The sequence below is a fragment of the Coregonus clupeaformis genome, chromosome 14 (assembly GCF_020615455.1).
Source record: "Coregonus clupeaformis isolate EN_2021a chromosome 14, ASM2061545v1, whole genome shotgun sequence".
In the NCBI taxonomy this organism is placed as follows: Eukaryota; Metazoa; Chordata; class Actinopteri; order Salmoniformes; family Salmonidae; genus Coregonus; species Coregonus clupeaformis.
Genome location: NC_059205.1, coordinates 30,230,285 through 30,302,373, shown reverse-complemented (window position 1 = coordinate 30,302,373; position 72,089 = coordinate 30,230,285). Strand labels below are relative to the sequence as shown.

General features: G+C 40.2%; 1 protein-coding gene across 6 annotated transcripts; it reads right to left on the bottom strand.

Moving 5' to 3' along the window:
- Window positions 1-17,071: 17,071 nt before the first annotated feature.
- Window positions 17,072-58,004, bottom strand: st18 (ST18 C2H2C-type zinc finger transcription factor). Of its 6 annotated transcripts, none has more exons than XM_041896354.2 (22): window positions 57,710-58,004; window positions 43,625-43,743; window positions 40,709-40,760; window positions 39,824-39,854; window positions 39,175-39,368; window positions 34,933-35,739; window positions 33,699-33,833; window positions 32,342-32,432; window positions 32,141-32,233; window positions 29,726-30,015; window positions 28,898-29,112; window positions 26,308-26,550; window positions 25,360-25,472; window positions 24,557-24,619; window positions 24,071-24,139; window positions 23,163-23,225; window positions 22,792-22,872; window positions 20,600-20,824; window positions 20,313-20,401; window positions 20,032-20,135; window positions 19,799-19,945; window positions 17,072-19,464 (listed from the first exon to the last, which is right to left on the bottom strand). In XM_041896354.2, the coding sequence occupies exons 3-22, from the start codon at window positions 40,758-40,760 to the stop codon at window positions 19,324-19,326; spliced, it is 3,246 nt and encodes a 1,081-aa protein (XP_041752288.1). In that variant the 5' UTR covers window positions 43,625-43,743; window positions 57,710-58,004; the 3' UTR covers window positions 17,072-19,323. The 6 variants fall into 6 exon arrangements, with proteins under 6 accessions (XP_041752288.1, XP_041752292.1, XP_041752293.1 ...); XM_041896358.2 differs by having other exon boundaries at window positions 28,898-29,109; XM_041896359.2 differs by having other exon boundaries at window positions 29,726-29,952.
- Between the last annotated feature and the right edge of the window lie 14,085 nt (window positions 58,005-72,089).

Sequence of the window (72,089 nt, the reverse complement as noted above, 5' to 3'; positions counted from 1 at the left end):
TGTGTTGCGTTGAATTAGGCAATTTTGCACTTACAATAAAAGAGAAATAACAAAACCAAAATCCCAAAATATATTGGTAACGTAATTATTATTATTTTAAAACACTAATGTTATTAAAAAATATATATAATATCCCCCCCAAAATTATAACAAATAAATGTGAAGCTCTTTGTATAATCTGTCTGTCAGTTTCTTTCTCTCTCTCTCTCTCTCTCTCTCTCTCTCTCTCTCTCTCTCTCTCTCTCTCTCTCTCTCTCTCTCTCTCTCTCTCTCTCTCTCTCTCTCTCTCTCTCTCTCTCTCTCTCTCTCTCTCTCTCTCTCTCTCTCTCTCTCTCTCTCTCTCTCTCTCTCTCTCTCTCCCTCTCTCTCTTTCTCTCGATTTCTCTCTGTCTGTATGTCCCCCGTTTTTCAAGCAAACTTCTTTTTAGGGAGCATGCGAGCACACTCGTTCGGTTCGCCTAGCCGACTTCGGCTAGCCGCAGCCGAACTGAAGCATGCTGACGCCTTTAGTGTGTGTGCTTTTCTCAAACTAGTTCCTATCTGTCTGTTTGTCTGTCTGTCTCTGTCTCTCTCTTTATCTGTTGTGCTTACCATGAGTAGTTTCTCAGCTGACCCCACATTCAACAAAAACTGAAATAGGCATACGACTTTCCTCTACTTACTTGTTATTTTTTCTTTGACTTTTGATTGTTATTGAAATTTGTACTGCATTGTTGAGGGAGCTTGCAAGTAAGCATTTCTCTGCACCATTTATATCTTCTGTAAACTGTGTACGTGACAAACTTTGATATCATTTGCAATATGAAAGGTGTTTGTTTGGCTCTAACATGGAAGAGCAAGTCCCAAAGGTTCTTAATACTAAATTTGGAAAGCAGCTGATTTCAACCTTCATCGCTCTCTCTCTCTCTCTCTCTCGAAGCCAAAGTCATTCCGCTACCCAAGAGTGGTAAAGAGGCCTTTACTAGTTCTAACAGCAGACCTATCAGCTTGCTGCCAGCTCTTAGCAAACTGTTGGAAAAAATGGTGTTTGACCAAATACAATGCTATTTCTCTGTAAACAAATTATCAACAGACTTTCGGCATGCTTATAGAGAAGGGCACTCAACATGTACTGCACTGACACAAATGACTGATGGTTAGTTGAAAGAAATTGATAATAAGATTGTGAGAGCTGTACTGTTAGACTTCAGATTTAAGATTTAGCAGACGCTCTTATCCAGAGCGACTTACAAATTGGTGCATTCAACTTAGGATAGCCAATGGGACAACCACTCCTTTTTTTTTTTTTTTTTTATGGGGGGGGGGGGCGGTGGTAGAAGGATTACTGTTATACTATTCCAGGTATTCCTTAAAGAGGTAGGGTTTCAAGTGTCTCCGGAAGGTGGTCAGTGACCCCGCTGTCCTGGCGTCGTGGGGGAGTTTGTTCCACCATTGGGGTACCAGAGCAGCGAATAGCTTTGACTGGGCTGAGTGGGAACTGTGCTTCCGTATAGGTAGGGGGGCTAGCAGGCCAGAGGTGGATGAACGTAGTGCCCTCTTTTGGGAGTAGGGTCTGATTAGAGCCTGAAGGTAAGGAGGTGCCGTTCCCCTCACAGCTCCGTAGGCAAGCACCATGGTTTTGTAGTAGATACGAGCTTCAACTGGAAGCCAATGGAGTGTGCGGAGGAGCGGGGTGACATGAGAGAACTTGGGAAGGTTGAACACCAGACGGGCTGCAGCGTTCTGGATAAGTTGTCTGGGTTTAATGGCACAGGCAGGGAGCCCAGCCAACAGCGAGTTGCAGTAATCCAGACGGGAGATGACAAGTGCCTGGATTAGGACCTGTGCCGCTTTCTGTGTAAGGTAGGGTCGTACTCTGCGAATGTTGCAGAGCATGAACCTGCAGGATCGGGTCACCACTTTGATGTTAGTGGAGAACAACAGGGTGTTGTCCAGGGTCATGCCAAGGTTCTTTGCACTCTGGGAGGAGGACACAATGGAGTTGTCAACCGTGATGGCGAGATCATGGAGCGGGAAGTCCTTCCCCCGGAGGAAGAGCAGCTACGTCTTGCCAAGGTTCAGCTTGAGGTGGTGATCCGACATCCACACTGATATGTCTGCCAGACATGCAGAGATGCGATTCGCCACCTGGTTATCAGAAGGGGGAAAGGAGAAAATTAATTGTGTGTCGTCTGCGTAGCAATGATAGGAGAGACCATGTGAGGATATGACAGAGCCAAGTGACTTGGTGTATAGAGAGAATAGGAGAGGGCCTAGAACTGAGCCCTGGGGGACACCAGTGGTGAGAGCACGTGGTGCGGAGACAGATTCTTGCCACGCCACCTGGTAAGAGCGACCTGTCAGGTAGGACGCAATCCAAGAGAGCGCAGCGCCGGAGATGCCCAATTCAGAGAGGGTGGAGAGGAGGATCTGATGGTTCACAGTATCAAAGGCAGCAGATAGGTCTAGAAGGATAAGAGCAGAGGAGAGAGAGTTAGCTTTAGCAGTGCGGAGAGCCTCCGTGACACAGAGAAGAGCAGTCTCAGTTGAATGACCAGTCTTGAAACCTGACTGGTTTGGATCAAGAAGGTCATTCTGAGAGAGATAGCAGGAGAGTTGGTTAGAGACGGCACGCTCAAGAGTTTTGGAGGGAAAAGAAAGAAGGGATACTGGTCTGTAGTTGTTCACATCGGAGGGATCGAGTGTAGGTTTTTTGAGGAGGGGTGCAACTTTCGCTCTCTTGAAGACGGAAGGGACATAGTCAGCGGTCAAGGATGAGTTGATGAGCGAGGTGAGGTAAGGGAGAAGGTCTCTGGAAATGGTCTGGAGAAGAGAGGAGGGGATAGGGTCAAGCGGGCAGGTTGTTGGAAGGCCGGCCGTCACAAGTCGCAAGATTTAATCTGGAGAGAGGGGAGAAAGAAGTCAAAGCATAGGGTAGGGCAGTGTGAGCAGGACCAGCGGTGTCATTTGACTTAATAAATGAGGATCGGATGTCGTCAACCTTCTTTTCAAAATGGTTGACGAAGTCATCCACAGAGAGGGAGGAGGGAGGGGAAGGAGGAGGAGGATTCAGCAGGGAGGAGAAGGTGGCAAAGAGCTTCCTAGGGTTAGAGGCAGAGGCTTGACATTTAGAGTGGTAGAAAGTGGCTTTAGCAGCAGAAACAGAGGAAGAAAATGTAGAGAGGAGGGAGTGAAAAGATGACAGGTCCGCAGGGAGTCTAGTTTTCCTCCATTTCTGCTCGGCTGCCCGGAGCCCTGTTCTGTGAGCTCGCAATGAGTCGTCAAAGCCACGGAGCAGGAGAAGAGGACCAAGCCGGCCAGGAGGATAGGGGACATAGAGAGTCAAAAGATGCAGAAAGGGAAGAGAGGAGGGTTGAGGAGGCAGAATCAGGAGATAGGAGGGAGAAGGATTTAGCAGAGGGAAGAGATGATAGGATGGAAGAGGAGAGAGTAGTGGGAGAGAGAGAGCGAAGGTTGCAACGGCACATTACCATCTGAGTAGGGGCAGAGTGAGTAGTGTTGGAGGAGAGCAAGAGAGAAAAGGATACAAAGTAGTGGTCGGAGACTTGGAGGGGAGTTGCAGTGAGATTAGTAGAAGAACAGCATCTAGTAAAGATGAGGTCAAGCGTATTGCCTGCCTTGTGAGTAGGGAGGGACGGTGAGAGTGTGAGGTCAAAAGAGGAAAGGAGTGGAAAGAAGGAGGCAGAGAGAAATGAGTCAAAGGCAGATGTAGGGAGGTTAAAGTCACCCAGAACTGTGAGGGGTGAGCCATCCTCAGGAAAGGAACTTATCAAGGCGTCAAGCTCGTTGATGAACTCTCCAAGGGAACCTGGAGGGCGATAAATGATAAGGATGTTAAGCTTGAATGGGCTAGTGACTGTGACAGCATGGAATTCAAATGAGGAGATAGACAGATGGGTCAGGAGGAAAAGAGAGAATGTCCACTTGGGAGAGATGAGGATTCCTGTGCCACCGCCGCGCTGACCAGATGCTCTCGGGGTATGCGAGGAAAGAGCAGTAGGAGTAGCAGTGTTTTCTGTGGTAATCCATGTTTCCGTCAGCGCCAAGAAGTCGAGGGATTGGAGGGTAGCATAGGCTGAGATGAACTCTGCCTTGTTGGCCGCAGAACGGCAGTTCCAGAGGCTGCCGGAGACCTGGAACTCCACGTGGGTCGTGCGCGCAGGGACCACCAGATTAGAGTGGCAGCAGCCACGCGGTGTGAAGCGTTTGTATGGCCTGTGCAGAGAGGAGAGAACAGGGATAGACAGACACATAGTTGACAGGCTACAGAAAAGGCTACAATAATGCAAAAGAGATCGGAATAAAATTAACTAAATATCTGGGGAAGCGAGAGAGCGGGGCCTCCCTCACTTATCTTTCACTGAAACACTCAAATATAACTCTCCCAACTTCCACTTTAGAAATTATAATTGTTGTAAACTAAAGGGGTTCAATGTTTTCTAGGAATAGACTCTAACTTAGTTTATTCAGCTAGCTAACTTGGTACAGTATTCTTCCGTTAAAACCGCCCAGGGCACCGTATCCTATGACGCCATAGCTAACTAGCATGCTAGCTTCCAATAACACACGGTTTAGCACCAATACTCGGTTACAACAAACTACCAATAGTGTGTTAATACACTAAACAGATCGTTTGTGTCCGTGTCTAACGTTGTGTAAAGTTTTGGGTTAGTTTTGACAGTTTGAGTGAGTACATCGTCAACTTATTCAGCCAGTTAGTTAGCTAGCTAGAATAGTTAGCATATTAGCTAGCCATCGCTCTCTGTCAACGAACCAACCCCTCCTCCCACGGTATGAAACACACAGAGAAAGCCAAGCTAGTCACCCATATCTTGAATTCCTTTTAAATGACTCTGGTTACCAGTATGTACAAATAAAATAAAAAAGAAGTGTAGGTTATAAACGTACCCTTAGTAGCTACTGTTAGCTAGTTAAGTGTAGAGCTAGCTACTGAATCAATTTAGCTAGTTCGCATCTGTCCCAACGGAGAGAAAGCGTCTCTAAACGCAGAAGCCCGGTAAATACAAACATATCTTACCAAGCCAACTAGCTAGTTAGTTATCTATAATTGTTTTAGATTAATTCCAAATTAGGACCAACTGTTCTATTGGTCATCTAGTAGCCAGCTTGTGGGGATAACGTTACTTGTAAACATTACAGCTAGGTCGTTCCAGCTGTTGTTTAGTTAGCTATCCAGGTAGCAACAAGCTAGCTACATTTCGAGTACAGTAGCTACTAACTACCTAACGTTAACGCTTCAGATAATGAGGTTAGAAAAACAGCTGAATGGTAGGTAGCTAGCTAGCATAATTACAGGTACTCTTAAGCGTTAAATAACATTGGAAACTACTATCCACAGTTGCTAACAGTTACCAGTAGCTACCCGCTAGCTAGCTAGCTTTATTGGTCAAGGTAGTAGGTTGAAGAAGACACACCATTTCCTCTTTCCATCAGAGCGATGTAATTGTCAGTTTTCTTTAAAGAAACGGTGGTAGCAGCCGAGTGGTCATGAAGGCTTCCAGAGCAGCAATTGGTCTTAAATCACTAATTGGTTCAAGAAACATTTAGACTGCAAACTGATATGGACATTTCGGCTTTCGCCAGCGTGCCGCTCCCCTCCGTGCCGCTTCAGTGCAGCCTTTGATATTATTGACCATAACCTGTTGTTGAGAAAACGTACGTATGTGTTATGGCTTTTCAACCTCTGCCATATTGTGGATTCAGAGCTATCTGTCTAACAGAACTCAGAGGGTTTTCTATAGCAAGCAAGCAAGCAAGTTTATTTATATAGCACAATTCATACATCGAAGCAATTCAATGTGCTTTACAAAGATGTGTATCAAAAGTAATGAAAACATCATAATAATAAAATACAATAAAAAAAACAAAAAAGAAACATAAAGATTAAAAATTAAAAATCAAAAATGGGATAAAAACATAGCAAGCTATAAGGCTAAATAAATAGTGTGTTTAAGTTTAAGTGCTCAGTCGTAGGCATGTGAAAAGAGAAGTTTTGCATACATACATGGGGCACATCTAAGATCTTCTGGTAGTTTATTCCAGTTGTGTACAGCATAAGTGCTAAACGCAGCTTCTCCATGTTTAGTTTGGGCTCTGTGCTCTACTAGCTGACCTGTGTTCATGGATCTAAGAGCCCTGCTCAGTTTATATTCTTCAAACATATCAGACATGTACTCGGGTCCTAAACCATTCCAAGATTTATAAACTAAAAGCACCACTTTGAAATCAATTCTGTAACTGACTGGAAGCCAATGTAAAGATTTAAGAACCGGAGTGATGTGTTCCGTTTTCTTGGTCCTGGTTAACATTCTAGCAGCTGCATTCTGAATGAGCTGCAGCTGTTTTACAGTCTTTTTCGGGAGTCCTGTTAAGAGGCCATTACAGTAGTCAACCCTACTAGAGATAAAAGCATGGATGAGCTTCTCTTGATCTTTTTGGGACACCAAGCCTTTGATTCTGGCTATATTTTTTAGATGATAGAATGCTGTTTTAGTGACCGCTTTGATATGACTGTTAAATGTGAGGTCTGAGAACACCAAGATTACGCACTTGATCGCTGTTTTTAAGGACCCGAGAATCCAGCTCTTTACTAATACTTGTTCTTTTATTTTTGTTGCCAAACAAAATTGTTTAATTGTAGACAATTTTGGTTCATCCAGGTATTTATGTGCTCTATACAGTGACACAGAGAGTCTATTGAGCTGTTGTCATACGGTTCGAGAGCCATATATATTTGAGTATCATCAGCATAGCTGTGGTAGTTAATGTTGTTGTTCTGTAAAATTTGGCCCAGAGGTAGCATATAGAGATTGAACAGAATTGGTCCGAGAACTGATCCCTGGAAGCTTCTCTAATATCAAAAATGTAAAGTGTGGTGTACCGCAAGGCAGCTCTCTAGGCCCTCTACTCTTTTCTAATTTTACCAATGACCTACTACTGGCATTAAACAAAGCATGTGTCCATGTATGCTGATGATTCAACCATATAAGCGTCAGCAACCACAGCTAATGAAGTCACTCAAACCCTTACAAAGAGTTGCAGTTGGTTTTGGAATGGGTAGCCAGTAAGAAGCTGGTCCTGAACATCTCTAAAACTAAGAACATTGTATTTGGTACAAATCATTCCCTAAGTTCTACACCTCAGCTGAATATGGGAATGAATGGTGTGGCTGTTGAACAAGTTGAGGAGACTAAATTACTTGGTGTTACCTTAGATTGTAAATTGTCATGGTCAAAACATATAGATTCAATGGTTGTAAAGATGGGGGGAGGTTTGACGGTAATAAAGAGATGCTATGCTTTTTTGACACCACACTACACAAAGCAAGTCCTGCAGGCTCTAGTTTTATCGTATCTTGATTATTGTCCAGTCATATGGTCAAGTGCTGCAAAGAAATAACTAGTTAAGCTGCAGCTAGCCCAGAGCAGAGTGGCACGTCTAGCTCTTCATTGTAATCAGAAGGCTAATATTAATATTATGCATGCCAGTCTCTCTTGGCTAAAAGTTGAGGAAAGACTGACTGCACATTTATGTGTTGGAAATTCCAAATTGTTTGCATAGTCAACTTACACACAGCACTGACACACACACTTACCCCACCAGACATGCCAGGGGTCTTTTCACAGTCCCCAGAGTCCGGAAGTCCAGTGCGAATTCCTGCGCGCTCCTCCTCCCCTGTCTGAGGTGGAATAGACGCTCACCCGCCACCTTCCCCTCCGGGGGATGATCGAACACTGCCCTGAAGCGGCGGGTGAACTCTGCATAGTTCACAGTAGCGGCGTCTATCCCTCCCCACTCGGCGTTGGCCCACTCCAGTGCCTTGCCGGACAGACAGGAGATGAGGGCGGACACGCTCTCGTATCCCGAGGGTGCCGGGTGAATGCTTGCCAGGTAAAGTTCCACCTGGAGCAGGAAACTCTGACACCCGGCTGCGGTGCCATCATAAGCCCTCGGGAGCGAGAGCCGAATCCCACTGGACTCCGGATGTGAGACGATAGGAGTAGCCGATGGTGGTGGTATCGTTGGAGGAGGTGTGGGCAAACCTCCTCTCTCCCATCGTCCCAAAGTGTTCATGACGTTATCCATGGCGGCACCAAGATTTTGGAGCATCGCTGCCTGTTGTAGGACGCGCTCCTCGAGTGATCCAGTCGGTGCCGTCGCTCCTGCTGACTCCATGGTATGGTGTGTGATTCTGTCATGACTGTCTGTGAGATGCGGTAAACGAAGTCAGGCGCAGGACACAGAACTCTTGGATACGTACTTTTAATACGAAAAGGATCCAAAAGGACACAGAAATAACTCCACGCAGGGAGGAACTAACCCGCTCACAAAATAGACAACCGTGAAGGGGAAAACAATCACACACAAAGTACAGATGAGAGACAGGGGTAATTATAAGGGAAACAATTAACATAATGACGAACAGGTGTAAACAATACAGACAAAACTAAACAAACACCGATAACATCGAACGGCAGTAGCTAGTACTCCGGGGACGACGAACGCCGAAGCCTGCCCGAGCAAGGAGAAGGAGCAGCCTCGGCAGAATCCGTGACAATTATATAAATAGGTGTGTTTAATTTTGTCTGGCTTGCCGTTACAAACAAAGTGGAATATTTTTTGCTCATATCATTTAAAAAACAAGTTGTTTAGTGTAGCCAGAGCCATAAGTAAATAGTTAAACTGGGATATGGCTAAAGAATGAATCAAGGTGATTTTTCCACAAATAGACAGGTGTTGTCCTTTCCATGGTAGCAAGATCTTATCTCATTTGGTTAACTTTCTATTAAAATGTATTGTAGTGAGATAATTTCTCTAGTTTTTCAGGTGGACTGGATCTTTATATTTACCACCTGGGTCCTGTTTCAGTAATAGTGAAATCAGACATTCTTGCTGAGTATCTGATCATCTACCATATTTATAGGAGTGGTTAAAACATGTTAATAACGGACCTTTGAGTACATAGAAAATATTTGATATTCCTCAACTGGTATGCCATACAGCCCTGGAGTTTTCCCAGACTTGAAGGCTTTAATTGCATCTAGAAGTTCCTCCTCTGTAATTTGGCCTTCCCATGAGTCTTTCTGTACAGCTATTCATTTTACACTATTAACAGAAAAATCCTTACAATAAACTTCAGTTAGTGGAGATGGAGGAGACTGAAATTAAAAAAATATGCTTAAGGCATTTTGTTTCCTCTTTTATTCATGGATGACTCTGTTATTTGTAACAGGTTTCTGTATATTATTTTTGGTAGCATTTCTATGTTGAAGATTTAAAACTAATTTAGTGCATTTTGCCCCATATTCCATTGTGATGAGGTGATGTCGAAGGAGTCAGGCGCAGGAGGGTAAATCACAGAATAACAGGCTTTATTCCGCAATTACAGAGTTACGCAGAAATGCGTCAAAACACTCTAGTGCGCAAAACAGGCGCACTGGAAAATAAACGGCACACAGGGAAATATCCCGGCGATACAAAATACACGGAGCTCCACCGAGCTTTACCATCCTCCACAATAAACAGTCACACACAAAGACAAGGGGGCAGAGGGAACACTTATACAGGTACTGATGCCAATGGAATGATGAGATGCGGAGCGGCAGTGGCTAGAAGGCAGGTGACGACGAACTCCGAAGCCTGCCCGAACAAGGAGAGGTGGCAGCTTCGGAGGAAATTGTGACAGTACCCCCCCTTGACGCGCAGCTCCAGCAGCGCACCGACACCGGAGCCGGATGGTGATAGTGGAAATCCTGCAACAGTGAGGACCCAGCACCGCTCCTCCGGACCATACCCCTCCCACTCAATGAGGTACTGAAGGCCCCCCACCCAACGCCTCAAATCCAGGATGGAATGGACGGAGTACGCCGGGGCCCCCTCGATGTCCAGAGGGGGCAGAGGGACCTCCTGCACCTTAGACTCCTGGAGCGGACCAGCCACCACTGGCCTGAGGAGAGACACATGGAACGAGGGGTTAATGCGGTAATCAGGAGGGAGTAGTAACCTGTAAGTAACCTCGTTTATTCTCCTCAGGACTTTGAACAACCCCACAAACCGCAGGCTCAGCTTCCGGCAGGGCAGGCGGAGAGGCAGATTCCGGGTCGAGAGCCAGACCCGATCACCCGGTACAAAGACCGGGGCCTCACTGCGATGGCGGACAGCATTGGCCTTCTGGCGACGTATGGCGCATTGGAGGTGGACGTGAGCAGCGTTCCACGTCTCCTCCGCGCGCCAAAACCAGTCATCCACCGCAGGAGCCTTGGTCTGGCTCTGATGCCACGGTGCCAGAACAGGCTGATAACCTAAAACACATTGAAATGACGTTAGGTTAGTGGAGGAGTGGCGGAGAGAGTTCTGGGCATATTCAGCCCATGGCAAGAACACGACCACTCCCCTGGCCGGTCCTAGCAGTAGGACCACAGGAACCTACCCACATCCTGATTCACCCGTTCCACCTGCCCATTAGACTCGGGGTGAAAACCAGAGGTCATGCTGACTGAGACCACCAGATGTTCCATGAACACCTTCCAGACCCTGGATGTGAACTGGGGACCCCGGTCAGACACTATGTCCTTTGGCACCCCGTAGTGCCGGAAGACGTGTGTAAACAGGGCTTCCGCAGTCTGCAGGGCCGTGCGGAGACCGGGCAGAGGAATGAAGCGGCAGGCTTTTGAAAAGTGGTCCACAACGACTAGGATGGTGGTGTTACCTTGAGAGAGGGGAAAATCAGTAAGGAAGTCAATACAGAAATGGGACCATGGCCGTTGTGGAACTGGTAAGGGCTGTAACCTACCCGCTGGGAGGTGCCTTAATCTGGGTGCACACTGAGCAGGAGGAGACATACACCCTCACGTCTTATCCAAGGTAGGCCACCAGTACTTTCCGGTCAGGCAGCGCACTGTACGACCGATACCTGGGTGACCAGAGGAGGGGGGCGTGTGTGCCCAATAGATCAGACGGTCACGGACAAGAGACGACACGTACTGCAGCCCAGCTGGACACTGAGGTGGAGATGGCTCTGTGCGTAAATCCCGATCTATGTCCGCGTCCATCGCCCACACTACCGACACCACAATGCAGGAGGCCGGGAGTATGGGGGTGTTGTCTATGGGCCTCTCCTCTGTGTCATACAGCCGTGACACTGCGTCTGACTTCACGTTCTTCGAACCTGTGATGTAAGACAGAATAAAATCAATCCGGGTGAAGAATAGGGCCCACCTGGCCTGGAGAGGGTTCAGCCTCCTTGCTGCCCGGATGTACTCCAGGTTACGGTGGTCCGTCCATATGAGGAAAGGGTGTTTCGCCCTCTCAAGCCAGTGCTTCCACACGGTCAGGGCTCGGACAACAGCCAACAGCTCCCGATCACCAACGTCGTAGTTCTGCTCCGCCGTGCAAGGCTTCTTGGAGAAGAAGGCACAGGGGCGGAGCTTGGGTGGCGTGCCCAAACGTTGAGATAGGACAGCGCCTATCCCTACCTCGGACGCAACCACCTCCCACTACAACAGAGATGTGATGGGAGCTGCGACCATGCCAAAGCTCCAGATAAACCTCCGATAGTAGTTGGAAAAGCCAATAAAGCGCTGCACCTCCTTGACTGTGGTTGGAGTCAGCCAATTACGCACGGCCGAAATGCGATCTCCCTCCATCTCCACACCTGAGGTGGGAATGTGGTATCCAAGGAAGGAGACGGACTGCTGGAAAAACAGACACTTTTCTGCCTTGGTATGAAGGTCATGTTCCAACAGTCGGGCCATCACTTTGCGAACCAGGGACACATGCTTGGCGCGCGTAGCGGAATACACCAGAATGTCATCGATGTAGACCACTACATTGTGACCAAGCATGTCCCGAAACACCTCGTTCACAAAGGACTGGAAGACGGATGGAGCATTCATCACACCGTAAGTCATCACCAGGTATTCATAATGCCCCGTGATTGTCTTCCACTCGTCCCCCTCTCGGACACGCACCAGGTTATACGCACTCCGGAGATCTAATTTTGTGAAGAAGCACGCCCCATGCATTGACTCGATCACAGATGGAATGAGGGGTAGAGGATAACGTATTGTCCCCTTGTTCAGTGCTCGGTAATCAATGCAAGGGCGCAGACCGCCGTCTTTCTTCTTCACAAAAAATAAACTTGAGGAGGTGGGCGAAGTGGAGGGACATATGAACCCCTGGCGCAGGGACTCGGAGACGTATGTCTCCATCGCCTCCGTTTCAGCCTGCGACAGGGGATACACATGACTCCTGGGAGGCACAGCGTCTACCCGGAGGTTTATCGCGCAATCCCCCGCCCGATGAGGTGGTAATTTGGTCGCCTGCGTTTTGGAAAACGCAAACAGTAACTTAAAGTGGGTACAGCCTCAGTGTTCACAGTAAATGCGCGCTGGAAGTTGCACAGAATTTTCACAATGTTCAAGTTTGCGCTCAGCAGACCTGAAATTCGCTCAGTGCCCCAAAGAATGAGGGAACATTGCCCACTAGGTTTGCCCCTGAAAAGACAAACTAAAAGAAAAACCCACACCAACTTATAATAGGGAGGACAAAAAGAATATGGAGCAAAACAAAATGGGGGAAACACCAAAACTCAGGCTTCTTTCAAACTAAAGTGGTTGAGCTGGTAATCACACTTCAGCTAAAGTGGGGTGTAGCTGGGGGCTCGTCCGGGATAAACCCACATCTATCTCAACATCAAAAGGATATGTGTAAAGCCAGTGATAAGTGTAAAGAACATATTCAGTGCACTGTCTCAAACATCAAATGATGATTTTTGCCACAGACACAGTTGAGGCAGTTTGAACTAGAACTAGTCACTCGCTCTATATTTTAGTTTAATAACAGCAAAACAATTGTCATAATAACTAATATTCTGTGTTGTGGATTTAAACACAATTACTGATATGGTTGGCATAACAATAATACTGATGTGATAATAATGATAATCCCAAGGATGATCAATGGAAACAGGATGCACCTGAGCTCAATTTCGAGTCTCATAGCAAAAGGTCTGAATACTTATGTAAATAAGGTATTTTTATTTTTTATTTTTTTTATACATTTGCAAACATTTCTAAAAACCTGTTTTCGCTTTATCATTATGGGGAATTGTGTGTAGATTGATGAGGACATTTCTTTATTTAATCAATTTCAGAATAAGGCTCTAACATAACAAAATGTGGAAAAAGTCAAGGGGTCTGAATGCTTACCAAATGCACTGTATATTTCACTAAGTCAGGATATTTAAGCCTCCATATATCCACTAGTTCCAATATATCCATAATATTCGTGATTTTCATAAGTGCATGAGGGTGATAGTTTGTAGTGTGATTTCCTTTACGGTCCATTGAGGTACTTAAAACCGTATTATAATCGAGTCATGTATTGCCTGTAAGCTTGATAAATTATTATACACTACCGGTCAAAAGTTTTAGAACACCTACTCATTCAACGGTTTTTCTTTATTTTTACTATTTTCTACATTGTATAATAATAGTGAAGACAACAAAACTATGAAATAACACATATGGAATCATGTAGTAACCAAAAAAGTGTTAAACAAATCAAAATATATTTTATATTTGAGATTCTTCAAATAGCCACCCTTTGCCTTGATGACAGCTTTGCACACTCTTGAATGAGTAGGTGTTCTAAAACTTTTGACCGGTAGTGTATATATTTTCAAAGAAGCATGGCTCATCATTATTTGGACCATATAGTTTAATGAGATAAATCTGTTTATGGTCCAGTAGCATATTTAAAATGATTTACTTTCCTTGCAGCTCTGTTTGAACAGTTAGCACATTCGGATCAAAATTATTGTTAATTTATATAATCACCCCTTTTGAGTTTCTTTGCCCATGGGAGAAATATATTTAGCCCCCTCCCAGTCCTTTTTCCATACAACTTTGTCTAAAGGTGTAGAATGAGTTTCTTGTAAACAAATAGATATCATATTCCTTCTCTTTTAGCCAGGTAAAGACTGATCGTCTTTTCTTATTATCTACTAAGTTATTACAATTATAACTAGCTATACTTATTTCACCACTTACCATAAAGAGTTAACCAAGTTTTGATTATGCTTACCATAATATATGTTTGTATAGTACGTTTCATGAGCTGAAATAAAAGTTCCCAGAAACTCTTCTGATGCACAATAAGCTTATTAATCTCAAATTTTGTGCACAAATTGTAATGAATACTCATGGAGAAAAAGGTGTAGATTCACGCACAGAGCGCGGCAGGTGTTTATTACGCCTTCGCAGAAGGCAGGAACTGTGGTCACAGGCAGGCAATGGTCATACACAGGTAGGCAAACAGGCAGGTGAAACAAAACTAGGACTGAAGGCTAAAACCGGTTCTCACAAACGAGTTAGGAAAAAGCTTAGTAGAGTCAAAACGAACAACACCTCACAAGGCACAAACAGAAAGAACTGAACTAAATAAGGAGCTGATGAGACCAGGTGAGTAACTACACAGGTGAAATCAATGAACAAAAATGAAAGACAGGGCTATATTCAAGAACATAAAGAAACAGGGCTACGTTCAAGAACACAAGGTGAACTAAGAAAATAAAATACAGAACCTTACACAAATGTGTTTACATCCCTGTTAGTGAGCATTTCTCCTTTGCCAAGGTAATCCATCCACCTGACAGGTGAGGCATATCAAGAAGCTGATTAAACAGCATGATTATTACACAAGTACACCTTGTGCTGGGGTCAATAAAAGGCCACTCTAAAATGTGCAGTTTTGTCACACAACACAATGCCACAGATGTCTCAAGTTTTGAGGGAGCGTGCAATTGGCATGCTGACTGCAGGAATGTCCACCAGAGCTGTTGCCAGATAATTTAATGTTAATTTCTCTACCATAAGTCGCCTCCAACGTCATTTTAGAGAATTTGGCAGTACGTCCAACTGGCCTCAAAACCGCAGACCACATGTAACCACACCAGCCCAGAACCTCCACATCCGGCTTCTTCACCTGCAGGATGGTCTGAGACGAGCCACCAGGACAGCTGATGAAACTGTGGGTTTGCAGAACCGAAGAATGTCTGCACAAACTTCCAGAAACCGGCTCATCTGGTTGCTCGTTGTACTCACCAGTGGGCAAATGCTCACCTTCGATGGAAACTTGCACGCTGGAGAAGTGTGCTCTTCCAGGATGAATCCTGGTTTCAACTGTACCGGGCAGATGGCAGACAGCATGTATGCAGTTTTTTTATGATAGTTGTAGTGCTTTATGTTAGCCACAATTAGTATTGGGGGGGGGGAATATTGATAAAAGTCACCTTGTCCTACAGAGATTTACACGGTCATCAAAAGGTCACGCCAGGGTAAGCCTACACGAAACGAAGCCCTTATTTTAAGTGTTTCTAAAATCCCCTATGGGAAGAATTTGGGATTTTAGTATGTCCTGACCACTCTAGGAGGCAGCTCATACAGTACATATACTCCCCTCCATTTTGTATTTGGACAGTGAAGCTACAAATCTTAATTTGTCTTTGTACTCCAGAATTTTGGAATTGCGATGAAATGTGTTATCCCACTGGGCACACACTGGTTGGATCAACGTTGTTTCCACGTCATTTCAATGAAATGACGTGGAACCAACATGGAATAGACGTTTAATTGACGTCTGTGCCCAGTGGGATATGATATCAAATAGTTTATTTTTATTTTTATGCATGACTTTGTTGATAACTACTTTGTTGAGGGAAAATGTACTTGCTACGACTGTGATATGTTGGGGTCTCAACTAGCCTCTGGATATGAGGGTCTGCTAAATTACAAAAATGGAACATGTAAAAATGTAAATGTGAGGCGACAGTACAGGGTCACCTTTTAGTTCAGGGTATTTTCACACATATCTGTTTTACCATTTAGAAATGAAAGCACTTTATATATCTAGTCCCCCCCAATGTGAATGTAATTATTTGGAAAAATTCACTTATAGTGTATTAAAGTAGTACACATTTTAGTATTTGGTGCCATATTCCTTGCACGCAATGACTACATCAAACTTGTGACTCTACACTCGTTGGATGTATTTGTTGGATGCATTTGCAGTTTGTTTTGGTTGGGTTTTGGGTTATGTATTGCCAAATAGTAACCGAATGGTGAATGATGACTGGATTTTCTTTCTAAGTGAGTAGATAAGATGTTTCAGAACACTTCAAAATGAATGCTGATAATGCAATGATTAAGAAAAATCATGAATTAATCATGAATAATGATGAGTGAGATGTCGTTCAGAGGCTACAACAAAACATGCTAACCTCTCACCATTACCAATAACAAGGGAGGTTAGCATTTTTTGGGAGGTATGATCTTTGCACCTCTGTAACCTTCTCACTCATCGTTATTCACAATAGATCCATGATTATCCATAATCATGGTAGCATCCACATGAATGTAGAAGTGTTCAGAAACATCTTCTATTTATTATTACTTACAATAAAAGTGTCTCTAAATGGCACAAGACACAAATACGTATGGAGGGGAGTGTAGCTGGCCTATACTTGGTTCTGATGAGGTGTGCTGAAATGTAAACTACTAATCTGCTAACTGTATCTGGATGTCATGTAGTTTTAGCTAGAAAGCAACCTCAATATGAGGTGACAAGTTCAAATGGGTTGATTTGTAGTGCGTTCTGCTCTTGTACTCTCTCTTTGAGAACTATCACTGTTGTAGTCCCCCCCCCAGCTGCTTGGCAAGGCCTGCTCACTCAGTCACTCTAGTTAGTCTCTGGCTTCATTCTGAATGAACATACTGATACAATTATATGAGGATTGTAAATTGATTGAATGGGTTTCAATTAACCAAATTGTCAGCAATGCACAACGAATAGGCCTATATACCTGTATTTGCCTACTTTCTCATCTGAGATGTCTTGTCTTATTGCTACTCGCCACCAGGTGGCACAGACTTGTCATTCTCAGGTATTGACTTCATGAAGCTACATTGATGTATGGGGAGGAAAGTGATCCAGTGCACCAATATGACAACACCAACATACTGTACTACTTTACGTCTGAGAATCACACACAACCATTTAAAAAGTTTTATTTCTACCATACACAAACTGTACAACACAGCGCATATCTGCTTATGAAATAGCAAAAGTAATACTTTCGATTTACAAACTACTTGAACTGAAAAAGCATAACATTTGAATGAAAAAGGAAAAAAATACAATACGGTTTCATCATACTAATATCATTCCACAAAAAATCCAGTTCACATTACAAAACATCAAATACTAACAGGGTAAAATAAATATTCTTCACAAAACTTCCTGAGCAAACAATGTGTGGTATATGAATGAAATATGACTAATTATAAATAAATTAACACAATTATTAAGTTAAACAAAATGTTAAATTATTACATTTTTCAAGATTACAGTTCTTTAGAGTATTTGAATAAAAGAAAGCATTTTTCTCAACAAGTGTCCTTAATTTGGCTTTGTTTTGCAGATATGCACTTATTTGAATTCCTCCTCAGGACATGTGTAGTAGGCCAAGTCAAACTCAATTTATTGTAACTTGATAGGATTATCAACCCATGCAAACTTCAAAATAATAACATTGTACTGTGACATCAAGAGCAATGCTCACAAACAAACAAAGCGCTTAATCTTTCTCTGGAACGCCAGGGCAATAGAACTCAACTGAAATACAACAAAAAAATGTGAAAGTGCAACTGATTCAGAACTCAATTTAAGAAGAAATAAAACATAAACAATTGAAAACAAACAGTTAAGAACTAGCAATATCATTATTTGTTTGTCCCTTTTTGCTTCAGGTAATAGTGATGAACTGAAAATAAAAATGATTGACAGTTGTCCATTATTGACAATATGGGCTTGATTTACCAGGGTGCAAATACATGCTTATTGAATCTGGCCATAAAGAACCTGCAGTGATATTTATGCCACCAAGTGCCTTTTGGGGGATATTTAGAAATAGGTATGACTACTGAATCTGAAATGCCACCAACCATCATTAAGTAATAATGAGCATACATTTTACACATGTAAAAGGTGTCATAATAGTTGAACTCATAGTAAATGTTTGTATGTTGGTGGTACATTTCTTTTAACACCTTCCTCACCTATTTTCTTCCATGCTGAAAATAAGTAAAAAGTAAAAAAAACATGAACACTTCTTAACCTGTGATACTTCAAGACCTGACTTTGAGATTACAGCTACTGAGACGATGCTTAAATATTTGAAATGGCATATAAACAGTCATTAAGAACATTTTCTCCTTTGAAAATGAGTGTACTGTATAATAACTTACACACCATCCACATAATACTGTCCTACCACAAAACAGAGAACTGTATATTTTATGTATTCATTTACATGTAGGCACATATATGCACACACAGTGTGTGCACAGAAGGCAGTTTAATATCTATATAATTTAAGAAAAAGAAAGACAATATCTTGTCAAAGTGGATTTAGCCATTTTCTTAGTGCTGTCAGTTGCTCTATTCTAGCAACACACTCAAAGTTGAATATGACATTCAGTTCATTGAATGAAATAAAAAAAATGTTGCATTTTCCTAAGAGCCAAATGCAACTCCCCAATTGCAGTCAACTGTTAACATATTGTGGAATTAAGAGAGTACAGTACAGTAACATTGCATTTTTTATATTTAGTCTTCATTTTGTCTTACCATACATTCAGGGTTGAATAGAAATCGAAAGCAACAATTAAAAAACATGTTGATTCTGGATTATTCTGGTAGAGTTCTCTACCTTCATGGGAGATCCAAATTGTTTTATTATAATCTGATCTGATATATAAATAAACCACCACTAGACGGCGAAAGAGAGCTATGATTGAAACTGGAATGCGCTTCAATGTAATATACAACGTGCTGAATTAGTCAAAGGATTTCAAATATTTAGCATTTTACAATCATAGAAATACAATTAAAAAAAAAGTGAAATAAATACATTGATGAATAAAGATAATAAATGGCAATAATATAACAATGGCAAAAAATAACAAATACAGATTTAAATCAAGTAAACCATACAAAATAATTAAGTGCAAGGGGGGTAGAAATCTCACCAGAAGTAACATGTCAAGTGAATACAGAAGCGTAAAAAAAATGTTGGCTGGTAATTGTCTCAGTGCAATGTATTCAACTGTGAAATGTCGACACATTTCCCAAAGCTTTGTCTTATACATGCAACTAAGCCAGCACGGCACTCTCCAGGAAAAACACAGCCATCCAGTGCCATTATCCCATCTCAAAGATACCTCCTCTTGGTGGCTCGACAGCTTAAACGTGGATTCCCTTTATAGCCTGTTTGATATTATCCAAGAGAGCCTTACACTCGGGAGAGTAGTCGTGCTCCGAGTTGTTGTACATATCTGTTAATGTGTTCACATAGGCTTCGAAATTATGCTCACTGATGGGCCCCTGGAACACAAACATGTTCTAATATTAGTTCACAAACTGAAGCATATATTGACAATAAGAATTTAATGCCACTATAGCAGGGTTTCCAAAACTCGGTCCTCGGTACCCCAAGGGGTGCACGTTTTGCCCTAGCACTACACAGCTGATTCAAATAATCAACTAATCATCAAGCTTTGATAATTTGAATCAGCTGTGTAGTGATGGGGCAAAAACCAAAACGTGCACCCCTTGGGGTCCCGAGGACCGAGTTTTGGAAATACTGCACTATAGATAAAAATATGGTAAAAAAATGCTACAAGTGCAAGTGAGGAGGTTCGGATGAGGCCTACTGTACCATTTGAGGCAGTTGGATGTCTGTGAGACTGTTGATGAGAGCTTGGCTGAGGCGAGCTAACTCTTTCAGAAGGCTGTCATTGTGCTGTTCAATCATTTTGTTCTCCTCCTCTATTGTCTTCAGGTTACATTCCATTGACGAAATCTGCTTTCAGGGAAGAGGAAAACTTGTCAAACTGAACTAGGCCTGAATCCTTTGAAAACCATCATATCATCACAGATGTGGATAGTTACCTGGGTCTGCAGTTGCATCATGTCAGCTTCTATTTTCAGGTTGGATTCGTTCAGTTCCTTGATTTCATGATCCAAGTGTTGCATGTCATCGTTGTTGTCGACTCCTGTTTGAAAATGGAGAATACTCTTATGAAATGCAAGCTAAACCTGCTACTGTGCTTCAGTGAATCAACTAGCAGAGGGTCTACACATACTTTGATGGTACTAAGATTAACATTTCCATAAAATATATTATCCTGCCAAAGCATATACTGTATGTACTGTCCACCACCATGACTTACCACTGCTGGCTTTCAGTTTAATAGTCACCATCTCCTCTCCTGACATCTTCTTCTTGATACTTTGAGCATTAAGTGGGCATCCAGACAAACTATTTAGAAATAAAATTAAATAAAAAGAAAGAAATAATACAAACTCACTAATGTCAATATCAAGCTATTTAGATGTTTTTCAATTCAAGGAGTGCACCTTTAATTAAGGGTCAGTGGTGAAGAATAGTAGTATCAATAGAAATTATAAAAATGTCACTAGAATCATAAGGGTCAACATTGATGCAATGCAACCTCACCTTCTATGGGTGACAAACACGTTATTGGCGTGTCCAAGGCCATTGCAGCCGGGCAGGGGACAGTGGGGCAGTTCCTGTTTGCAGGCCTTATTCCAGGGGAAGGGGAGGCCATTGATGGATGACTCGTTCTGCCTCTTGGCAGCGAGGGGGCAGCTCCCTGCACTGCGGTGAGATGTGTACTTCCCCGATGTGTGGCCCTGCCCATCACAACCTATCACTTGACACCTAGTACGGAGACAAACAAGGAATCTGTTAAGGAGGATTTTACATTACAAATGTTCAGTTAGAAATGTATCGCATAGAACAGATATGATTATCTGTCAGATAGAATAGGGAATTGTGTCAGGTCTATTCATTCTATATATACCCAGGAGTCTGTTACTATATGATGTACTCCCCTTAAACTGCTAGTGGAGTGATTCATGTTGTAACACAGACTGTTGACAATGTACAGAGTGCCCCTGTGAGAGATGCCTATTCTCATTCAGATGAGGCAGAGGAGAAAGATTATTGTCACCAGCAAGCTGTTTTTCGCTCAGAATAGTTTGGCAGTTCAGGCCATTTGATATGACAGATGTAGTAAATACAGTATGATCTGAGATATGTAAATCTATCTCTGTTTACAGTTTAAGTACAATGGAAATGTAAGTAGATCAAAATGCTGTCAACTGAGTTGCGACGACTTTACTTAACCTCTTAAACCACACATAATACATACGTACGTACTCAAACAAATCATTTGCACAGTTCATAAATATCCCTCACTAACTAGACCGGAAGATTTGTCAAACCATTACATTGATTAATCCAGTCAAATGCTGATTAAAAATGTAGTCAAGCAGGCTCAAATAATCGTATCAGCCAAATTGCTAATCCACAAAAACTTTGGAATAATAAACACATTCAGATTGATATAGCCTACATATACAGTACGAGGTAGGTTATTGGTTTTTGTAATCGAAAAACATAAGCACAAGTCTTGTTGAATATTGTTAAGAGTTATAAGGGTAATTACATTTTTCCAGCTCTGTTTTCTACAGGTCAGTAATGGAGTGACATGAATTACACATAATTGTCATGTATCCCGTCATGTGAAGAATGTAATTTTAAGGGTTGCCGACCCCTTCCCTTATTGGTAAAGGTGAAAGGCAGGCTGAGATGGTACAAATGGAACACAGAACTAGCGTACAAACAGAGTGCTACTGTAACAATGCTTGTTGTTGCACTTCATTGTTCAGAGTACTGCTAGTACTTAGAGGACAAAACAACCCCAACCACATTACTTCCATCCATCCATACACCACAGGTAGATGGAAGGTACCAGGACAATGGAAGCATGCCATATGGCCTACAATTTACAATAATCTAGTAACATTACAGAATCACTACAGTAGCAACCTTTTGGTTATTGGCCCAATGCTCTAACTGCCAGGCTACCTGCCGCTCCCCCACCCTCTCTTAATGTGGATGAGATTTATTCTAGTCTAATTCCTAAGCTCTTGGCCCTGCATTAGTAATTAAAAAGAATGGAAAATCTGTGTCTGTCCAGTTGTAGAAGTAAACAAGGTCTCATACATCTGACTTTGGATTTAAGCAGCAGCAATCAATTACATTATTTTTTTATGGTCCCGTGTAGCTCAGTTGGTAGAGCATGGCGCTTGCAACGCCAGGGTTGTGGGTTCGATTCCCACGGGGGGCCAGTATGAAAATGTATGCACTCACTAACTGTAAGTCTCTCTGGATAAGAGCGTCTGCTAAATGACTAAAATGTAAATGTAATACCAATAACAGTTTTTCCAGAGACAACTGCATCTAGAATTATTAAGCTTTACATCAGCGAATCAAAGCTTTGTACCCATACAGTAGTATGGGGGACCTGTAATAAACAATACACGATGATAAGGAAAACACTCACACAAGAGAGTGATAAGCCAGATATTCTTATAAGAAAACTCAAAATATTACAGTGTTTGAAAACATGTATTATACACATGTTGTTAATCCTTGAAAGATGATCTACTAATGTTATGATCAGAAAAACAATTTCCTTTATATTTTTCTGGTATAATGACCTCTTAACAACAGGATACAAGTATTTTCATTCAATGAGACAGCAATCATGTAGTCATGCCAGTAAAAAACTAAACAACAAATATCAAACAGAAATCATAAGAATAAGAATAATCTCTTACTTAATTTCTTGCTCGTCTTTTGCATCTCTGTTTGGTGTGAGCTTCAAGCCCCCCTTTCTGGCACGTGGACATCCTGACAAACTACAAATGTTTAGAGACAATACGGTTTAACAATAATGAACACTACTTTAGGGCTAAAATCAAGCAAACTCTTCCATCAATGATTATCACATAGCATGTCACTGAAAACCACATTCTAAACAACAAAATCAGTTTTAAGAATCAGTCAGGTGTCGTCAGAATCGTATCTTCTTGGATATACAACAGTTTACCAAATGTCAAAGATTCATGAATTCATAAAAATAAACAACGAGATTCAAACACATTCCTGTTAATCTATTCAATAATTTGTGTCATCCAGTCTAGACTACCTTCTGTGTGAAGCATAATTCCCAGTCACATGTCCAGATCCATCACAACCAAGTGTTGGGCACCTGCAGGTGGAGAGACAGACAAAACAGGTGAAACTCAGTGCGACGTCTTGGACAATGATATCATATTTAAATGCATTTTTTTTAAGACGTAAAGGTTCTATGAGGTCAGTAGATATACAGTATATTGCATAATGTACACTGAGTGTACAAAACATTAGGAACACCGGCTCTTTCCATGACATAGACTGAACAGGTGAAAGTTATGATCCCTTATTGATGTCACCTGTTAAATCAATTTCAATCAGTGTAGATGAAGGGGAGGAGACAGGTTAAAGAAGGATGTTTAAGCATTGAGACAACTGAGACATGGATTGTGTGTGTGCCATTCAGAGGGTGAATGGGCAAGACAAAAGATTTAAGTGCCTTTGAAAGGGGTATGGTAGTTGGTGCCAGGCACACCGGTTTGAGTGTGTCAAGAACTGCAATGCTGCTGGGGTTTTCACACTCAACATTTTCCCATGTGTATCAAGAATGGTCCACCACCCAAAGGACATCCAGCCAACTGTGGGAAGCATTGGAGTCAACATCCCTGTGGAACGCTTTCGACACCTTGTAGAGTCCATGGCCCAACGAATTGAGGCTGTTCTGAGGGCAAAAGGGTCTGCAACTCAATATTAGGACGGTGTTCCTAATGTTTTGTACACTCAGTGTATACAGCCTGATCACACGAAGTGGAGAAAAGTCCAAATTCAATATAGTCATTGTATTGTATGACTAAAACAGCATGAGACCAGGTGGAATGTATAATGTAATCCAATAAAATAGCACAAAGTTGAATCAGTGAACACAAACAGGTGAACTACTGGCTATAAACAGTTGATGATGACTGACAGGACAACACGTACTTTAGTTCCTGAGAGTTGGCTGCCATCAGTGATTTGAGAGTCTTGTCAGCCAGGGGGCACCCAGATACACTACAGACAGAGGATACACAGCTGAGAGTTATTATAATGAACCCTTTGATCATAGTTCAATTCAATTGAAGTCTGACAGTGATTGATATACTGTACAGTGCAATGTGGCAGAGACGTCATTTTCTCCCAATCCATATGACAATCATTTGCACTATCATCTCACATTTTTTTTGGGGGGGTGGTTTCAGTTCTAAAAATGCTAAGATTTGTTAAGTTTGAACAGTTGTTTCTGTCCAACGTTTCAATAAAATTACAAATAAGTTTTAAATTACTTAAATTCCACAGCAACAATAGGTTGAATAAAAGAAAAACAGTTTCAGCAGCATATAATACTAATCAACATGAAACAATCAACATTGTTCCTCTGAACCAGGCCTTACAGTATTTACTAGCTGGTGTTAACGAGTGTGTAATTACCTTCGATGTGATGCATAATTTCCTGTTACATGGCCACTACCGTCACAGCCGGGGGTAGGACAGCTGCAGAGAACACAACACTTAGTTAGACCATACTCTACAATACATGGACTTCTAATACAGTATATTAACCTTTTTAACATGACGTTGATTTGCATTAGTGGAATTGGAAGTGTGAAGTTAGTGCAGCAGGAAATTTAGTAGAAGATATTTTACTCCCGAACACATTCACTACAACAATGTCTCTGATGGTGTTTATTTGGAGTGGCAGAAAGTTGCTCATAAAAAGGTGCTCACTTGGAAGATCTAATTGTTTTCTGTAAACTACTCAATCGTACCTAACCATAAAGTGAATAAAGTCCCCAGAGCCTAACTCAATAGAACATGCAGAGTCTAACTACAAAGTCAAGAGTGATAAGCTCATTTTGAGGACATACGGACATGTAAAAACTCACTTTTAACAAGATACATTTCCTCTCCACATGAACCTGCAGACATACCAGTCACAACGATATGTAATATATAATAGGCAACAATATAAGAGCTAATAATAGGATAGATCATGTCCAGTGCATTTCACTGAGCGTGTATTCAGTCACCCCACTTATAATATACTGCCCCATTTAAAAGGTCTGGTCGGGAATTACACTTTTGTTATTAATACTGACCATCTGTCAGCTGACCTTTTTAGAGGGAAATACACATTATACACAGATGACTGAGCAAAGAAGCCTCAATATGTCAATTTCTCCCCTCACTGGACCCCCAGAATGAGCCGACCCAACATGTTTAACATGAAATACCTCATCAGCTCTTTCTTAGCATCTCTTAAGAGCATCTTGGTCTTGGGGCTTAACATGCTTGCGTCTCCGGAGTAGCTCTGGTCCTCCAGAGAAGCGTCGTCAAAATCCTCCTGCTGAGAGACATAGGTATGTTTGAAATTGACCCTTTTCACTACATAAGTAATAGGGTGCCATATTGGACGCAGTCTTAATAATAAAGTGTCCTTAAAAATCTGCTTAACCTCCTGACTTCCTGTCTCAGTCTTGAGTCTTGAACATGATCTAAAAGTGAATTATCAATGAAAACATCCCACTTACTACTCTTAAATCACAAGCCTAGGGGTTGGGGGTAAGGCTGAGGTATTACGCTTGAGGATACTTACAGTAAACCATACATCCATTTAAAGTCACATTTAATCCACACGGACAGTATTTATGACGGATATACTTGTGAAATAAATCATTTGGATTTACTTTCTCAAAGATTCTGTGTTCAGCACCAGATGTTGTCGTCGGTGAATTAACAACAGTACAAATGTCATGGCCTTTTAAATCGACAACAACCAGGAATACCAGCTGTGAGGAACACTCTCTTTAACAAGAGCTTTATTAGGAACATACACAGTATACACGATTATCTATCATTATACATTGTATGCCCATATCACCTTTATAGACCAGGGGCCTGTTGGTAGTCTCATGAATATGTTTCTCCATTACCGGTAGCTCTCGTTTCTCTTGTTCAACAACTTTTGCCAAATAAGCTCTGTTTCATAGGTCTGGTACAATATTTGTTTTTACCTCGAATTAGTCCTTTTGGAAGTTTTTCTTGGTAAGCCATTCTCGTGATTTTTGTCATTGTTGTTGAGCACCCCTCATTTCCTTTATTTGCTGTAGAGCGAAGGCCCACCTGAACTCCCAGTATTTATTGTGCATTTAACAGATTAACAATCAGGTTGTGTTTTTTACCTCTCTTTCGTGCATCATTTGTTGTGATTTGCTGAAGTTGAGAGGTGTGTCCCAGGCATCTCTCTCACACAGGGCATGGTAGAAGGCAGGGCTGATGTGCACACTGCTGGCCTGCTTGAGAGTGGACTCAGGAGGGGACAGGGCAGCGTCTCCCAAAGGCACCTTGGGTGGGGCTTTCACCTCCCGACTTTTCTTCATACTCAGGTCCAGAGTGCCGTTCTCATCCACGTCTATGGGCATGTCCTAAATGAGAAGAAGTTCACAAGTCAGACTCGATAATAGTCAGCAGGTTACATTGGGATGCCAGTCTTCGTGGAAATAAGAAAATGTGGGTTATGAAGTTTGAAATTAATATATTTCCATGACATGCCTTAGCCCCAACTACAATGCTTTAAGCGTGTACCACTCTGAAAATGACAACTTGTATAATTCCTGTGAGAAATAACTTGAATTGCACCTCAAATATACATTTACATGAGTAAAGTAAGACGCACAGTGATTATCTAACACCGGGGTAAAGTGTGATGTTAAGCCAGCATTAATTCTGTTGAACAAAATAATAATCGCTGCTTGGTGTATAGTTTTTTTGTGACAGCTGTGTAATCTGTCTGTTTTCTAGGACACACAACCAAGATGGCAGCTGGGGGTGCTGGTTTTAGGTCATCACCATTAAAACAAAAATGTAAAAGCTTAAAATGCAGCATAAGTTTTCTCACTGACAGATGTGTTACTCATTCTGTGTTATGTGAAATGCTAGGCTGTGTGCTTGAGCTTTATAGGTTTTATAGTATTAAAAGTTTTACCTCATTAAATGCCGAAATCCGGCCTATAAATGAAACCAATTATTCAACGCTTATATCCCATTAAACCTATCTTCCATTATTTTTGTAACAAAAGAGAGCCTTTCAAATTAATTAAAGGGGATAATTTTCATGGACATTGCATGCATGTGTGGCTGCCCATTTTAATTACGTGTGTGATGGTGACATGTCTGTAGCTAATCTCAACAGCATGAACTTTTCACATTGAGTTGTGATGCATGTTTTGTTGCATTTGCATCACTGGTAGCCTACAGAGATACAAACAAACATATGAGTTGCATGGCCCCACACAGTGTAATGTATGCTACATAAGTCCACTGCAGAAGAGCACAAATGATTAAGTTGCTAACACTGTTTTATTCATTCAGTGGGTTGGCACCTGGTACAGGACCACATTCTCAGCTCAACAAGCTGGGTTCTGTACTGTGTAGGTGTTGGAAACCTTGAATCATTTGTCTATCAATATTCTGTCATAAATTACATACTGCAGAGAGGCCTTGTTTGGGTTTTGAGACATTAGTTGTTATGCTGTCAAACTTTATGCATAGGAAGGCCATGGTTCAGTTAATTTGAGAGTATCATGGTTTTGGGGGTTTTCCCACTATAGATTATACAGGATGTGCACAAATGGGTCAAGTTTTAAACTAAACTGGTGCACATTTAATAAATCACTGAGATTTTGGTTTTGTGTGAATAAAAGATTTCAGCTAATGAGTCCTTCAGCTGATTGGTTTAATCCACTGAACTAGTTTTATAGGCCATCTGATAGAGACACAGCTTATCCTGGATAATGTATTACTAAGCAAAATATATTCCGCCATCTGCAGCATGCAAGACACACTTTCATACAGTTATAATTTATTTCATTTTCTTTTTGGTTCATTACCATAAAAGTAGAAATTAAATGCATGACCACATGTTTTACAGAAACTACAGAGTCTAATTGTAATTGAGAAATAAGGGGGATTGTAACAATTTGGAAGAGTTTGTGCATATATTATGATATCATTTTATGACGTTTTTGTTCGTTTTGGACTTCGGTAAGTTTTTTTTTGGTTGTTCGGGCACAAATTTTTTTTCTTGAGGCAAGCCGAAGTCAATAGCCAAAGTCTACGCCCCTTCGTCAGTGACTGGTCAACAGTAGGGATTCTTCAGTAAAGTCTTTGTTGTCATTTAACGAGAGAAGACTCATTTTCATGCCATTTTTTAAATTTAGAAATACTGCACCAAACATAAGATCTCCTAGGCAAAAACATCAAAATGAATCTTAGATTAAAGTGGCTATTTCCGCTTTTTTCTTGTTTTTCAAGCGAATGTCTTTTAAGGGAGTATGCGAGCACAGTCATTCAGTTCACCTAGCCGACTTCGGCTAGCCGCCAGCCAAACTGAAGCATGCTGACGCCTTTATCCTGGATAATAATTTATATTGCTAAACAAAATATATTCTGCAGCATGCAAGACACACTTTCATACAGGTATTTTTTTCATTTTCTTTTTGGTCCATTACCATAAAAGTAGAAACTACAGAGTCTAATTGTAATTGAGAAATAAGGCTGATTGTATTTTTTTTTCTTTTGATGTGAATACACACATTTTCTTTTGTGTACATTAAAGCTTTACGGAGGGGAACCTCTTGTTTCCCTGCCACCAGAGACACCATCACATTGCCAAAAACGGTCCTTTTGATGTTTCTCCCTTTTTATACACAAATCAGAGTTGCTTTAAAATGACCCCATTAAATACCTTTCCAAGTGGTCTAATTTGATTACCTTTGTGGAGGATGCCAGGGGCTGGCCGGAGATGGAGATGGCCTCCATGTTGCTTCGGTAGCGGGTGGAGAGGTTGAGGATGGCGGTGGTGGCTACGGTGTCTTGGAGCCCCTCACATCCAGGTTTGTAATGGCTGGGTGGGCTGTGCCGTCCGGGGCCAGGCGTGGGCAAGAGGTTGCCAGGGGCACCCAGGAAGCCAGTGTACTGTAGAGCTGCTGGATAACAAAACACACATTCAGCAAGTTACACAGAGATACAGGAACAACTGATTATACTCACTACATTACGGTGAATCATGCATCCAGCTATACGTTTGTTGTTACAGTGTGGTTTCAATGGAATCAGTCTGTGCCTGAATAAATAAAGTCTGTGTTGATAAAACATGTATTCTTGATAAAATGACAATTCTCTCAGGATCTGACAGATCTGTTGGACCCAACTATTTTTGTATTTAAAAACAAAATCCTACTAGCACTGACTTTGCTGATACCTACTTTATTGAGAAAAAATGTACTTACTATGACTGAGATATGTGGTTGTCCCACCTAGCTATCTTAAGATGAATGCACAAACTCTAAGTCGCTCTGGATAAGAGCGTCTGCTAAATGACTAAACTGTAAATGTAAGCAGTATTAAACTAGCATGATTGTCTTGTTTACAGGAACCTTGTGAGTGTGTTGCATACTTGTAGTTTGGTTGTTGTTTGATCATGTATGAGTTGCACATTTGTGGCAGAAGATGAGCGACGCTTGCACATTAAATCCCTTTAATGTGGCTTGACATGCTGTTATGGTACAGCAGACCCCCCCACAAATGTGCGAAACTCACAGTCAGGGAAGTGTGAAGGAGAGATTTCTTGGTCCTGGTTGGGTGCCATCAGAGGTTGTTTGCCGAAGACCTGTGCATCAAAGCTGGCGTAATCAAAGCGGATCTTGCTGTACTTGTCCATGTCCTTGGTGAGGTTGGCTTGCAAGGCGGCGGTGACAGGATGGTGATGGGCGAACCTGTAGCTGTACTGGTTGAACTCCAACTTCTTCATGAGGGGGCCGAGAGGTCTGGTTGGAGAAGAATCCAAGAAGACGAGGTGTTGTTGTTGGATTTGATGAGGAAAGTGGCTACTGTATGTGTCAAATAAAGCGCATGTAAGGAACTAGGAAATTGACACATGCACACAAGTGGGCAGGAAAGTGGCTATGGTGTCAAATAAAATGCATGTAAGGATAGGATATTGACACATACACTACCAGTCAAAAGTTTGGACACATCTACTCATTCAAGGGTTTTTCTTTATTTGTACAATTTTTTTCATTGTAGAATAATAGTGAAGACATCAAAGCTATGAAATAAAACATATGGAATCATGTAGTAACCCAAAAAATGTTAAACAAAACTAAATATATTTGATATTCTTCAAAAAGCCACCCTTTGCCTTGATGACAGCTTTGCACACTCTTGGCATTCTCTCAACCAGCTTCATGAGGTAGTCACCTGGATTGCATTTCAATTAACAGGTGTGCCTTCTTAAAAGTGAATTAGTGGAATTTCTTTCCTTCTTAATGCGTTTGAGCCAATCAGATAGCCCTATTTGGTAAAACACCAGGTCCATATTATGGCAAGAACAGCTCAAATAAGCAAAGAGAAATTAGAGTCCATCATTACTTTAAGACATGAAGGTCAGTCAATACGGAACATTTCAAGAACTTTTAAAGTTTCTTCAAGTGCAGTCGAAAAACCATCAAGTGCTATGATGAAACTGGCTCTCATGAGGACCGCCACAGGAATGGAAGACCCAGAGTTACCTCTGCTGCAGAGGATAAGTTCATTAGAGTTACCAGCCTCAGAAATTGCAGCCCAAATAAATGCTTCACAGAGTTCAAGTAACAGACTTTGTGAATCAGGCCTTCATGGTCGAATTGCTGCAAAGAAACCACTACTAAAGGACACCAATAAGAAGAAGAGACTTGCTTGGGCCAAGAAACACGAGCAATGGACAAATTGGAGATTCAAATTGGAGATTTTGGGTTCCAACCGACGTGTCTTTGTGAGACGCGGTGTGGGGTGAACGGATGATCTCCACATGTGTATTTCCCACCATAATCATGGAGGAGGAGGTGTTATGGTGTGGGGGTGCTTTGCTGGTGACACTGTCTGTGATTTATTTAGAATTCAAGGCACACTTAACCAGCATGGCTACCAGAGCATTCTGTAGAGATATGCCATCCCATCTGGTTAGCGCTTAGTAGGACTATCATTCGTTTTTCAACAGGACAATGACCCAACACACCTCCAGGCTGTGTAAGGGCTATTTGACCAAGATGGAGAGTGATTGAGTGCTGCATCAGATGACCTGTCCTCCACAATCCCCCGACCTCAACGAAATTGAGATGGTTTGGGATGAGTCGGACTGCAGAGTGAAGGAAAAGCAGCCAACAAGTGCTCAGCATATGTGGGAACTCCTTCAATGCTGTTGGAAAAGCATTCCAGGTGAAGCTGGTTGAAAGAATGCCAAGAGTGTGCAAAGCTGTCAACAAGGCAAAGGGTGGTTATTTGAAGAATCTCAAATATAAAACATATTTTGATTTGTTTAACACTTTTTTGGTTACTACATGACTGGTACTGTTATGCACATGTTAGCTGTGGAAGAGGTGGTGGTGATTGTGAAAGTAATAGACACAATGTAGTTTGAATCATATAATAATATCAATGTCCTCCTCCTGGATTGTGGGATCTGATCTGTATTGTAGGTTCACACACAGGCATGTTGCCCAACTAATTAATTTAGTATGAGTAGGCAGTCTGCCCGTCATTTCTCTACAGGGAAGAAAGAGTTCTGATGCTCTGTGTCTCTAATAGGGAGAATCTCATGGGACCTTAAACCATTGCTTAAGAACAAGTGATACTGAGTAACCATATCTGTGATGCTTTGCTAGGCTATATATTGTCATTCATTTTACAATACACTGAATGAATAAACTGGATATGATACAGTAAATGTTAACCAACATATCTCCTGATTTTATATGATATTGCAATTGAAAGTCAACGAACACAAACTTTGTTTTATATCAAAGGGACTATGCTCTCAGAATCAATTTGTTTTATGTCTCAATGGTTTACTGTCATCATAATATATGTGCACATGCTCATGCACTTCAATAATAGTCAACAGTCAAAGTGACAATATTGCAATATTACAGCTATAACATGTGTTATAACATACATTCTCAGTCCATGTGATTTTACCTGGACATTCGTTCAGGTGCTTGCCTGCATTTGGGGCTCTCCTCTTGAGGTTTGGAGACTTTAACTGCAGCAGCAATGGGGCAGCCTGAGAGACTGGAGGAGGAGAAGGAGGAATAGGAGGAAATCAAACCCATTAGTCCGACATTAAACCTATCTAGGTACAGTTTGACATTTTTAATGGGTTAGTCCTGCAGGCTGTACCTCCGATGGGTGCTACGATTGCTGTTTACATGGCCCCTTCCTGTGCACCCGGGAGTAGGACACTTGAGGACGTTTTCATGCATGGCCAGGACTGGGGACAGACAGGAGAGGAGAGGGACAGTAGGTGAGACAGTAGGGTTAGTAGAAGGAGAGCTTTACTGTACATCAGTGGTAAATATACTGTATCAGTGATGATACCATGTAGAGTAGGCATAGGAGTCATAGGAGGATCTATAGTTAACATAATTAACAGAGCACAACATGATAAGACAGGAAAATAATAATGTATCCACAGTGATCAAGTTGAAAACTATAGGCATACAGTCTGCTTGTTCATTTCTTGACAATTTAATTCAATTAACACATTCCTTATGTACTGACATCGGAAAGAAACCATGGTTATAGTGCACAGATCCTTTGAAGACACAAGCATGTCTAACTAGCACTGTTCCCATTGTCAGTGCACTGTGTGTTGGTTGCATAATACAAATACTTTAGTGGAAATAAGAATATAACAAGAAAGCACTTCTTTTTTTTTTTCATAAAACATTCTCATTGTTGGAGTTCCACTTGGTATCCTTGGAAACTTTTATTTTCTGTACATATTTTCCAGTTAGTTTGCAGGTTTTGTTTATTTATTTTTGAATGCAGAGTTAGTAACCCTTTGATTTGCAAACACTGCCTCTGGTCTAAGAGCACATGCTTTCATATTGAAAAAATGTAATTACTTTTTCTGTTCCTTTTGTATCATTATTGTTTAATGTTGGATGTTTATTATGTTACATTGAAATGAATAAATCACAGCCAATAAAAAAGCCTTTTCAATTTTCAGAAATTAGAAGTAAACTCCAAGTTCCTAGGTGACAACATGTCTCAATTGTGTATTGAAATATGATTTTTCTATTTGCATGATTCTATTAATGGAAAATGTAGAGATGCCCTTCAATCAAACAGTTTCTGGAACTACAGATGTAGGATCTTAATTTGATCACCTTGTTGCAGGAAATGTTAAACTTGTAGTGTATTTGAGGTTTAAAAATGCATCTGAAGTTTGTAATTTCCACGTTCAAATTTCAGACTTAATTATGCCTTACGAAAAATGCATTAACTCCTAGAAAAATGGGCATTAATTATAAACCACATAATAATTCACATTTCCTGTTGTTGCAGGATTATTTTCCTGCTGTAGCAAACTGGCTCAAATTAAGATCCTACATCTGTATTTGATAACTTTCATGATTTCATTCGAACATCAGAACTTATTTTATGATTGATAACAACATCCCATTCTATTCTATATGTGTACATGCTTGTGTATGTATGATGTATACAGCAGGTGTGTATATGAGTGACTTACTCTCTGGGGGAACTCGGACTTTGTGGGGACAGCCAGACAGACTCCGGTGGTGAGGGTACAGACCAGTGACATGGCCAGTTCCATCACACCCAGGGGTAGGACACCTAATATCCTTCTTGTCTGGCCGTGGAGAGTCTGGGAGGAGACAAACAACAGGAACTCTTCGATTTATACATAGACATTCACATATACATAACGACACCTTTAAGAATGTTGCAGTATCATTCTTAACATGCTTAACATGCTTTATAACCTTCCTTACCACACAAACAAAGAGTAGAACAAAGGTAATTGTTCATTAAAAAGTATTTTGGCAATATTGTCTTGGCTAATGAACTTCAGTTTAATATTTGATTAAACTTGTAGAGGTTTTCTTGCATGAATGTTCCTCGGAAATGTATTTTAAGTGAGATTCTGGGAATTGCTAAATGAAAACACACTTAAATACTGAAGCTACAGTGCTATAGATATACAGTAGCTACATAGAAACATACAGATTGCAGGACAGTATCATGCAAAGAGCTAGACACTTTTTGCAAAATGCTTCTATTAATCTGTCATTTTAGTTAAGGCTTCCAGTTCAACACAGGGCATTCACATCTTAATGCCCATCCATCGAAAGATTACATCTGGGATTACACATTAGGCTGCAGTCATTTGAAGAATCAGTGGAAAACATGAGGGGTACTTTGGGTGGATTTAAGACTTATGGTCATGGTTAAATATCCAGTTGATTCCTATCAAAATCCAATATTCTGAGTAGTAGCAATTCCATCAGAAGATTTTATTCTTTTTTTAATTTTAGTCTGTTTATTTATTACATCATTTGTTGCCCAAATGTTTTTAGTACTTAAGAGGATTTTTCCCCTCCTCCCTCCAATTTCCCCCTCGGAATATGGTTATTTTATTATTTTTATGTTTTGAAGAGCCTCATTATTAAAATCACAAGTGGGCTGATCCATACTAGATAAACATGCATAATCATGTCTGCTGCGTACTTCTTTTATGCCCACTACTCTTCATTACAATAAGTGCAATATTCATTGTATGTAGTCCTATTATTCTCAAGTTTCCTAAATAGTACACATACAAAAACAGAGGAAGGGCTTAAAGAAAAGGGTCCTCTGTCATTATGTTGATAAAAACCTGTTGTAAAAAAAACATAAACATGCTAAAACAACTAGAATCTTGAATTGACAAAGAAATAAGACATATTCAAATCTATTATCCATACCTTTGCATCCATGGTAGCCCACCCTGGAGTTCACATCCAATAGCCTTTGGTGCCTCCTCTCATTGGTCATCTGCTCCAGTAGGAACCTGTCCATCTCCCTGTAGGCGTTGTGGATGACATGCCTCTGCTCTGACTGCAGGGCCATGGCCTGCTCCAGGAGGCTCAGGTTCACCCTCCCTCTGTCCATGTCTCTGTCTCCTCTGTCTCTGTCCATCTCCAGGCCCAGCGGTCTCTCCATCTCCTGCAGGCCCAGCGCCCAGGCCTCCAGCTGGGGAGGCCTCTCCACCTCTGGCTCTCCCTCACTGTCCTCCTCACTGGGTGTCGGTTGGTAGAGCCGCAAGGCCCCTGCCTGGAAGGGGCCTACTCTGCCTATGTTGTACCCCCTCAGGTCCGAGTCAGGATCGTCGTCTCTCATGTGTTGGTGGCCGTTCCTGCCTAATGGGTGTCCTCCTCCGGTGGTGGCTTTGGAGGGGCTGCTGATGGAGCCGTTGGAGCCATTCACCCTAGCAGAATGAAACAGGGACAGAGGCTCCCACTCGGCTTCCCGGCTGTCCTCGTATGGGCTTTTACGTGGCGAGGAACTGCAAGTCATACTCATCCTGTCCTGACTTTGGTCTTCTTCTTCCTCTTCTTCTTGGTTTCGTTCCTCCACCTCTTCATCTTCCAGAGTTTCCGAGGCTGCAGCCTCCTCATGGGGAGAGTCATCAGTCACCACTTCAGACCATCCAAAGGAATCATTGGGTTTTGTTATTGCGTCCTGGCAGCCATTTCTGTGGGGCACTTCATTAAACATATATTGGCCTCCATCTAAGAAACAAAGTAGGAGCAAAAAAACCTATGCTGTGAGTTTTGAGTCAATTGTTCATGTTAAGGCCATGATTTTCAGAGAACATTTGGCTAGGCAGAAAGAGTAACAATTTTGTATGTCCCCATTTGAGCTTAGTCAGAATGTTTCGTTGAGACATTCAACGCACATTTCATGACAGTTTTTCATATCTTGAAAATGCATGTCTTGTAGACTGTTAAGAGGATTGACAAATCAAATATGTCATGAAAATAATAATAGTATGGACAGGACCGCAACTGCAAGATTATGCTGCAATTCCTCAAGTACATCAGAGATAATACATGAGACACTTATTTTGGCTAGTTGAACATGAAACCTAGAGATGATGAAAAATATTTTCTTCGTCTTCTTAAAAATCTCCAATCAGAATACAACAACTTGATGTGGATTAAGACGGACCAGATTATGACAGAGATTTAGCCTGCATCGCTTGTGACACTGAACATCCGTTTTAAGTAGTTATTAGGTGTAAGCTAAGCAGGGCTTTATGATTTTTAGATATTAACTTGTAGTCATTCGCATACAACTCATTTAAGAAATCATATTCATATGTAAGCATGAGAACCAAGAAAGTGTGGAAAATGTCAGTAAAAAAAAAGAAAAGAAATTTTCTTCTTCCTTTCCTTTCTTTCATTAAAATTGTATTTTTCAAAATCTCTTTTCAATATGTAATTATGTGGAGTGTACCTTGTCATTTATTTTTATATTGATTCTTTACTAAACATTTTTTAAAGAAAGCGTTTAAAATGTTTATCAGTGGACATTTTCATTGACATATCAAAATGTTGAACGTATCCCAGGACAGTGTGTAATGGTAAAATATTTGACAATTCAATTTCTAGTTTCCAGCTTAGTCCGTTTTATGTGGAACTGACAGAAAAGCTAGGCCTCTTAGTTCCCCAAAATGCATTTTAAATGACACTTTATTTTAGTAACACCCCTGATTATATTAATATTAACTCATGGTCAATGATTAACAATGGCAAGCTATCATCTGGATTGATTCGATAAAATCTCTTTTGATCCTCCAAATCATTTAAACTTATATTCAGTACTAAAGCTCTTTGGTAAGGCCATAAAGGTTTTTACTTCATAAATCATAAGTAGGCTGTACTGTACTGAGTAGATCTATCCTCTTAAGTTGCTAGACATCATGGACCAAACTAAAAGTAGCCCACAGAGAATGGAGTGAGAGGGATCCGATAGGTTGATGATAGATTTGGGAATAATTTAGGATGCGTATAGGCTATATAGGCTTGTAAGTGGATTCCACTGAGGATGATATAGACATTATCAAACAGACACTACTCGTCATTATAGTCAGGCCACAGTACAAAACGTAATCCCCCAAAAGAAAAGCTGCTAAATGCAGGAAGTGTTATCTGGCGAACGGACCTCTGCCAAAAGCTTTTGTTTCGAAGCATATGATTTTGGATTGTGCAAATTAAGGTAAATGTACTGAATATAATACAGGACAATAAATAAAAAAAACAGCAACAGAGCAAGAAGTTTCATGAAATAGACTTAATTAAACTCCTTTTTAGATTCAACCCCACAAAATATCAAGCTGGATTTTGTGAGACATATAACATGCAATGACGTGGCTAATAATCTCTTTGTTGCTAGAGACATTTAATTCTAAACAGAGGCAAACAAATAGCAGCCTGTTCAACAAAGAGTAAAAGTCAGTTATGCTTAGCTACAATTAGCACAGCAGACAAAAAATTACTTATTTTTGTCCAGATGGATGACACACACACGCACACACACACACACACACAGTGAAAGAAGTGCAGTAGAAAAGAGACTGCACTTGGATCCCTCCTGTGGTTTGTGTATTGGAACAGGTGAAGAGTTTGTACTCCAGAATAGCCATTACCGGCGCTCTGCAGCAAGGTTGGAGCTTGGCTAGAGTTGAACGCAATGCGACTCGACCAAATGAGAGGTTTGTTTTTCCCTCTTTTTGCTATAAAATGCAGATATGAACAGTATCCCACTGTTACATTATTTTTCTATCCACTTGAACTGTCATAATCTTTTCACATAAAATAGCCCCAGACCTGATTGTGACAAAAATATATTTACAAATGTACGTAGGTCTTTGTTAACCACACAATGTGCAGTCATTTGTTTGTGTTGCCTGACTTTTGATACATGTTCACTGTATTTTATAGGGCTTGCTGTTGGCAAGTGCCCTCTTTTGAAGGTTATAATGCAGTGCAGAAGTAGTGGTGACTGAATACAGACACATAAAAGCTCTGCTTGAAACACAAACAGACCATGAGAGGGAGGTATATGAACAAAGAAAGTTATCAGAGGGGGAAAATAAATGGATGGCAAATCTAGTGCAAAAAGGGTTACGATAATTGTAATGTTATATGAACCCCAGAAATAAATAAATTCCATTTCTAATGAATCTGCACAATTCATTGAGCTATTCTCTTGGTCCATTTAACTACCCACATGTGTACTATAATGAGCTGTAGACATTATGCCTAATTATATATATTTGGACTGTGTTAGAGGGCCTAACAAAAGCTTTCGAAGGGGACAATTACATTTGTTGCTTAGTTACATCGTTAAAAATATACCAAATAAGTGCAGATTATAGTGGGTGAGAATGCATGTGTAAACCATGGATATTGTGGCCAAAATGCTCAAAATTAAATTCATTAGGAAATATAAATGTTTTGCTTTTGGAGAGGGACAATGTTTTTAAATGAAATAAAGACAAATATTTCCTTATGTCATTGTTGAGTACGTAGCTTGGTCTTAGTATCTTTTGACAAATAAGCACCAATTTATTCCATTCTATTGTATCAGTGACATTGGTTTTATAAGAACATGTTTAGGCAATGCCAATGTCATACTTCAGAAGGCGAGCTGGTTCTTTTCAAGATGCAACATCAGCTTGTGTTAATAATCAATCAATTATGCATATATTCTACACTCAACTAAACGAACATTACTAAACAAACATCAACAGATGAGATTCAAAACAGAAGGGCCTAAAGCAAACATTATCATAATTTCTCAATTCTCAGTGTTTTTAACCTATTTTTGAATGGCTTTTCAGAAAAACCGAACACATAAAGCAAAAGAGATTGAGAAGTCCAAAATCTGGCCTCATCAAAAAAGTGGGGAAAAGCCATGCCAAAAATATCATGACAGATAAGCTGTCAAAACTTCAATCTGAGGACGTGAGACAGACACAACTAATGTGGACCCAGCAGTGTCATCTTTCACTTGCAGTACATAATGACTATGGGGTCTGGCTGATGCCGGGCCCTAAAAGGCAATAGAGAGGGAGGGAAATATGAATGCAACAGATGGGATTTTAAAATTCAGCGTCAATTGTTCATCAAAACAGACAAAACAACAGGACATCTGTCTACCTGCTGGAGTGTCAATGTTCCTCAGCTCTTCTTTGTCCTGTGGCGGTGCCAGGTCCTCATTCTCCTCCTCGCAGCACGCCTCGCTGGGGCTGTAATGGCGGGGCCTCATCAGGAGAGACTTTCTCTTGTTGACGGGGGCGCCCTGCACCCCTTCCTGGGCGAGTCTTTTCCTAGCAGCCATAGACCCATATGTGCTGTTGTGAGGGATTGGATAAATAAAAAGAGCAACGGGGTCAACAAAGCGCCATAGCCGTTACTGGGGTTCATCTGAAAACGTTCAACTGAAAATGAACCTAAAATGTAACATTGTCAGTTTATTCACCAATTGTATTTTGCGGGATTCAGAAAGTATAAGTGTAATTTGTAGCTAGAGTGAAAAAAGGTCAACATAAGGTTGAAGAAACTGTATTTAGCTGAGATGATGAACGGACCCCCCAAAGACACTATAAAAATTATGTAAGTAGAAGCAGTGAAGAGCTACGGGGACAAATTTAATTATAACCGTTATTTTCAAGATAAGGGCATGGCCAGCATACCACATCTACTAACAAAGGACGCCTATTTCACTCTGTATGTAAGGATATAGAAACCCGGGAGTTAGAGGATATCTGTAAAAGTTTATTTTCACATAGAGGTCATGAACCCTTACCTGGGAGCCTGGGTGATGCCTTCATCTGGAACTGTAAACAGAAGCAGAAGCAGAGGTATGTCAGGTAAATAGTCATGTTCATATTTCCACTGTGGAGTGACTCAGGCTCTGCATCTGTCTACTTGGGAAACACAATCCTGATCAAAGCCACTGATCTAGTACCTCCACCTTTTGGATAACCAGTTGGGAATTAACACTGTGTCCTACTACTGTACACTCATGGTAGTGGGGTGTTCCCCTAGCATGAATTTGGAGCGTACTCTAGCAAATGACCTATAAAAAGAGTTACTGTTACATAAAAAAAAGTAAAACATATCATTTATTTTTTGCCTTCTAATATGAACAACATTATAGCAAAGATTCCCTTTATATTGATAAAAGATCCACTCCCCCAATCTACTGTAGATCATCCTCCTGACAGCTTTGACAAAATCGATTTTCCCAGAGGGCCTTGCACCACAGATGCAAATCTCATTCAGAGGTCTACCGTATTCCCATGAAGCACAACCCCATAATACATTTCCCAGACATAGTAATGGCTCTGGTGCCACCAACCAGACCTCAGAGGCTTGGAAAACTAGCATAATGGCATCCCCTGTCTAGGGGTTTTCAATCACACTATATATATGCACTCCTTAACTAATTTGAGTCACTGTTCCAATTTGATGAAGTAATTCCCCATCTGAATAATGTAATGGCAATGCAGTGCTCTTCAAATTGGTAAGATAATTCGTAAAACTGACAGTTGTAAAGTTGGATTGTTGAACTGATATCCCCCTAGACCCCAGAGCTATATAAGTGGAATGTGTGTGAATAGCTGAAACGCTCGGTTACTGCTATTGATGTGCTTGCCTGAACATGGTAAGAGTTGTTGAAGCTACTCACCTTTGCCACCGTTGCATGTTTGAAGTGGGTTATCCTCTCCTTCTGAATCCATCTGTAAATAAAGAACACACTATGTATCATTATGCATGTAACACTCATTTATATCAAAATACAGATTCTGTAAATATTGACAACTGGGACTGGAATAATGATGTTAAGATTTTATCAGCAGATGCTGGATCCATTTAATGTTTGAGAGCCCTTGACGTCAGTGGTTGAAGTTTATTTGAAGTCATTTTGACCCTTCCTATCAACAATAGCCTATATTTCCCAGAACATTTATGTAGTTATGTGCAAATTATCTGTGGCATTTAATCGGTGTAGAGTCACGAAAACACATGTAGCATGTAATAGCAAAATACCAAGCTAAGGTGAAGTTAAAACAAAAAAAAACTTTGAGGTGGGAAACACGTAATAATGCAAAATAATGACATTAAAGTGCAGGTGGTGGTATACAGACAGACAGTAGTGTGTTTAGACCAAAATACTTGTTAAAATCCATCCACTCTCCCTCGCCATCATTGCGTGTGTGGATCCCAAATAAAACCTATTAAACGTAATTATTCCGGGCTGATGGCGGTGTATAGTGGTCACAGGCCAGTGAAATCTGTGAGTCACAGGATACGCTGTTACTTTTCCTGGTAATGGGAAACATGACTCCTCTCTCTGGTTTGCTGTTGTGATTGAAGGCACTGACCTGTCATACATTTATAATAGGGGAGCAGGTGTGGCAGTGATGAACCTTAATTTCCTTTAATAAACCTTTTATGTGCCACACTCTTAATGCCACACCGGGCCCTCGGAGGACCTGCTCATAATAGGTTCATTACTTTTGATTACTAGGGCCCTATTGAAACAAACAACTACCCAAACACTATAGATTACATTCTGTAACAACTAATGTACCTGATTAGTTCGTTACACTTTTTCCATCATCGTACAAACAGACACACACATGCAGACAGACACACTGTAAGAATGTATATAACTCAGTTATAAAGATTTGTTTAGATACTGTGTATGTGCTACAATGTCTACAATAATACAAATACATGTCAAATTCAAATTCAGATAGCGTAATTGCTGTACTTGTATTAATGTCACAGGTTGACAAATATTTACACATTATGCACCTCTGTGTTATTGAGAAGCAACACTCACATTATGTAAATCTACTTGTTTTAAACACTTATTCAATATCTCATAGCATAACCTCTTGTACCAGAACATTTAATACCTTATTTATGTTCTGTACATGAAACATTTAAATTCCTCTTTCTTACAAGTCAAGCCACAATATCATGTTTTATGAAAATACAAAAGCGTTATGGTAACAAGTATTGAATATACTAATGGTTCTCTCTTCATTAGATACCTGATGACCTTGGTTTTGACACTGAGGAGTACATACAATATTTCACTGATAATTTGTCAGTAGAACATTATTTTACAACTGCACTCAATATGTTTGTGAGAGTGTTCAATGATGTACTGTATTTCTTCAAATGACTGTATCAATTAAACTTCATGATTATCTGAGGGGAGACGGAGGAACAGATCAAACCATTTATGTTCAAGTATTATAGTTTCTGCTTCAAGAGCAACATAGAGGTTCTGAGAGGGTATATAGAGAATGTGCTTTTGACACCCATTTGACAACAGCTATCGTTGGTCCTTAAACTCGAAGCTGTATAGATGTATCTAATTCTGCAGAGGAGGAATCAGAAGTAAAGTAATGGAGAATTGAGAAAAGCTCCAGTAGATGTTTAAGGGTATGAGAGAGAAGAAGAAAACTCATGCAGACATGGAGAGAACGCATGATGTTCAAAGAGTATTTACACAGGCAGAACAAATAGATACATGCTATTCAAATAAGGCCTTGTTTGTATTGAATATTTGCTACACTCTCAGGCTGTGATTTGTTTGTGTCATATATTCCTGACATGGCACAAAACTATATGACATTATACATTATGGTGGTCATTGGTCAATACAAAATATGTCCTGTTTCTTCACTGTTGACAGTATGATCATAGTATTTTTAAAGAGGCTATCATTAAACAAGGCTGTTTCAGCTAGCCAATTTGGACTCAGAAACTGGGAGGCATGGTAACCTTCAACCTACAGTAGGCTACATTACTTGTTAGTTAAGTGCTGTGGTATAACAATAAAGCAGCACACTCAGCAAAGCTAGCTACACATCCCTGCATATGTAAAACAATAACTGAGTCTCTGATTTCACAGGGGTCAAAAGGGCGTTGACATGACACTGCTAAACATGCTGCCTATCCAAAACATCCTGGCTACCACTTCCATTAGCCTTAGAAATACACAACTATATCTGTTCACAGGTAAAGTGAATTGGTAAAATATGTTTTTTCAGGACAATGGATTTAGCTCTACATTTCATCTTCATTATGGATGGCATCAACGAGCAGCATGCTCTAATATCCATATTTATGTTACCTGAATCTATCACTAGAAAATATATTCTGAACAAAAATATAAACGCAACATGTAAAGTGTTGGTCCCATGTTTCATGAGCTGAAATATTAAATCCCAGAAATGTTCCATACGCAAAAAAACGTATTTCTCTAAAATGTTGTGCATAAATTTGTTTAAATCACTGTTGGTGAGCATTTGTCTTTAGCCAAGATAATCCATCCACCTGACAGGTGTGGCATACCAAGAAGCTGATTAAACAGCATGATCATTACACAGGTGCACCTTGTGCTGGGGACAATAAAAGGCCACTTTAAAATTTGCAGTTTTGTCACACAACACAGGGCCTAATTAATTTATTTCAATTAACGGATTTCCTTATATGAACTGTAACTCAGTAAAATCTTTGAAATTGTTGCATGTTGCGTTTATATTTTTGCTCAGTATATATACAAATATATTATTAGGCCTACCTTTGTTTGCAGTTTTCTGGGCAATATATACGACGTGCTGCAAGGTCCACGCGGTCCACCTTGGTTGATGTGTGCACAATTCTTGACTTGTTTCAGGATGTGAGTGTGAAATTCATTCTCTGTAAGAAAAAAAAAATATATATATATATACCTTTCATGCAAATTTAAAAAACTATCAAATAAAAAGTGGAGTGGAAAGATACAACTTTCGAATGAGTTATCTCACCGAAATGCAATATTTTCAATTTTGTATAGTATTAACTCACCATATTATATTTAAGCAATAAGGCCAGAGGGGGTGTGGTATATGGCCAATATACCACGGCTAAGGGCTGTTCTTAAGCATTTATTGCCTTATTGCTATAATAAACTGGTTACCAACGTAATTAGAGCAGTAAAATTGTTTCGTCATACCCATGGTATACGGTCTGATATACCACGGCTGTCAGCCTTTCAACATTCAGGGCTCGAACCACACAGTTTATAATAGACAATGAATTACCGATAACGATTATACTATTCCAAGCCTCACTGCTAGCTAAAGGTTTCTGGTCATGATAGACATACATGGTGAGTAATGTGCAGTCAGTCTGAGATGGTGGGGAGCAGGAAACATGATAATACCTCACATGGTGGATAAGGAACAAGATGCAAATTGATTGCTTGACAGAGATTGCTCGCAGTCTAATTAATACAAAACATCCAAGAGGGAAAACAAGGATGAACACAATGAGTACATTAAGCCTCTTCACTTCACAGATCTTATTACCAGAATTATTTATTTCTGTTAGCTTTGAAGAAAAAAAATGAAAAAGAGAAAACATCATCTTAATTATAGCACTCAGAGCATTTCCCCTCTGGAAAACAAAAGGGGGGACTCTGGGAGTCATTAGCATAAGAAAAAAGAGATTCACTACTATTTGAGGCAGGCCGGTGGGTTTGTCATCTTCTGAAACATATTCCTGCCCCCCCCAACACAAATAGACAAATAACGTCTTGCTCTCTGAGGACTATTTGCCCATGTATGGGGCAGATTTCTCTGGGGATACAGAGTCGCCTAATGCCTGATGCGCAGGGTTTCTATGAGATTCTCTATGTGCTAATCTGGCTGCTTTGCTTGCTGTCCTTGGGCCCAGCCCAATCCCCATCCTAACCCCATCTGCTACCTTTCCCACCACAGAGGAGAGGAGAGAATGGGCTATGACTGACTGGGACTGGGACTGAGAGAGGAGAGGGTTTCTCAGTCCAAGCAGTCATGAATAACCATGGCCTCACACACCGTTTGGAGAGGGGTTGAATGGGGACCGCTTATCCATTGGATATGTTACTTTGGATCCAACTGTGGTTTCCCCTGCTCTAATACAAAGGGAGGTGAATAATATAACATATATGCAATCAAGCATATATTGTTCATAATTATTGTTCACCATAGCTGTACATACTACAAGTGGGGAAATATACATATGATTACAGATATGAGGTTATTTGTTTGAATTCAACTTCAAAAGGTTAGCCATTGACAAGGTAATGCATTTTTTGAATATTGTTGATATTGAAGGAACCACTGAACTACCACTATTGCCACTTATGCTAGTATCTAAAATGACTACTACTACTAAGACTAGGACTACTACTATTGTGGTTGATTACTAAGACACTAACGGTACACTTGTATGTCACCATTTATACTAGTGGTGTTGTTACTATTTTCACCCATCCCAACAACTGCTGGACTGCTACTGCTCCAACTAATAGTGACATTCATGAGTGTAATAATAATCATCATTGACCTTGAGTCATTGAAATGTCCCCTTGTTCCCAGCTTATCCCTGCACTTGGGACACCCTCATGTAATTAACATAGACACTATTGTGATAAAGTAAAACTAAGTCAATGGCACTAGTGGCACTTCATTTAAAAACCAATAAAACCTTACAGTTGGGCATGTAATATTTCGAAGACCATAAAAATTAATTACATTGTTTATATTTTCTTTAGATTGGGGCAGAGGCAAGATGATAGCTAGGCAAATGAGATTACACCAAATAAGATTTTAAAATGTCAGCTCCCGCACACTCACCCAGCCAACTGTTATGATTAGATTACACTTTTAACATAATTACTGTCTAAAGCTGTATGTGGAAACAATGCATAAATAACGAAAGAGAGCTCTATCTGAACCGATACCCATCCTTTTTCCCCCGCTGAGCCTTTCTCTTAACCTTTCTTTAGCAGTATCATTTTGAATTATGGGGATGGGTAGATGCTCTGTGCAAGGTCACTGTCTATTCAGTCCCCCCTATCCCCCCACCCCCCCCCCTGTTTTTGTTTCTTATTCCAGAGGCAGACTATACGAACGAAGGGTTAAAACTGAAATGGATTTAATTATGGAATGAATGGAATTATAGTGTGCCTGCAGCAAGTTTTCCTCCTTATTTATTAAAGCAGCTGATGGGCCAGGTTTGATGAGCCACTTCTGGCATAATTGAGTCATCACACAAAGAGGGTTCATCGCATTCAGAGTGGTTTTATCAGCAGCAAACAGACCTGATTACTGGCAATTACACTCTGATCTATGGGAAGGAGAAAAAAAGGCTAAATGTGCAGTGTAACTTCTGTGATTATAGTTTATCCCAGGAAAAAACGTCACATTCATTTGACATGCTAAGTGTTTTCTTTTTCTGTATAATAAAGAGCAAACGGCAAGAGATATCACAATTTACTTTCATATTTCCTTGTAATGAATGTCTAAGTGTATATGGCAAACTGATCATAATGGTACATGTAACATGGGGTTTTGTTATCCTCCTTGTGCTTTGAATCAGCAATATGTAAAGCGTTTTTAAGCAAAAAAGGTGTGCTTTACAATAATGGTGGTTGCTTGTGTGCAGACAGTGATAAAAACCTTGTCAGTGGAGAGCCAAATTGAAATGTTATATGATGGTAAAGAACACCAGAACTCCTTTCACCACCTTTCATTAACATGCAAATTAATTCATAGTGAGTTAATCAAGCCCTGCTCAGAGACTATTTTGATAAACAAGTTTTTGAAAAAAGGATTTTCTATTTACGGTGCTGCGACCAGGCAGCCATCAGATGCCCTCTGCCTAAAAAGCTAGCAGCTGGACATTAGAATAATAGCTAAGAGACGTTTTAGGAGGGGGAGGGTGAATGAGAGGAAGGGGGGGGTCTCTGATTTTCCTATTCATATCAAAGCCGGCCTTTAGAATGATGGGGACATTCTCTTTTAGATTTCATACAGATGCATTTTATAAACTATTGAGAAAAATAGGGTAATGTTTCTATAAAAAAGTAATATACAGTATCTCATATTCTTTCAATATTAACAAACGGGTTCCCAGATTTTTTATTATTGGTGACTTTCTTATGATGCAGAATCAATAAAGATATGATTGAACTAAAAATTGGTTGACCTGGTGAGCAATACCTCTGTGACAACACCTCCAATTGTACTGAAAATAGTCTTAAGGACTATAGAAGTTCAAAGTATCATACACAGTAGTGGTCTTTGTAACGCTCCCAACTCATCCCATCATAAATTCTCACAGTATACCTCTTCCAATGAAATATTGTATATTCAATACCATGACAAGATGACAGAAGAATGTAGAAAGTAGAAAAAGTCAAAACAGTAGAGAAAACTGTGGACAGTGACAGCAAGTAGGATAAAGAAGCTAAGCCAGGTACATGTAAGGTACAAATGCAGGATCTTAATTTCAGCCAGTTTGCTACAGCAGGAAATTAATCCTGCAGCAACAGGAAATGTGAATTATTATGTAGATTATAATTAATGGACATATTTGATACATTTTATGTTAGGGAAAATCAAGTCTGAAACTTCAGAGGTGGAAATTACAAACTTTAGAAGCCTTTTTAAAACTCAAATCCACAACAAGTTAGCATTTTCTGCTGTGCAGGACAATTCTCAGCAACAAAAGAGCAATCAAATTCAGACCCTACATCTGTATGGAAGAAGCCATACCTGACTTGCCTAATTCCCCACTACTTCAGTATTGATAATGTAATATAAATTCAATGAGCGAGAGAGAGAGAGAGAGAGAGAGAGAGAGAGAGAGAGAGAGAGAGAGAGAGAGAGAGAGAGAGAGAGAGAGAGAGAGAGAGAGAGAGAGAGAAGAGAAACCGTAGGAACAATCGCCAAATTGTAGAACACCAATCCATTCACATAAATACAGTAAAAGGGACACAGAATATCTTCTGATCAGTGGACTTTCACTTTTTACACATCAATTTCCTCATAGAGGGGTGCTTCCAGACTTCCAAAAGACACTGAGAGGAAATCTGTGATTTCAGACATAACAGTCTCCCATGCAGCCATCTTGGCCGCCAAGCAAAGTGTTTGTGTCTCATGCCAAATTAGTACTTTTATACAAAACTGGCTTCTTTCTTATCACTTCCCCAAGACTGAGAAGCTTCAGTAAAGAGAGCAAGGCTCCCCAGAATTTTTAACAGACAATTAGGAGCCTGGCTGGCCAGCCACTATTGCTTCAATGATTTGTTATGATGGCATAACTACAGGGGAAACTTGTTGTTGGAGCCAGCTAGCAAGGCATCCCATAAAAGAGTCAGACGGTGACACCGGCGCTGAGGTGATTTATAAATCTTGTAATCGCTTTCCAAAGTCATCCCAAAGCCTTCCCTTCTCAATTGAGCTAATCTGGACCAGGACCACACAGTCATCGTGGCACAAAGTCCAGATTGGTTCTTTTACTTTCGCCATCAGAGAGACAATTTCAGGTGTTTTTTGACTACATTTGAGGCACCTTTGTAGTTATATTATTCTATTAAATATAGCTTTTTAAATGATTTGCAATTATCAAATATCAATCTGAATCAGAACAGAACAGAAATTTGGAAAATTCAAAAACAGCAGATTGCTTTGTTTTGTGGAATGGTTGGCTACCATGCTAGCTATAACTACCAAGATAAATAATACTCCAAATTAAATGTAGCCTACATTACAGGATTGTACACATTTACGTTTATTTTCCAAGACACAATCCATTAACACCTATGTTATATTAGTTTGCATCTTTGAAATCATCAGTGAAGATAGGTTTTTCAAAACACTAACACAGATTAATTCATTGACAGGTGTTTGGGGGGAAAGAAGTTCCAGCCGGGTGTCTGTCATCACTACAAAGTAATCCTGGCCATTGTTCCTGCCAAAGGAGACCCTTTTCATGCAGGAGGGTTGCCTGAATGCTACCAGGTGGTCGGCAATTTGGAGAAACGTAGTAACCGTTCAAGCTAATCCCCTTGCCACAAAAGGCAGGTCTCCCATGCCTAGAGGCCTCAGGGTTTATGGGAAAAGTTTACATAGTACACACACACACACACACACATGCACCCTATACACACATGCATCCACACCATATACAATCACACACACCACACACAGTGTGTGTTTGTGTCTGAAAGGAGCCAGGCAGTGCTGTAGCCTGATTCCTAATCAGATTGCCTGAAGTGAACAGCTCGCATGGCAGCTGTAGTTTTCCCAGGGTTAATTACCTTTCACTGCTCTCTCTAAACGAGTCAGCTGTTCCTGTCATTAAACAACTCCACTCTATCTCTGCTCCTCGGTCCTGCCCTGTCCGGTCCTCCACACATACACAATCACACACACATATATTCAAAACACGCAAACATGCATACACATATGTATCCGCGAATAGACACACATACAACCACACAAACTATATCCCTGTCTTCTCATCCTGCACAGCCACTCACATCCAAAAATGTTCTGTATATGGAGCCCAAAAAAGAGGAGAAAAATGAAAATTATTCCAATAACCACTTGGTCACTTTACTAATGAAGAGGTGGAGTCAATGGCTATTAAAATAGAGGCCATTATCATTTACTTTCAGCTATTTATTTATGTTTATGCAGATGGGATGCTGAATTCCCAATACTACTCCCTCGCCCTGTCAAAGGGGGATAATACCAATCTGTCAAGGTCTCATGTTATCTGGCTCCAACTCTTACTAAGTGAGTGTATACATTTATCAAGTAAATTATCCAAATAAACACACACACGACTCACATACACATGCGCTGGTGGACAGATGCACACACATGCACGCACGAATGCACACACACACACAGTTTGTGTGTGCTCAGCTCTGCTCTCTGATATAGCTGTGCTGTCATCAATTCTGAAAAATCTCCCAGCTCACTGAGCTCCATGGCTCAGGATGTTGAGGGAGTTTTAAGTGATTTTTGCCACTGTGTGATCCCCTGGCCACCTGGATTACAAACTCTAGTCCTTTAACTCATGCCAGTATAAATCCGTGTTAACTCGGATTTACCTCTGGCATATGAATTCTCAGTCTGCATAAGCTTTGTTTGGAATGAGTTGTACATTAAAAGTATTGTATGCCTTATAGAGATGCCTTATTGTAATTCCTTATTTTGCTAGAAAATAGGCAATAATGTTTATAAAAGCAATTTAGTTATTCTAATGGGGGAAATGAATACAATAATTTCCATTGACCATTTTACCAATATTATTCAAAACCAGGAATTACTACAATACCTTAATGCAGTTAAATGCCTGCAACTATGGCAATGTACACATTCAGTGCATGGTGCAGTCAAAGTATACAAGTTGGTAATGTGTACTGTTAGCCAGGATATTTTTCAAGTTGATTATGCTTAATATCATGGTTATCGAAGCGATCATGATATAAAAAATATGTCTGGAGCAGCCCTACAGGATCTGAATGAAGTATTATCCAACATCTATACACTCTCCTCAAACACACATACACACACACACATACACACTTCTGGGATAGAAGAGTTAAGCCCTGACTATAGTATTTGGTACTTAAAAGGTTAGCAGGGCTGTTTTAGAGTTTGGACCGAGCTTGCCAGATCAGCAGATGGTCCATGATTATGATTATATGCATCAATAAAATGAATAATCTTTAACAAAATGTAAATTTGACTTAACTCCAGGGTTTAATAAAAAAGATGGACTTTAACCCACTTTGCAGTCTGCCGGTCGTGCATGATATTTTGATACACTTAAATGATGTAGGATAAATAATATACTGACATATACTATATGTAAACCAACCTAAAACTGTTGAGAATACTACTGCTACTGTCCCGCAAGCATAGGACAAATACAAGGCAGTGAAACGTCTCAATAAAAAATACGAAAATGTAATTGTATTTCAAGTCTAAGCCAGATATAAGTTTAAGTCAGAAAAAAAGAACTTTATGGACACAAACTGAATGCACAGACATATATTTAGTAACTTTGTAATATTAAGAAATTGCCAAAAAGAATGCTCTAAAATACACTACCATTTCCCCTTTAAAACAACCTCTAAAACTACATTTCAGCACTTGGACAGCGCTCTAAAAGACTGAAAGCACACTTGAGTTTGACTGGAGGAGTCACCAAGAAACTGCCATCATGTAATAGAGGGTGTTCCTAGCGTGTAAAGTTACAGTAAGGCAGCAAGCAAGGAGAGGAAACGGTCTCAACTTAATGTGGTATCTGGGTCTCGTCCTCTGTCACATTAGCCAATATGTCTGGAAGTGAAAGTCTCCTTAGGAGCTATGTTAACCTTTCATGAATCTACTAATCTGTTGAGAGCACTATTTACTCTGTAACTGAAAGCTCTGCATTCACAAAACAGACACAGATATACTCACTCACTCACTCACACTCTCACACGTAGATACACAGACACAGAGACACACAGACATTAACATTTCCGACAGGACAGAATTGTTAGCCTGACTTACCATGCCCCTTTTAGCCTTTGTTTTGCCTTTCATAGTAACATCAAGGAGGTGATGGTGTAAAAGGAAATCGGAGTGGGGTGGGTGGGTAGCCGGGTAGCCAGGCTAGTCCAGTGTGACGCTGCCGCGTGGTGTGTCTGTGTGTGTGTGTGTGTGTGTGTGTGTGTGGGGACACTGTGATATTCAACGGAGCAGCTAAGCTTTTTTTGTAGCCTTTGTGTCATTCACTTAACAACCAATCTCATTAGCTGGCAGGCTACAATGGGCTGAATTATTTTCTGTGTAAATACACCACATGGCGACCCTCAAGGTAAGACCTCTGAAGGTCTTTTTAATCACATAAAAGATGGAATCCCCCCCAAAATCAATGACCAAAAGAATGATTGCCCACAAAAAAAGGATGAATAAAACATAGTGTGGTATATATTCAGTTGTAGGTGTGAGATCGACAATTTCTGGTTTAAACAATCATATCATGACATGGTTTTATGTATTTAGACACATATGATTATATTTATATGTTTATGAAGTTCAGCGTATGTATGTACAGTATGTACTGTATGTGTGTATGTATCTATGTATCTATGTGTATCTATATATAGATCTGTGTATGTATCTATATATTTATGTAGCTATATATATACATGATCTATGTATGTGTCTATAGATCTATGTAATGTATTAATGTACAGTATCTTTGTATCTGTGCTTAGGTTTGTTCAATTTTTTCAAACATTGTACTTTATGTAATGACTTTAGAAACTGTTACAACATTACATTTTGATTCAAATGTTAATTGAGTCCAAACTTTGCATTCTCAAGTTAATAAATAAATAGTCAAACAGACGAAAAGGCTGGACATTTTCTGATAATGTTCTACACATTTTACTTTTCTTTTTGCGATTTCCCTGATGCTGTGTTTCTAGTGCAGCAGACCTATAATTCCTTGCAAAATGAATTATTGTAAGTACTTGCAGTCATGACAGCTGTCTATAAGCATCAGGGACATGTCTATTGGCCAACTTGACCCTTGTTAGAAAACAAAACAAAACACAAAAAGAGAATAGTGCCTGGGACTGCTGTGCAGGGTCACTGGAGATTTTCCAGACAAACACAGAACAGGTGAGGGTGTGTGGGGGGGGATAAAAAGGACAGGCTCAGAATCTCATTTTAACAGACCGCACACAATCTGGGCTCCCACAGAACTATCTCTGCCTGACCGCTTTCTATTTATCCCTTATCAGTGTTTACCAACCGCTAGTTTTCCTTCATTCACACTGTGAGGCAGTTCTCTTACTATCAGTCAACAGCTGACACCGTGGAACAGCCTCAAAGGCAAGAGGAAGGGATCAAAACTAAACCAAAGCTGTTTAAACAATACAACAGAGGAAATAAATTCATAAATCCTAATTCTTCCCAACCCACAAGGGTACAAGCAGATCCTTTATAGTTAGGCCAACAAACAAAACCGCAGCCAATGAGGTAACATTACAATCAAGGTAATGTTAAAATATATTTTGAATAAAAAAGAGCGGAAACAAATCCCATGTAATTTTAATTAGGGACATTACTTATAGCTACAACATGTCAAGCATACAAAACCACTCACTAAAAATGATACATTTTACATTTATTCTCTTTTAAAAAGAATACTACCTGTTCACTTTTCAGTGAATTTATTTCTAGATAGATCATATATGAATATCTCAAATGATCTGAGTTAGGTTATACAACATTTATAATATTAATGTTTTATATAGTTTTTCAATATTTCGTATTTATCACTAAATACTTATCTCATAGTCCGCATCAGGATATATCTAACAAATGCTACTTGACAACCAGGAATTGATTAATAGTCTATCACACTCAGATCCACAAGAGCATTTTAGACATATATAACCTTAAGTACATTGATCTTCAGAGGATTACTGCTTTATCATTATACAGAATCCACTGCATATACTTAACCCATTGTGGGTTTTAAATTAATTTGATATAGCCAAAGGACAAATATGGGTTACTTAACAGACATCAGTCTTTTTATGCCTACTTTCTGAAATCCTATACATATAGATCTATAAGAGGACCTACATGACAATAAAACATATGCAGTGCCTTCAGAAAGTATTCACACGCATTAACTTTTTCCACATTTTGTTGTGTTACAGCCTGAATTTAAAATTGATTAAATTGAGATTTTGTGGCATTGACCTACACACAATACCCCATAATGTCAAAGTGGAATTATGTTTTTAGATTTTTTAAACAATTAATAAAAGATGAAAAGCTGAAATGTCTTGAGTCAATAGTTATTCAACCCCTTTCTTATGGCAAGCCTAAATAAGTTCAGGAATAAAAATGTGCTTAACAAGTCACATAATAAGTTGCATGGACTCGCTCTGTGTGCAATGATAGTGTTTAACATGATTTATGAATGACTACCTCATCTCTGTACCCCACACATACAATTATCTGTTAGGTCCCTCAGTCGAGCAGTGAATTTCAAACACAGATTCAACCACAAAGACCAGGGAGGTTTTCCAATGCCTTGCAAAGGACACAGATGGGTAAAAAAAAAAAGCAGATATTGTATATCCAGTTGAGCATGGTAAAGTTAATAATTACACTTTGGATGTTGCATCAATACACCCAGTCACTACAAAGATACAGGCGTCCTTCCTAACTCAGTTGCCGGAGAGAAAGGAAACTGCTCAGGGATTTCACCATGAAGCCAATGGTGACTTTAAAACAATTACAAAGTTGAATGGCTGTGATAGGAGAAAACTGAGCATGGATCAACAACATTGTAGTTACTCCACAATACTAACCTAAATGAAAGAGTGAAAAGAAGGAAACCTGTACAGAATACAAATATTCCAAAACATGCATCCTGTTTGCAATAAGGCACTAAAGTAAAACTACAAAAAATGTGGCAAAGAAATTAACATTATGTCCTGAATACAAAGCGTTATGTTTGGGGCAAATCCAACACAACACATCACTGAGTACCACTCTTCATATTTTCAATCATGTTGGTGGCTGCATCATGTTAGGGGTATGCTTGTCATCTGTAAGGACTAGGGAGTTTTTTTAGGATCAAAATAAACGGAATCAAGCTAAGCACAGGCAAAATCCTAGAGGAAAACCTGGTTAAGTCTGCTTTCCAACAGATATTGGGAGACTAATTCACCTTTTGGTGGGACAATAACCTAAAACACAAGGCCAAATATACACTGGAGTTGCTTACCAAGACAACATTGAATGTTGCTGAGTGGCCTGGTTACAGTTTTGATTTAAATCAGCTTGAACATGTATGGCAAGACTTGAAAATGGCTGTCTAGTAATGATCAACAACTAACTAGATAGAGCTTGAATAATTTAAAAAAAGAATAATGTGCAAATGTTGTACAATACAGATGTGCAAAGCACTTAGAGACTTACCCAGAAAGACTCACAGCTGTGATCACTGCCAAAGGTGGTTCTAACATGTATTGACTCAGGCATGTGAATACTTATGTAAATGAGATATTTCTGTATTTCATTTTCAATACATTTGCAAAAATCTCTAAAAACATGTTTCACTTTTTCATTATGGGGTATTGTGTGTAGATGGGTGTGAAAAATAATCTGTTTAATCTATTTTGAATTCAGGCTGTAACACAACAAAATGTGGAATAAGTCAAGGGGTATGAATACTTTCTGAAGGCATGAAAAATATAATTTTGGGGTAAATATCAGTTTGGCCCAAAACCAACCACATGTAGCAAAAAGGTTCATTCAGCATTGTTATAACAAATACATACTGCTGTTGTACATTGGGATTTCAAATTCATTCCCAATCATACACGAACAGCAGAGTTTTTCTGGAATTCTGTTCAAAAGTTAAGTAATTAATTACATTTATCCTTTCACCAGCTGCTCAACAGCAGATGGAAAATTTCTGAAACCTTGCTGAATTAAATCCACATAATTCATTTCCCTGGATTAACTAAGTGAAGTTTGAGTGGGGAAAAACAGGTAACAAAATATATGTTGGATGGACACTGAACACTGAGCATTTTCTGCAATTATTTTCTACTGTAACTCTTTGCTGCTTGCAGTGTTTCACAATGCTCAACAGTTACTTTCTCTATATTTGACTTGCTCTTCAATCTAATTATTGAAAGGTAAAGTGTGCTCTTGTCTTGAATAACTATTTGAATCTATTTGTTGAGTTATGAAGAGATTTGTCGAGTGCAAAGTGAGAAAGTTAACAAGTCACAGGAGGGCACTTGATATCCATAGAACAATCAATGTATCATCATAGAACTCAACTTAGCAAGCTTTTTACAAAGAAAAAAACTATATGCAACAGTGGAATTTGTCATTTCACCTCCCCCTCTGGACAACAAAGTATTTTTCTCTCTTGGTACCATGGACAGCTCCTGTTGTCATCCTGGAGTGCAGGCAGATCTAACATTACCCTGTTGTGTAGCAACTGACTTAGTATCCTTTTGCTTGGAGCAGGAAGAGGGCTTCATACAATACCATATCATCTTTATTCTTTGTGTTGTTGTAACGGTGGTATTACAAGAGCATGTAAAGAGTGACTATATGGTCATGGCTTCAGTGGTTTGTCTCAGTTATTACATGTCTCCAACTCTTTTTATTGGACATACCTAACTTGAAAATAATTATTATATATGGCATGGCGTAATGGTCTGTATACGTCATTGCCTTTTTAAAATATCACAGCTCAAATGGGAATCAGGGATTTGGGAGTTGACAAATAGGTCATTTTGTTGTATGTTTTAGTATATTTTTTTCAAAAACAAGATACAAAATGTCATATTTGAGAGATCTGTTCTAAACTGTTCCAACAGGAACATACTGTTTAAACGACAAGCTGGAATGTTAATTTTACTCTGAAAGCTTACTTAAGCTTAACAAAACAAAGTTGGGTGCAAATAGAAAACTACACAAGCAAATATATACATCTTAAAAAAAGAAGCTGAAGCTGACACGAATTTACTGACTACTTAAGGATTTTAATCCAATTAAAGTCTTCTTACCCGCACAACACGTTACGCCTGTATATTAATTTAATCATGTGTACTATGCAAAGGCCTGGAAAAAATCCTGAGCTGCACTAGTTATGTTTTTCTCAATACACAACTCACTTATCAACCCACCAGTTGTCTTGATAAAATCCCTAGCTGCAGTATGTTATGAAAAATGCATTAATTTTCTTCCAAATTATCCCTTAACAATCTTTGCCCTTCTGAGGCACAGTCCTAAGTCTATTGACAGTTACCAGTAAATGATAAACTTTTGCAACGTCCATCCTTCCCACTAAATCAACAGTTTCCCTGGAGACCTTGGAGTACTGTGTCTCTTCAGAGTTTGTTCAAGTGTAAGGTCTGAACCATGTACGCCACAGCAAAGTCTCAATTAACGCTTATTACCATCTATAATACAACATTTAGAATACAACAGGTTTCCAACAAACATTCATGCAACTTTTGTCTTAGGTTACCGTCATATAAAGTCCTGCTGTACATAGGCTAAGTCTAAAACCTAAAACAAAATGTCATAAACGGTTTCAACGACAAACTCCCATGTTACTGGAAGGCTAAGTCATTAGTGCATTACGGCTCGATAGTCGTGTATACAGCTGTCACTGCGAAAGCCGTCCAGCACAACATGACAATGCTTTGTCTCTACACACAATACTAACATGTGTTCCTCTAAGACCTGAGCTTATACTCTACCTAAATTAAACACACAGCATTTGTGTAGACAGCATCTAATGTTATCTGGATGATAAAAAATAGGTCATACTTCTTAAAAACCAGTTTGAGCCATATAATCTCCTCTCTAACTGTCTGAGACCTGAGCAGAAGCTGCACTCTATTTACAGCAAGGTTTTTCTAAGAACACAGAACCATGTCATGGCAACCATCCTGTTTTTATCAGAAGAATACTTTCTTGAAGTGCACAATTTATATTATTTCTGTATTCGTATCATAAAACTAGTCATAGCAAACTCATTTTTAACACATTAGTAGTTAAACTGTCATATAGCTATAAGCATGTGCATTAACTTTAAAACAGTCATATACCGTATCTAGCCCTAACACCTTTTTATTAAGTCATATGACAGCATCAAACATCAAGAGGATAAAACACTCGTCTTTCACATGCACTCACAGTCTGCGATTGATGTCAATGACAAAAATAACTGACTACCAACACCAGCATAACCACTACATTATTATTATATAAAATAATTTGACACAAACCTATTTCTATGATCCAGAAAGTTTGATTTCCCCCCAGTCGCTTGATGGCCGAGCTGGTGCTGTGTCTTTGAAAGGTAGTCCCCAGGAATATGACATACTGTGCCTTTGACAGCCTGGAGATAAGCACCTGCGTTCGGGTCCCTTTTTACGTCACACCTCCCCATTCACAGCCCTTCAATATGATGCACATTTGCACATCAACAGCAGACAACCCCCTCCTCATTCTACTCCCACATACGCAAACACACAAACAGGCGCACAAGGAGGCAGATGCATGCGTTAGCCCTCTACACACACACACACACACACACACTACACCCAATTACACCCTACACACATGCACACACACAGACACTGATTTATCTTCTTTTTTTTTTTTTCTCCTCCTTTTTCATTTCCACCCCTTATATTAATGTTACTAAAACTTCCACTTGCTTTGTCATAGGATTGAGTGGGGCATATACTCTCCCAAGCTTCCCATATATCACTCATCATGCAAATGAGCGGGAATGTCACTCCTCGGCAGCAGATGGCCAGGGATGATAACAATGGCTCAACAGACGAGTTTCAATGTCTGCGACTTTATCGCTACGGCAACAACAACCAAAGTATGTCATGAAAGCCTTGTCTGTTAATTTGATTTTTTCCCCCCTCTGTATCTTAGTACCTGTCTGTCTTTTTTTTCTTCTCCTATTTGAATGAATGAATAGCCCTTTTGTCCTAGACCTTTTCTGTTACCAGAGAGGACTAGCTATCAGTAAAAGGCAGGGACCTGGAAGTGATGTTTGGTGACTAAGGAAGGAAGGCTAGCTGCTGCATAGCACTTATTTAAGTAATTCGGTGTAATTCCTCCCTGTAGGCCATGTCAGCCTCCTGAGTTAGCTCATGCATTAGACAGGCCTGGATAGAGAGAGAAGGGGGGAATAAAGAGAGAGAAGAAAGGGGCACCGAGACATCACAAACGCAGCTCTTACAAAAGCCCCCCAGCCCCAGCTGCAGTGATGTCACCCGCGTCCTGCTGACTCCTGTTAATACAAGCCCCCGTAGCAGAGAGTAAACAGTGGAAGCGTTTAGCAAACAGGGCCAGATTACAATGACAAAGGGAAGCCACACTTCTGGGTGGAGCCTGGGAGGGAGGGGAGGGGCAGGAAGAAGGGGGAGGGGGGGTTAGTAAGGGGGTAGGGGGCCATAGCTTTTCAAATATGTGATACCCGTAAGGGGCCTCTTAGAGATGCAAGCATCCCCTTCCCCAGCTGATGACAGGGGCCACCCAAACACGCTTATCTCTAGGTTGTGTCACTCCAGTCTCTGGGGAGAGATGTGTGAACACCATGTGTAATAATAATGCATTTTCTGTGCTTTTTGTCATCTGCGAATTTTGGTTATGCAAGGCTGGGGACTTGAGGATGGCTGGGGCATATCATTACTTAAGGTTTGGCAGTTGATCATCAACTTGTTTAATACCTCATTTGAAAGTCTAATTTTGTAACTGTATTTCAAGAGCCATTGGTACATGCTGAAAAGAGGGACTGCTAGAGTACAGTCTTGTTCCGTTTGGTCATATTTTTGCACCATTCGTGTGAGATGGTGGTTTCGAAAATATGAAAGCATAGAGCCGTCACTTTAAAAATCGTACCAAATAATAAAAGCATGTTTCTTTCTTTCCTTAGCCGATGCAAACAATCATAGTGAAAGAACATCATAAGCGTTTGTCCAAGAAGGTACTGATTACTTCATGTCTTGAACTATTGTAAGACAGTTGTAATGTGAGAAAAACACATAGATAAAATAAAACCATAAAAAGGATCAACTTGTCAACAGCAATCCTGACAAAATGAAAACCATTACAGAGGACAGTGTAGTAAGACCAGCAGTTCGGTTTTTCACAAATTCAGCGAAAGAGTAACGCAAACACGCAAAAAATATGCTTCGTCCCTGATTAATCTGCAAAAAGGTTTATCCCAAAGCTTACAACATGACCCATTAACCACCCTATAGTGTTTTCAAAACTATTTCATCAACAGGAAAATATGCACAAAACTGGGGGGTGAGTTAGTGGAGAAATGAAAAGAAGAGTGGGTTGGATGAAATTAAATGTCAGACAAGGGTTCACATTGAAAAAGTCCTGTTCATGTTTATAAAAAGTGTTTGATTGCATTTAGAAAAGTATTACAATTGGTCACATCTGTGTCTAAAATATTTTTGCATTCTGCTGCAAATTATGTTAGCAAAGAAGTGAAATGTCAAAGCACCCCATTGTTTTTGAGCACCATAAAGGCTTTGTGTAAAACCTACAAATACACTACATATACAAAAGCATGTGGATTCCAAACTGCCTCTGGAAGCAACGTCAGCAAAATAATCTGGGTTTGAAAGATACCAGGAGAATGCTACCTGCCCGAATGCATAGTGCCAACTGTAAAATTTGGTGGAGGAGGAATAATGGTCTGGGTCTGGGAAATCTTAACGCTACAGCATACAATGACACTTCCAACTTTGTGGCAACAGTTTGGGGAAGGCCATTTCCTGTTTCAGCATGGCAATGCCCCCGTGCACAAAGCGAGGTCCATACAGAAATGGTTTGTCGAAATCAGTGTGGAAGAACTTGACTGGCCTGCACACAGCCCTGACCTCAACCCCATCGAACACCTTTGGGATGAATTGGAACGCCGACTGCGAGCCAGGCCTAATCGCCCAACATCAGTGCCTGACCTCACTAATGCTCTTGTGGCTGAATGGAAGCAAGTCCCCGCAGCAATGTTCCAACATCTAGTTGAATGTCTTCCCAGAAGAGTGGAGGCTGTTGTAGCAGTAAAGGGGGGACCAACTCCATATTAATGCCCATGATTCTGGAATGAGATGTCCACATACTTTTGGTCATGTAGTGTATAATGTTTTCCATGATTCTTCTAATGTACTGTAAGAACAATAAATTATCTTTATGAGGTCAACCAACCACTTTTTATCTCAATTCAAAAATAGTCAACTGCATGGCTAAACAAAGCTCTAGTTTTCACTCAATACAACAAAGTAGGCATTAATAATCATCCAGTCATTAACCAAATATGTTAACATCATTATATTCTAAAATAAAGTGAGGTTAATTTAAGATAAATAGCCAATCACCACCTCCTGGTTTATAGTGTGAACCCTGTATACTCATCCGTCTGCCATTGTGTAACCACTTGATGCCTTGTTCATCACAGAAAGAGTCACATAAAAAGACTGGTACATTAAATAAATACAATTAGCATATGCAAATATGGAGCAACAAAACATAAGTGCATGTTGTTGATATAGTTTCAGGATGTGTAACTATCTTTATGTTGATGTCAACAGGCAGGGAAGGCTTTGAAAATACAGTACTACATCGCAGTTAAAGACACGATCAGTACTACCCGACAGTACCCTTGGGGAGAACTAGTGTATAACTGTGGGCGACCTTACACTATATTTTAAACACATACTCCCAATGCTTAATCGAAGCCTCGTTATATCATGTTGAAGTTACTGCAGTACTGCAAAAGCTACATACTTTCATAAATATTTCTTTAAGTTGGTGTACCAGGGCCTACAGAAGACACTAAAATGGACCGATTCGTTATCAGAGTATGATAGTGAGAGTTAGAGTCTCAACCTCATGGTCTTGATATTGAGACCACTAAGGACCACATTGGTCTTGGTATCAGTGCCCAAAATGTCTGGATCTGTGACTCAGCACCCAATGTTCTGGTCTGGGTCTGGACTAATGGCTTTGGACAAGATGGTTTTAGTACTATCTAAACTCATGGTTAAGATATATCACCCAATACCTCCTCTTGCCAGTGTTATGTGGCCAAGAAGGAATGATTAAACACACAAATGCCAGGGCGCCTTGCTTCCCTAATGTGTGAGCTTGTTGGGCATGAATGGCTAATGTTTAGGAATAAGAAGCCTTTTTTTTGCAGACTTTTTACAATGGTCTTGGTCTGGATCTCATTTAAACATTTTAACTGGTCTTGAGCTTGACACAGTTTTGAAACACTGGGTCGTGTTCTGGGTCTGAGTATCAAGAGGTTGGGTCTTGGTCTGAGTCTCAAGGGGTCTTCAACAGATCTTAACTACATCTCTGATAAGCATACAAACAGACCCACCTACAAAGGCCAGGGGAGCAGTGGTTCCCCTGGGATGGCCAGGCAAAAGGATGACCACAAACAATGGCAACAGGTGTGTCTAGTGGCTTCTGTAATGATGATGCTGATGAGCGATAGATTGTCTTGATATGAGTAATAATAAGTAACATTTGGCAATGCATAGCTCACAAATTTGTCTCCATTTTATAACCTACGATCTTTAGCAGAATCTCTGCTGACAGAGTTGGATTGCTTGTACTTGTGCTCGAAGGTCAGTATAATCAATGCCAAAATCATGTCTTAATTCATTAAACACAAGAGTCTGGCACAATGTTTCACCTTGATAATTGTTGTTGACAAATCAACAGACCCTTATTAGTAGTGCAGTGGTCCGTGTTAAAAACAGCCATTTACACCAGTTTGTAAGACAGCCACAGTTTTTTCACGATGACTATGCAGAGAGATACACTTGAAAATACAAAAATATTCACATTAATGTAGTTTACAATGTTTTGACTGCGCCCGATAAAGGAAGCTTGCTGACGTGAATCAGAATACAAATTGAAATTGATTATCAAGTAAGTTTCTTCAGCATAAGTAGCTTGCTTTGAGTGATTAATGGGCTCGGCCATTGATTTCCTTTTGTTTAGATTTGTCCTTTTGTTAACTTTCTAGAGGCACAATTATATTTTGTTTCCAACAATAAACCCAATCTAGCTGGAGCAAATGAAATCTTCCAACAGGCTCTTCACAGTTATTTTACATATTTTCAACTGGATATTTATTATCACAAGGCACTTGCAGAAAAATGTTTTTCAGTTTTTATTAATTAAATTCTTGATTAAATGTTGTTTTCTACAGAATATTAGGTGTGAGCCTTGTGAGATTGGGAAGGGTTGTTGTTTATAGAATTATAGAAGACTTGACATGTAAGGTTCACCCATTGTGCCAATGGTTAAATCTTCATACGCTAAGTACAAAAAGCTGTATATCACATGGTAGGACATTTCTGATGAGTTATCTACCTAGCACATATTTCAGATTGCTGTGAATGAGAGAGAGATTTCTGTATATTTGTTCAAGGAACAGCCAGTCTAGCTTTTTTAAATAACATCACAAAAGGTATTTGATACATTCTGAGTTGTCTCAATACAATGTACTATCGATATTTGCAAGTCAAATGCTACTATTCAGATTACTTCATCAAAGGGCTTTTGCCTTATTCTTTCAGATTTAGCACTTTGAAAACTTCCACAGATCCAGACATTTATACTTCCTGATTTCTCGCATCATCTCTCCAAGATAGTGATAATACGATTTCTGTGTTTTTTGCTGTTGAGAAACAAACTGGATTATGAACAGATCACTACATAAACAGCTTTCTAAAAGGAGGCAGCTATTTTAAAAGAGGCTGAAGAAATGCAAAGAGGGATTTAAATTTAAATTTGAATTTATTCCAGCAAGTGAAAGGTTCTTTTGAGAGGGGATTTCAGCAAAGATGATGGTATTTAAAAGTGATAAACAAGCATCTAAACCTCCAGTGAAAAACAGTCATTTTGCTTCTTTATAGTGTAGGGGAGGAATTGAGCTTGCTATAGTTACATTTAAAAAAATTAAAAATAAGTAATAGTAGTAATTAAAATGTAAATAAGTGGGATACGTGGAGATGTTTCAACTGATTTGTAATTGAGTGATTAATGAAAGGTCTTGACACACCTTTGTATTCTTGTCTCTGTAGAATACTAGGTGTACAGTACATGTGTGGGCCATGTATACATTGTACAACATACTGTATTCTTTGGTTTATTTCAGTGTCATACAGTATATTATGTGTACACATGGTTACAAACTACGTTGCGTCCATTGGAAGGCCTTAAAGAAGGACATCAACAAGACGTGTGCTTGCAAAAGAGGGCAATAGCATTAAAAATTACTTGTCTCAAAATAAAGTTCCTTTAACGTCAACAAGACATGTGTGCTTGCAAAAGAGGGCAATAGCATTAATAATAACTAAGTGTTATTCAGTAGGTGTATACTTCGATTGAGATTGATGGAGTGTGTGTTACTATGGGAGATTGCTTCCATGGATGGTTGCCCAAGGGCAAGGGTATCTCACTCTCAGCAGGTCTCTATGACACAGTAGTTTAACATGGCGTGTTTTGGAGACTGACGCTTTACAATCAATTAATGTCCAATGATAAACCACAGAAGAGACATAATCTGTCATATACTGTATATTATATAGTGCTACTTGTCTTATGGCTGAACTGCATGTTGGCTCTGTAACATCCCTGTCTACATTTTGAGCTGACCACTAAACTCATGCAGAGGAAAACCTATGCCACACAAGCAAGACAAAGAGTTACATCATTTTGTTGTACAGTTAATCCGATCATGGGCAGTGTTTGTGCATTTGCTATCTTCGGAAAATGCCAGCAAAAGCGCTAAGTAAACCCATTTTACAAGACTCCCTCACAAGGATGCAGTGCCAGTATCGGGATACAATTTCACAGAGCAACTGTGGCTCAGTCACATAACCTAAGCAGGCTTAGGAAAATAGAGCACTACCAAGTGTTGCACTTTCTCCCTTTCCCTCTTTATGATGTATGTTTATCGGCAGACATACGGTTGATTTCAGGTTTCAACAAGGAATAGAGAGAGAAAGCTAAACTGATTACTGCTGAATGAAGTAGCAGCACATTACCTTAGAGGTTAGGGTACTTACTGTAGGCTACGTAGATTCGGCTCTGTGAGTTAGTGGGAATGGGAGACACTGCTAGTGTGCACCTGGCATTCTGCATTATAGCCTGGCAACAATCCTCCTTTATAATTACACTGAACACACAGTAATTCAGGGTTGGGGCTGGAATAGGAAAACTGTATGTCCCCTGAGACTGCCTGTTGTAGTGGTTGGTTATGCAGAAAATATACTAGAGGTGCAGGTGACAATGCTGCCTTTGATGCCATTTACAGAGTTTACACTAGAAGGTATGAACATTTTTATAGGACAGTGGAGCCATATTGCCATTTTCAGGAACTGAATTAGAAAAAGACAGATATGCACAGATACGAAAAAGATTGAACTACACTAAACAAAAATATAAATGCAACATGTAAAATGTTGGTCCCATGTTTCATGAGCTGAAATAAAAGATACCAAATGTTTCATACCCACAAAAAGCTTATTTTGCTCAAATATGTTTACATCCCTGTTAGTGAGCATTTCTCTTTGCCAAGATAATCCATCCACCTGACAGGTGTGGCATATCAAGAAGCTGATTAAACAGCATGATCATTACACCGGTGCACCTTGTGCTGTGGACAATAAAAGGCCACTCTAAAAATGTGCAGTTTTGTCACACAACACAATGCCACAGATGTCTCAAGTTTTGAGGGAGCGTGCAATTGGCATGCTGACTGCAGGAATGTCCACCAGAGGTGTTGCCAGATAATTGAATGTTCATTTCACTACCATTAGCAGCATCCAACGTCGTTTGAGAGAATTTGGCAGTACGTCCAACCGGGCTCACAACAGCAGACCACATATAAACACGCCAGTCCAGGACCTCCACATCCGGCTTCTTCACCTGCGGGATCGGCTGAGACCAGCCACCCGGACAGCTGATGAAACTGTGGGTTTGCACACCAGGGTCTTGACCTGACTGCAGTTCGGCATCGTAACCGAATTCAGTGGGCAAATGCTCACCTTCGATGGCCACTGGTATGCTGGAGAAGTGTGCTCTTCACGGATGAATCCTGGTTTCAACTGCACCGGGCAGATGGCGTCGTGTGGGCGAGCGGTTTGCTGATGTCAACGTGTGCCCCATGAGGGCGTTGGGGTTATGGTATGGGCAGGCATAAGCTACGAACATCTAACACAATTGCATTTTATTGATGGCAATTTGAATGCACAGAGATAGCATAACGAGATCCTGAGGCCCATTATCGTGCCAGTCATGCGCCGCCATCATGTTTCAGCATGATAATGCATGGCCCCATGCCGCAAGGATCTGTAAACAATTCCTGGAAGCTGAAAATGGCCCAGTTCTTCCAAGGCCTGCATACTCACCAGACATGTCACCCATTGAGCATGTTTGGGATGCTCTGAATCGCCGTGTACGACAGTGTGTTCCAGTTCCCGCCAACATCAAGATGGGCTAAATGACCTGTTGGTATCATCTACATACTCCACTGTTTTTACTCTGTCCACTTATTGGAGCATTTGTACAGAATGTGGAGCCTATCTGCCCTTTCCAGATATTTGATGCCAACTGTGTATGCTGATAAGACAAATACATGTTAATGTAAGTGTGGAAATAAGTAGGGTTACATCAAACAGGAATGGAAAGTCAGACCTTACAGTGAGAGAGTACCACTAAAAGGCCTGTTAATCTCCATGTCACACTGGATTGACATTCTTTCACCACCTGCAGCAGTTTAATACTGCATAGTAATGAATTTTCATTGCATATCATAAATGATTACGTTGAATGCATCCAAGGTATCAAAATGCTTCTGTAGGTAGTGAAAGGAAAAAATAAATGTAGACTCAAAGTAAAGTTTTTGCTGCATAGAGAAGTCAGATTGGAGGCATATTAGCATGTGAAAAGAATAAACAGCAGCATTCTCAGTTACACACTCCACCTGGCTGCTCACCAATGTCCTTGTCAGAAGTCCACCCACCGCACTGGCTTACACTGAAAGACCTCCTAGGGACCGCAGTGACCATTCACTGGGTTCTCTCTCAGTCCCATGCACCTGTGACAGTTTTTGTGTTTGCTATTTTTTGCTTTGTCTTTTTCCTGGCAGCGCGGTATCATTGGAGACACACTTCCCCTCAAAAGGAATTCTCCTGCCCAACAATGTGGTTTGTTTGTTTGTTCACTGGCTGGATAGAGCAGGCTAGCTAGAGAGAGTCAAATGGAAAACAATGCTGCTAGTAATAATTAAAATGGCCACAAGAAAAATAAGCTGAGAGAAATAGGCCTATGACTATTTGAAATAAGGAAATGAGGTACTTTTCCTCCATAGGTTGTTGGTTCCTTGCCTTTTCGTGGGGACTCACAGGTGCAGCTGGAAAGGTTCTCCTCCTTGCTCTCCTCAGACGGCTCATCCGGCTTCTCCATGGTCCTGGACCTTTGAGAGCTGCTTTTCCATTTTCCAAAGGACTTTGCCACAATCGCTTTGTCCGCTCCTATCATTGTTTTCTGTAAAACACATTTACAGCATGACTTCACAGGTTTATCCCTCTTGTGAGCCATCTGCCCTTTTTTCTGGCTCTCAATAAACCTGTGCTCATCTTTCCCAAAGTAAGAAAGAATTAGGGCATTGTGTGCATATGCATTCTCTTTCCAGAAAATTTACTGATTGCCCTGACATATTCTATTTTAGAGTGCTTGGACATTGTTTCTTTGCTTGACATTTTGCATCCATGTGTGCAGAGCAGAGTAGCATTGCCCGAATTAAACTGCTAAATAAAACAATACTTCAAAAAGTAAATTGCAGATATGAAAAACTGCAAAACACATTTTCTAATTTAATCCAACTTAAAGGAAATAAAAATAGCACATTATGCCCTAATTGAGTGCTGTACAGTCCACAAATACTATTAGAAGGCCGATCAGGATTAGCGGTGGAACATACCTAGTTATCTATCCCTGGGTGCCAAGACTGCTAGCAGTGGGCAACTAAATTTCAAAAGCTGGCAAATCCAGTTGTCTCATAAATACAGAAAGTACTTAAATCCAGAGCTAACACAAGAAAAAGACGGATAAAGGGCGCTCTGCATATCACGGCAAAAGCTTGTGCACTTTTCAGAATCACTGGCTAGGTTAAACAAATATGCTAAGTAGAGATCAAACCAATCCTTTGATCTGCAGCCTAGTTTCCAGAGGAATGGCTTGGCTGTTGTTGTAAATAACTTGTATAAATCTGTACTATTTGCCTTCAGGTAATATCAAAAGTGCCAGGGATTCATAGTCAAATACCTTGTGGTTAGAAAATAGATCAGATAAAAAAAGCATATACATATTTTAGCTACATAGCCTATACTCACTGTACCATAATTTGTATGCATTATATTCTGAGGTTATATGATGACTGTAGGCTACTGTAGAGTACTTTAGTCTATATATTTGAGAAGTAGCTGACTATTGAATTAGAATCTAGCCTGTTCTATTTTGTATTTGGGGGGTAAAAAAATGATCTCTTACCTCCAGCATCCCAGTCAGGTCAAACACAGTGTAAAACATTGTGTCCAAACTTCATACAAAAGAGGCTTGAAGAATTAGAATGCAGATAGCTATGCAACTTGCTGACTAACTTTGCCCCTCTGTTTTGATCGAGCACACAAAGAAAAACGCTGTTCATTCAAAACAGACAGCATAACTCTTTTCAGAGAGGGGGGACCATGAACAAACGAGGCCAGCCACCAGCCACTCTCCCTCCCGTCAGCAGAGCAGAGCCCGGTGAGGGCCACTGGGCCTGGGACCGGCTGACACCACACCACCACACTCAACAGGCCAACAGTGCAACTTTTGTTGCAAACTATCTTCTGGAGAGAAAAAAATCTTCCCTCCCAACTTGAACAGACAGTGAGCTTTTCTGTTTAGCAGCTGGCTTTGACACTTTACCTCTACAACTCTTTGTTCTTCTTTTGGGGGACACAGCCATGTTTGTACTGTAGTCTCTATATGAGTTGTGCCAGTTGGGAAATAGCTGTAACAAACAAAAATAAGATGGATGAATTATATCAACACATTGATTTCCATAGCTACCTCTAGTTGTGTTCACATTCTGAAGTTGCATGTAAAGTGAGGGAAAAAAGTATTTGATCCCCTGCTGATTTTGTACGTTTGCCCACTGACAAAGACATTATCAGTCTATAATTTTAATGGTAGGTTTATTTGAACAGTGAGAGACAGAATAACAACAAAAAAATCCAGAAAAACACATGTCAAAAATGTTATAAATTGATTTGCATTTTAATGAGGGAAATAAGTATTCGACCCCTCTAAAAAATATGACTTAGTACTTGGTGGCAAAACCCTTGTTGGCAATTACAGAGGTCAGACGTTTCTTGTAGTTGGCCACCAGGTTTGCACACATCTCAGGAGGGATTTTGTTCCACTCCTCTTTGAAGATCTTCTCCAAGTCATTAAGGTTTCGAGGTTGACGTTTGGCAACTCGAACCTTCAGCTCCCTCCACAGATTTTCTATGGGATTAAGGTCTGGAGACTGGCTAGGCCACTCCAGGACCTTAATGTGTTTTGGGTCATTGTCATGCTGGAATACCCATCCATGACCAATTTTCAATGCCCTGGCTGAGGGAAGGAGGTTCTCACCCAAGATTTGACGGTACATGGCCCCGTCCATCGTCCCTTTGATGCGGTGAAGTTGTCCTGTCCCCTTAGCAGAAAAACACCCCCAAAGCATAATGTTTCCTCCTCCAAGTTTGACGGTGGGGATGGTGTTCTTGGGGTCATAGGCAGAATTCCTCCTCCTCCAAACATGGCGAGTTGAGTTGATGCCAAAGAGCTCGATTTTGTTCTCATCTGAACACAACACTTTCACCCAGTTCTCCTCTGAATCATTCAGATGTTCATTGGCAAACTTCAGACGGCCCTGTATATGTGCTTTCTTGAGCAGGGGGACCTTGCGGGCGCTGCAGGATTTCAGTCCTTCACGGCGTAGTGTGTTACCAATTGTTTTCTTGGTGACTATGGTCCCAGCTGCCTTGAGATCATTGACAAGATCCTCCCGTTTAGTTCTGAGCTGATTCCTCAACGTTCTCATGATCATTGCAACTCCACGAGGTGAGATCTTGCATGGGGCCCCAGGCCAAGGGAGATTGACAGTTATTTTGTGTTTCTTCCATTTGCGAATAATCGCACCAACTGTTATCACTTTCTCACCAAGCTGCTTGGCGATGGTCTTGTAGCCCATTCCAACCTTGTGTAGGTCTACAATCTTGTCCCTGACATCCTTGGAGAGCTCTTTGGTCTTGGCCATGGTGGAGAGTTTGGAATCTGATTGATTGATTGCTTCTGTGGACAGGTGTCTTTTATACAGGTAACAAACTGAGATTAGGAGCACTCCCTGTAAGAGTGTGCTCCTAATCTCAGCTCGTTACCTGTATAAAAGACACCTGGGAGCCAGAAATCTTTCTGATTGAGAGGGGGTCGAATACTTATTTCCCTCAATAAAATGCTAATACATTTATAACATTTTTGACATGCATTTTTCTGGATTTTGTTGTTGTTATTCTGTCTCTCACTGTTCAAATAAACCTACCATTAAAAGTATAGACTGAGCATTTCTTTGTCAGTGGGCAAACGTACAAAATCAGCAGGGGATCAAATACTTTTTTCCCTCACTTTAGTTAGTTTTGCAAGGTTATAATGTCACGAAAACATTTAAGGCGCTAAATTAATAATGTATATATTTTCACTTCTTATAGTTTAGCTTCACAAATCGTGGACTTCAACCACACACATTTGTAATTTTGATCTTATAAGCTAGCTAGCATGTTAGCACAGCAACCAACATGTTATTTGTAAGTTGCTTCATGTTTTGCTTACATTTTTAACTTCACATCAATACAATTCATAAATTACTTTTGATGTCACTCCCCTACGTCTTGCAAAGGTATGCTGTACCAAAGATGGTGGATCTCTAGTGGATTTCTAATGGGGCGCAATTCCAACGGAGACTTAACCCACACCAGAGTGTTGCCAGTGTTAATGTGATTGTAAGCGCTAGTGTTATTATTTTTCAGGAACTGTGTTTCCATCAGGACCGTGACACAAGAATCAAGACTTGGGGTGAACAGAATAACAACCTCTGCATCATCAAGACAGTTGCTTTGTGAGAAGGTGCTTTGTAAGGTGTTAACCATGGAAGGTGTTAAAGGTAGACTCAGCAATATGATGTAGATGCTGAAAGTAAACAGCAATATTGAGTCAATTTCCGCAACAACTAAGAGCATTGAAGCGCAAGGCTCAACTTTCCCGTTTTGGTGCCCTGGCTACCACGCTGTGAACAGTGTGAAGCGAACCCATGCACATGCGGAGATACTGTCTGTGTCTGTGTGAGAGCGAATTCTTGCATCACGCTCATCTCAATACTGTATCTGCGGTGCCGCTCGTGTCAACACCATTTAGCTGAGTCTACCTTTAACCCATGTTCACAGTTAGCCATTGATATATAAATGCCTACTACTGTGACTGGTTGGAGGGAACTTCCTCTGACCTTTGACACCTCCATCATAGAACACTCTGCAATCCTTATAGTTTATAGTTATGGCTGTTCAAGACATGCTCTGGAACTTTGGCGACTACTTAGTATTTTTTAAACCTCCCGCTTTGGGCTGGATGTGTAGTTCATACATGCATAATCTATGAGCAGAATTACAGTTTTACCTCAATTAGCCACGAAATCAGTAGTTTGAAAGCGACTGTTTTTCTGGAAGCTGTACTGTGCCATTTTCCCTACATTTTCCCCCACGTGGGCCAGCCTCCTAGCAATTCGAGTTCTAGCCATTTGAGTGACAGCTGGCTAGATGCACACACAGAAGAGCGAGAGAGAGCAATGACATGGTGCATATACAGTTCAGTATTTGCACATCTGAATATTTTAAAGGAATTAAGAGATATAAGTGCATGTGGATGTGAAGAGGTTTCAGCCATTGCAAAGACACTTTTGTTATTTGATAGGCAGTGTTTGAGGAAAACGCCTAGTATAATATAATAATAATATGTCATTTAGCAGACTAAATAGTACTTCTATTGACATCATATTTATAGTCTACAATAAATCTTCTGTAGACATCTTACCATAGATGACTGGTGGGCTAAATCTTGATTCTAAATCCTAGAAAGGATTGAGAACCTCCAGCTTCAGAATCTTGCTGTTATGAGCTAAAACCTGGACCTGAATCACATCCCTCTGTATTAACTTGTGAGATGGCAGTGGCTGTTGTGAAGTGAGTGGTGGTGAGAGGCACATATGTATTATAGGAGGAAATTGTGAAGCCACATCTAGATTCTGGGTGTGATACAGTACATGTGGGAATGACTAACTAATTGCATCAGGCTGTTAGCTTTAGAAAAAAACGTTATCTTGTCAATCAGATCCCTGGAGAGGGAGAGGTGACCGATAACTTGAATTAATAATTAATCAATATTGTACATGTTCATGAATTAATGGTAATTAATACCTCTTAACATATCATGATAAGAACAATATTCAAATGATCAAACTACTTAATT

Excerpts from the sequence above, each read along its gene's own strand:
- st18 (XM_041896354.2), bottom strand. The coding sequence starts at position 40,760 with ATGGATTCAGAAGGAGAGGATAACCCACTTCAAACATGCAACGGTGGC. Across the intron at positions 33,834-34,932 it reads GGGCTACCATGGATGCAAAG|ACTCTCCACGGCCAGACAAG; the intron begins GTATGGATAATA and ends GTCTCCTCCCAG. Across the intron at positions 30,016-32,140 it reads GCACCTGAACGAATGTCCAG|TAGCCACTTTCCTCATCAAA; the intron begins GTAAAATCACAT and ends TGACACATACAG.